Source organism: Rattus rattus, chromosome 5 (assembly GCF_011064425.1).
Source record: "Rattus rattus isolate New Zealand chromosome 5, Rrattus_CSIRO_v1, whole genome shotgun sequence".
Lineage (NCBI taxonomy): Eukaryota > Metazoa > Chordata > Mammalia > Rodentia > Muridae > Rattus > Rattus rattus.
The window spans coordinates 87,228,630-87,300,718 of NC_046158.1; the positions used below are offsets into that span (position 1 = coordinate 87,228,630).

The window sequence follows — 72,089 nt, forward strand, 5'->3', positions numbered from 1 at the left end:
GAATAAATTTATCCCAAGAAACAAGCTGGAGTAGCCATTCTCATATCGTATAAAAATAAACTTTCAACCAAAAGGTATCAAACAAGAAAAGGTATCAAACAACACTTCATACTCGTCAAAGGAAAATTTACCAGGATGAACTCTCAAATCTGAATATGCAAATGCAAGGGCTCCAAATGCTAGGGCATCCACATTCATAAAAGAAACATTACTAAAGTTCAAAGCAAATATTCCATCTCACACCATAAAAGTGGGAGACCATAACACCCAATTCCACTCATAGATCATAGAAACAGAAACTAAACAGAGACACAGTGAAACTAACAGAAGTTATGAGCCAAATGGATTTAAGAGATATCTCTAGAACATTTCATACTGAAATAAAGGAATATACCTTCTTCTCAGCACCACATGGTACCTTCTCCAAATAAGACCACATAATTGGTCAGAAAAAAAGCCCTCAACAAATACAAGAAGATTGGAATAATATCTTGCATCCTATCGATCAACACGGAGTAAGGCTGGTCGTCAATAACACCAAAAACAACAGAAAACCCACTTACACATGGAAGTTGAAAAATGCTCTACTCAATGATAACTTGGTCGAGGAAAGAAATAAATTAAAGACTTTTTGAATTTAATGAAAATGAAGGCAAAATATACTAAAACTTATGGGACACAATGAAAGCAGTGCTAAGAGGAAAACTCATAACTCTGAGTGCCTCCAAAAAGAAACTGAAGAGAACATACACTAGCAGCAAGACAGCACACCTGAAAGACCTAGGACGAAATGAAACACATACACCCAAGAGGAGTAGATGGTAAGAAATACTCAAACTAAGGCCTGAAATCAACCAATTAGAAACAAAAAGAACTATACAAAGAATCAACAAAACTAGGAGCTGGTTCTTTGAGAAAATCAACAAGATATATAAACCCTTAGCAAGACTCACCAGAGGGCACAGAGACAGTATCCAAATTAACAAAATCAGAAATGAAAAAGGAGACATAACAATAGAATCAGAGAAAATTTAAAAAAAAATCATATCCTACTACAAAGCCTATATTCAACATAACTGGAAAACCTGGATGTAATGGACAAATTTCTAGACAGATACCAGGAACCAAAGTTAAATCAGGATCAGATAAAGCATGTATACAGTTCTATAAACCCTAAAAGAATGGACGCACTGATTAAAAGACTCAAATCTTCTGTAAGGCAAAGGACAGTGTCATTAGGACAAAATGGCAACCAACAAATTGGGAAAAGATCTTTACCAATCCTACATCTGATAGAAGGTTAATATCCAAAATATACACAGAACTCAAGAACTTAGACTCCAGAGAGTCAAACAACCCTATTAAAAATATAGTACAGAGATAAACAAAGAATTCTCAGCTGAGGCATATCTAATGGCTGAGAAGCACCTAAAGAAATGCTCAACATCCTTAGTCATCAGGGAAATGCAAATCAAAACAAACCTGAGATTCTACCTCACACCATTCATAATGGCTAATAAAAACCTCAGGTGACAACAGATGTTGGCGATGATGTGGAGAAAGAGGAACCCTCCTCCATTGTTGGTGGGATTGCAAACTGGTACAACCACTCTGGAAATCAGTCTGAAGGTTCCTCAGAAAACTGGACATTCCAAAAGATGCTCCAACATACAACAAAGACACATGCTCTGTTCATAGCAACCTTATTTATAATAGCCAGAAGCTGGAAAGAACCCAGATGCCCTTCAACAGAGGAATGGATACAGAAAATGTGGTACATCTACACAATGGAGTTCTACTCTGCTATCCAAAACAATGACTTCATGAAATTCATAGGCAAATGGATGGAACTGGAAAATATTATCCTGAGTGAGGTAACCCAATCACAGAAAAACACACATGGTATGCACTCATTGATAAGTAGATATTAGCCCAAATGCTCGAATTACCCAAGATGCAATGCATGGACCACATGAAACTCAAGAAGAAGGATGACCAAAGTGTGGATGCTTCACTCTTTCTTAAAAGGGGGAACAAAACTATTCATAGATTGGATATGGAGACAAAGTTTAGAGCAGAGACTGAAGGAGTGACCATTCAGAGCCTGCCCCACATGTGACCCATATATATATATATATACACATATATATACACACATATACACACACACACACACATATATATATACACACACCAAAACTAGATAAGATTGATGAAGCTAAGAAGTGCACGCCAACAGGAACTGGATATAGATGTCTCCTGAGAGGCACAGTCAGAGCATGTCAAGTATAGAAGTGAATGCTAGCAGCAAACCACTGAACTGAGAACAGGACCCCAATTGGAGGAATTAGAGAAAGGATTCAAAGAGCTGAAGGAGCTTGCAACCGCATAAGAACAACAATGCCAACCAAGCAGAGCTCCCAGGGACTAAACCACTACCCAAAGACTACATGGACTGACCAATGGCTCCAGCTACATATGTAGCAGAGGATGGCTTTGTTGGGTACCAAAGAAAGGAGAAGACCTTGGTCCTGCCAAGGTTGAACCCCCATTGTAAGGGAATGTTGGGAGTGGCAGGAAGTGGGGTGGATGGGGAGGGGAACACCCTTATAGAAGAAGGGGAGAGAGAGGAGATAGGGGTTTTTTGTTCAGGAAAACAGGAATGAGAATAATATTTGAAATGTAAATGACAAAATATCCAATAAAAAAGTCTCCCAATCAAAAAGAAAAAGAAAAAGAAAAAGAAAAAAGAAAAACACAGGACCAGGAGGGTTTAGTGCAGAATTCTACTATACCTTCAAAGAAGACCTAATACCAATATTCTTTTAACTCTTCCACAAAATAGAAACAGAAGGCACACTACCCAATATGTTCTATGAAACCACAATTATGCTTATACCTAAGCCACACAAAGACCCAGCAATGAAAGAGAACTTCACACCTATTGCTCTTAGGAATATTGACACGAATGTACTCAATAAAATTCTCCCAAACTGAATCCAACAACGTCAAAACGATCATTTATCATAATCAAGTAGACTTCATTCCAGGGATGCAGGGATGGTTCAATATACAGAAATCCATCAACATAATCCACTATATCAACAAACTCAAAAAAAAAATCACATGATCATCTCAGTAGATGCAGAAGAAGCATTTAACAAAATTCAACACCCCTTCATGGTAAATGTCTTGGCAAAATCAGGAATTCAAGCCCATACTTAAACATAGTAAAATCAATATACACCAAACCAGTAGGCAACATCAAACTAAATGAAGAGAAATTTGAAGCAATTTCATTAAAATCAGGGACTAGGCAAGGCTGCCCACTATTTATCTACCTATTCAACATAGTGTTCAAAGGCCTATCCAGAGCAATTACACAACAAAAATACATCAAATGGATACAAATTGGAAAGGAAGAAGTGAAAACGTCTCTATTTGCAGGTGATATGATAGTATATTTAAGTGGCCCCAAAAATTCCACCACAAAACTCCTAGAGCTGATAAACTACTTCAGCAAAGTGGCTGGATATAACATCAACACAAACAAATCAGTAGCTTTCCTCTACTTAAAGGATAAACAGGCAGAGAAAGAAATTAGGGAAAAAACACCCTTCATAATAGTTCCAAATAATATAACATACCTTTGTGTGACTCTAACCAAGTAAGTGAAAGATGTGTATGACAAGAACTTCAAGTCTCTGAAGAAAGAAATTGAAGAAGATCTCAGAAGATGGAAAGATCTCCCATGCTCATGGATTGGTAGGATTAATATAGTAAAAATGGCCATCTTGCTAAAAGCAATCTACAGATTAAATGCAATCCCCATCAAAATTCCAACTCAATTATTCATAGAGTTAGAAAGAGCAATTTGCAAAATCATTTGGAATAGCAAAAAACCCAGGATAGTGGAAACTATTCTCGACGGTAAAAGAACTTCCAGGAAAACACCATCCCTAATCTCAAACTGTAATACAGAGCAATAGTGATAAAAACTGTATGATCTTTGTACAGAAACAAGCAGGTAAATTAGTGGAATAGAACTGAAGACCCAAAAATGAACCCAAACACCTATAGTCATCTGATTTTTGACAAGGAAGCTAAAATCATCCAGTGGGAAGAGGACAGCATTTTCAACAAATAGTGCTAGTTCAACTTGCATTCAGCATGTAGAAGAACACACATTGATCCATTCTAATTGCCATGTATAAAGCTCAAGTCCAAGTGGATCAAGTATTTCCACATAAGAGCAGATAAACTGAAACTAATAGAAGAGAAAGTGGGGAAGAGCCTCGAATACATGGGAACAGGGGAAAATTTCCTGAACAGAACACTAATGACTTATGCCCTAAGATCAAGAATCGATAAATGGGACCTCATAAAATTGCAAAACTTCTGTAAGCAAAGGACACTGTCAGTAGGACAAATGGGCAACCAACAGACTGAGGAAAGATCTTTACCAATCTTACATCTGATAGAGGTCTAATATCCAATACATACACAGAACTCAAGAAGTTAGACTCCAGAGAATCAAATAACCCTATTTAAAAAATGGGCTACAGAGCTAAAACAAAGAATTCTCAACTGAGGAATAGCAAATGGGAGAGAAGCACCTAAAGAAATGTTCAACATCATTAGTCATCAAGGAAATGCAAATCAAAACACCCCTGAGATTCAACCTTACACCAGTTAGAAGAGCTAAGATCAAAAGCTCAGGTGACAACAGATGCTGTCAAGGATGTGGAGAAAAAGGGACACTCCTCAGTTGTTCATGGGATCACAAGCTGGTACAACCACTCTTGAAATTAGTCTGGAGGTTCCTTGGAAAATTGGACATAGTACTACCCGAGGATTCAGCTATACCACTCCTGGGCATATACTCAGAAGATGCTCCAACTTATAGAAAGAACACATGCTCCACTATGTTCATAGCAGCCTTATTTTTAATAGCCAGAAGGTAGAAACAAAAAAAAATGTAGTACGTTTATACAATGGAGTACTACTCAGTTATTAAAAACAGTGACTTCATGAAATTCATAGTTAAATGGATATAACTAAATATATCCTGAGTGAGGTAACAAATCACAACAGAACACACATGGTATGCACTCACTGATAAGTGGATATTAGCCCAAAAGTATGGAATACCCAAGTTACAATTCACAGACCACATGAAGCCCAAGAAGAAGAAAGAACTAAGTGTGGATGCTTCAGTCCTTCTTAGAAGAGGGAACAATATACTCACAGGAGGAAATATGGAGACAAGTGGAGCAGAGACTGAAGGAAAGGTCATTCAGAGACTGCCCCACCTGGGGATCCATCCCATATACAGACACCAAACCTATTGCAGATGCCCAAAAGTGCATGCTGAAAGGAGCCTGATATAACTGTCTCCTGAGAGACCCTGCCAGAGCCTGACAAATACAGAGGTGGATGCTAACAGCCAATCACTCTGCAGAGAACAGGGTTCTTAGTGGAGGAGTTAGAGAAAGGACTGAAGGAGCTGGAGGGGTTTCCAACTCCACAAACAGAACAACAATATCAACCAACTAGAACCCCCAGAGTTCCCAGGGACTAAACCACCACCATTCCAAGTGTACACAGGAATGGACCTATAGCTCCAGCCACATATATAGCAGAGGATGGCCTTGTCAGACATCCGTAGGAAGAGATGCCCTTAATCCCGTGAGGGCTCAATGTCCCAGTCTAGGGGAATGCCTGAGGGTGGGTGGGAACTCTCTCATAGAAGCAGATGGAAAGGGGATGGGATAGGGGTTTTCCAGAGGGGTAACCAGATAAGGGGATAACATTTGAAAAGTAAATAAAGAAAGTATCCAATGAAAGAAAAAAATAAGAGGAAACTCTTTTGTGTTTCTTTTCTGCTGTTGCTGCTTGAGTTCTTTTTTTCCCCTCAACCTCCTTCTTCTTTACTAATATCAACAACACACTATTAGCGCTGTCCCTTTAGACTTTGACAAAAGCCAAAAGCATGTCAATAGTGCCGGGATGTGTCCATGTAAGAGTGTCACAACACCATATGCAAAAAAATGTACTCTTCACTAAGCAGGTACTGATTGCCTGGAATGTTCCTTTGATGGGTTAGGCACAGCCAGATTTCTATAGGACCTCAGGTCAGAATTCTGAACGTTTGCAGACATTGTAAGAATTTATGAAAAAGACAATTCTTTTTACTTTGAGAGTTTGATTATATCTTGATTAAACATCACTTCCTTATATGTTAAGAGCCTCTAAAGTCTAAAACAAAGCAAATCCAAAACATATAAAAAGTTTGATAGTTGATAGTTCTGTAAGCCACACTTGAAATTCCTAGTTTGACAAACTGGCCAAGAGCCAAGAGGGAAAATGAAAACAAAGAAAAGAACTTCTTTCTTAATTCAGCAACATCAGAAACCTGGAGAGAGGTTGGAAAACATTCTCTGACTAGATTTATGCCTCCTGTTTGCCTGGTTAATTGATATCACCTCCCAGATTTACGCTGACTGTACTTTGAAGATTTCACACTCATCTTCCTAAATGAATACAGTTCCACACTTCCATGAAGGAGACTTAGTTATCTCCTCCCTCCACTAACTACACTGAAATTCTATACCATGCTGGAAATCCCAAAGTCAAGCCTGAGGAAGCACCTTGAAGCCATTAATCACTAAACCAAGAAAGAAATTTCTATTTATACATGAACAAAAGACCTCACAGGGTGGTCCGGGTTATATTTGTCAGACTATCTTGGAGGCAACATCTCTTGGGTGGTAAGGTTGGCATCAGATGGAGAGTGGCAAAGTCTGTTCAGTACTACAACCTTCTGTGGCCTTTGTTACTTCTCACAGGCTTCCAGAGTTGTTTCAAATTGCTAAGTAAGGGAACTTCTTTACATGACTAACTAAGAAACCATAATTATACCTGATTTACTTTCCTAGACATGTGAAAAACTGCCTTAAAATGCAAATAAACAAGGGACTGGGGTTTGTTCTACTCATTAATATACTCATAAGAGTATGAATTTCTTTTCTCCTCCCCTCCCTTTTTAAAAAATTAATTGATTTGACATCTCATTCACAGTCTGCCCTTCCAATCCCCTGCTCCCACAATCCCTCCTTTCACCCCTGTCTCACTCCTCTTCTGTGAGAAGGCGTCAGACCCATCCTCGCACATCAAGTCTCTTACAGAGCTAGGTACATCCTCTCCCACTGAGGTTAGACAACACAGCCCAGCTAAAAGAACACACTACAGAGACAGGCGACAGCTTTTGGAATAGCCCCCACTGCTGTTGTTTGGGGTCCACCTGAAGACTGAGCTGCACATCTGTTACATACATATAGGGAGGCCTAGTTCCAGTCTGTACATGCTCTTTCATTGGTGGTTCAGACTCTGAAAGCCCATAAGGGTCTATGTTAGTCAGGTCTCATTCCTCTGAGTCAGCTGCTAGGTAAAGCCTCTTAGAGGACAGCCATGCTAAGCTCCTGTCTGCAAGCATAACAAAGTATCATTGACAGTGTCCAGGATTGGTACTTTAGTCCATGGAATGGGTCTCTAGTTGGGCCTGTTATTGCTTGGCTATTCTTTCAGTCTCTGCTCCATCATCTGTCCTTGCATGTCTTATAGACAAGATAAATTTGGGGTTGAAAGTTGTGTGGGTAGGTTTGTGTCTGTATTGCTCAACTGGAGTTCCTGCCTGGCTACAGGTGGTGACTTTTCAGGTTCTATATCCCCATAGCTGAGAGTCTCAGCTAAGATCACCTCCCTGATTCTTGGGAGGCTCCCCTCTCCCACGTCTCTGGCACTTATTCGAGATGCCACCTTGATCCCCCACTCCCACCAGTTGCAGGTTTCCATTCATTTTCATGACCATATGACTTTCTAATAGATACTTTATGATGCTGGTTGTTTCTTCTCTATACCCTGAAGGAGCTAAATGATGTTAGTGACTTGATGTTCAATCTGTTTTCTTTTGTATAAATAGAATTTTGCATTGGTGTTCAATATATAAAGCAGGGGGTGGGTAGACCAGAGACACTCTGATTTAGAGGGAATGCAATTTTTACCAATCTTTTTTTTTTCGGAGCTGGGGACCAAACCCAGGGCCTTGTGCTGGCTATGGAAGTGCTCTACCACTGAATCTAAATCCCCAACCCTTTCTACCAACCTTCGAATATCACACTTCAGAGGTTGTAATTCTGCTAAGCATTCAAAGTTTGATTTCTGGCCCATGCACATGGCTCTTCATCTCTAGAGTTCTTAGAACACAGGACCCAGGATCCCACTCCCAACAGCTACTACCTTAGCCTTTGTAGAGATGAGGAAACTGAATTTAACACAAGCCCATCAAGTGGCTTTCATATACAAAACATTGGACCAGAGCCAAGTATTTTGGAAGCACCAGAACAGATATCTCTGTTTTCATCCCAATATCCCTGTAATAACAGGTCTTAATATTTAAGACATACAGGGCTGTTTTGAGAGCTAATGAAAGTAGTGGATCATCTCTCTGAGGGAAATGCAAATGTTCTAACAAATGCAAATGCTTCTAGCAGAAAGAAACTTGTCTAGAATTCAGAATTTAGCAACATTCAGTATATAACCAGTGCAGGGAACTACCTGGGGTCTATCCATGTGTACCGTGGGTCCATGATTAAAACCTTTGCCATTCTGAACACATAACAGTGATGTCTAGAGTGAGGTAACTTTAGAGGAGACTTTCTGATATAAATCTCACCATCTAGATGTTAATACTGAAAGAAACCCAAGGTTACCTCAATATATTATCTCTAATCTAATTTTCAAATTGTTCGATTAGAGTGGTTCTCAACCTTCCTAATGCTGTGACCCTTTAATACAATTTCTGCTGTTGTGGTGACTCCCAAGCATAAGATTATTATATTGCTACTGTCATACCTGTAATTTTGCTGCTGTCATGAATTGTAATGTAAATGTCTGATATGCAGAAAATCTGATATGCATATCTGATCAAGACTTACAATTTAAAAATCATTGGTACAAAATATTTGCTACTTTTCTGTTCTCTTTTGTTCTTTTGTTTTAAAATAGCAGTACTGTGTTGAGCTGATTCTCCTCATATACTTACTTGATATTTGACTATAGATATGAGTATGTAAAGTCTAAATCTCAGGAAATCAACAGAGTTTTCAGTGGCCCTTGAAGTGGTTCTTGCTGCTAAGGATTGTCAAGTTCCCAATCTGGTTCATTTCTCAAATTATGTCCATAGACATTCCTGACCATGGAACAGAAGGGTTCTGTCTCCCTGTAAGAATGATGTGGCCATCTTATTGCTCAAACTCAGACATTCCTTTCTGAAGACCTAGGAGTGAGCGTGGAATTGGCTTAAAATCTGCCAAATAATAAAACTGTGTGGTGGCGCCAGGCACCCCTGTAAAGGACTGCACCATAAATATTCATAGACCATGACAAGGACCAGGATGGGCTCTTCCCAGAAGTCTGCCTTTGTTTTTCACAGAGCCACCCAGATGTGCCACATGAGCTGGGAAGTAGACCATACAACAGAGGTGGGGTGCTGGACCACCTAGACGATTTCTTTATGCTTTCTTTTTTCTTTCTCTCTCTTGAAATCTGAGAGATTTTGGCTTTCATTTTGCTGTTGGCCCAATAGCAAAAGACCCTCTCCGTCGGCCTGCCCCACCACCACCTACTCACTCTCAGTCAATAGGGAACCACTTAACTACATAAGCATTAGCTAATTTGAAGTTTGCTTTTCATCCGGCACTAATAGGAAAAGAGGAATGTGTTTGTGTTTGCAAGTTTTCCATGTGGGTTAAGTAAAGATTGTTTGCTCAAGTTTGCAGTTTGGAAGAGAAAGAAAAAACAAGGTCTATGCCTCATCTTGTCCCTCGGAGGTAGGCAGGCAAACCATTGTTCTCGGAGCAGCTGAGACTTGTGGGCTGGGGAGCAACTGGAGTCTCATCAGTGAGGTTTCTGAAAAATTTTCCCTCCAGACTTATCATTGTCACCCACAGCAGTGGGTTGTTCCTTTTTCACCTTTTATTACTTATTTATTGCCCAAACCAAATGACAGTGGCAGCTGAGGATGGAATGAGTGGCAAGAAGGAGTGAAATACAGGCGTAAAGGCATTGAACAAAAAGGAAAGGCATCCCCTCTCATAGAGCCCAGAGCGCCTGTCATCACCCTGAAAAGCTGGACCAAGAACAGAACTATTTTTAAAGGTAAACAGAGAAGTGAAATAATGACTCACCCAAAGATCCAGCATGGATTCCTGCCCCTCACGCAAAGAAAATAATGCCAAGCAATTCTTTGTAGGTAAAACAGGATCCAAAACCATGTGAGAAACTCTCTTTCAAGGTTAACAATGGAGGTGTTTAGTCTTGAAACAAATGCTAGAAGGATCAAAGTGTGGACTTACCTTTTGTAATCTCCAGGGGAGATAATAGCTGTGGAGTGAGTCTCCACCCTTTATTGAATAATAGTTAGATTGGGTATGCTGGCACTGAGTAGGGTCTAGTAAGTACTTAGTTGTCGAACTTGGTTCCACTAAATGTGGAACAGGAAGTGTCAACTGTCATTTTCTTCATACTATTTTATCATGACGAAATAGCAGCCGTTATGCTCAACTTGGTCGTAATTTTGGGACATCCACAAATAAATGTGACTACAAAGAGAAAAATGGTTCCATGTCTCCTGTCACTGAGAACAAATCTGTTATGTTCAAGGTGGATTGCAGGAATCGATCCCAGATTTATAGTAGATACCTTGTTTACTATTCAGCTATATGGCCTATGTCTTGTCCCCTGAAGCTGCTGTTTAAGCAAGTTTAGAAACTTTAATTTCCTCCAAATCATTGTGCTAATTTGGGCTTTTTTGTTTTTTAAGTTTCCTGTAGTACTAAGTCATCCTGTGCAATCCTTTTACCCAATCTTTTCCCTCTTCTGATTCTTACTTCTCTACCCAGAAATAATTCAAAGTCCATCAGTCTAAGTCACATGGAACTAGGAACCAGGGCCATTGCCTTCCCCACCCCTAACAAATGTCATGTTTTATTGAAGCTATTTTTTCTACTTTTCTCCTCTACTAAATCACAAATTAATTTCTAATCTCCCCACCCACTTGGCAACACAGGACAGTTGGTATCTAGGATTAAAACTAAATCAGGATTCAGATACCCCACAGGCCACCGCATCTTCCAGAGTCATTCTAGAAACTTTACTACATACAAGTTTCATTTATTTCATGAAATCTTATTCATCACCCCTTAAAAAAAGAATTGCTATTCAATTATGTGTACTTGTACTTGTGTCCCTGTGTGTAGGTGTGTGCACATGAGTACAGATAATTCTCAATGCTAGGACAATTGAATGCCCTGGAGCTGCAGTTACAGGCATTCAGGAGATGCCTCATGCGGGAGCTATGAAGCACACTGTGGTCCTTAGCAAGAGCAATACTCGCTCTTCCCTGCACAGCCATCTCCCCAGATTCCTCTCTTTTGAAGAACCAGCATCATATCTTGAGTAGGGTATGCTTAATAAATTATCACCAGGATTTCTTTCAAGCTGCTGTTCAGATATTCTGTGGGAGAAACAGACTAATATCTACCAAAAGGTGTGTTACTCACTTCCTGATGTTGAAATCTGGAATATTTTCTTAGTTAGGCAGTCCATTTCGTTAGAGGACATTTTCTTAGAGAGCACGTTTCCAGAACACTTTGCAACTATTGTAGCCGTGTCGTCATGTTTTAAATCAATGACATATGTGTAAGTTTTAAAAGTATTTGTCTTATCTGATTAGAATCTTTAGGAAACTACAGCTCCTCAGCATGTTTTTATTCAACAATAATGGGTGCTGACTCGATATTGTTGACAAATGCACCCCAAAGCAAGAAACAGTAAACTTACAAACGTTACCAACTTCAATGACTTCACCAGCATGCCCTGCACCCGCAGACTGTAAGCCTGATTAAATGAAACTTCAACTAGAATGACTCTGGAAGATGTGGTGGCCTGGTAAAGAGCTGGGGTATCTGAATCCTGATTTAGTTTTAATCGTAGACACCAACTGTCCTGTGTTGCCAAGTGGGTGGGGAGATTAGAAATTAATTTGCGATTTAGTAGAAGAGATAAGTAGAAAAAATAGATAGCTTCAATAAAACATGACACCGTTTCTTCTGTCTCTTGCTTTCTTCATGTGTTTTGTAATAGCAGCAGGCAAAGTAATGCCATACGGAAAGCTCCATGTAGACAGCAGGATCTGAGTCCAACCTCAGGCATGTAAGACAGTAAAACGTGATATTGCAGAAGCCTGTGTCCCTTAACAATACATAGAGTAAAATTATAATCACAAAACAGGATCACTTGCTTCTATTTGCTATATACATGCAAACTATATTCCATTAGACTTATGTATTATTTAAGTGAGCATTGTCCTTTCTAAAATGACTGTAGTTACAAAATTAAAATAATTGAGTATTACACATATAAAAGTAAAAGATCCACTGAAGGACTTAAGCAACCATGATAGGACGTTTGCCTGATTAATGACTCCTGAGACATTCTGGCTTTTAGAATCACTTACTTTTCCTCATTCATGTGTGTTTTGTTCTTAGCCACTCTCTTTGCCTTCTCAACATACCTTATTAGATGGTCAAATTAAAAAGTGCTAAAATATGATGTATTTCCTTCCTTAGTTATTTATTCAAAGTGTACTGGCTACACTTACTTTCTTTGCTTGATACAATTGTTTTTTAAGCAATTTACAGGAGTGGCAAGGTGCCACAGATGACCAGATAAAGGAATCTGGCAATTATTGTCACTCCCAAATGTTTTCCTCCACAGCAGAAGCTATTTAGTGATCTGTGGGGACAGGGAAAGAGCTTATCTCCAGTTTAGAGTTTAAAGAAATGAGTTGTAGAATACAGCAAACAAAATTACTTCTAATTATAAAGCTGCCTCAGCGTCAAACATGCCTGAGATTTGGTGATGTTGTAATAGTAAATGAATGTGTGAAAATGCCCGTGCACGGCAAGTTCAAAGGACAGACACACCCTTCATACGTCATCCTTTTTGCCTTTGGAAGCCTAAAGAATTCTAAGCCAGTGACTTTTCTTAGCCTGCTTTCTGTTGACATTAATAGGAAATTCAAAATCCAAGCAAACCTATTTGCATCAGACAGAGTAGCATAAGTAACCTCAGATCTTTGGGGCTCCTGCCTCTGCCTCCCAGATGCTGGGGTTACAGATGTGCACCCATCACCAGCAGGCTGGTGTGCCAACTGTTCATTTAAACAACGTGAAATATTTTCCTGAAGTGAAATAAGAGCTAGGATGGGATTTAGAAATGACATGAGCAGGGCTCTGTCTCTACTTCCTTGAAACCATCTTATCATTTCCTCCTATGCTTAGTAAGTATATCTTTTACTGAATTCCCTTGTGGCTGAAGAAGACGCACAACTTACATCTGTACATCGTCCAACATAAAATAGGCATTCTGACTTTCAGTAAGAGTAAAGTAACCCCAGGCTCTGATTGCTGGTCTTCGCCACGGAAGTTTCATTGGTTAAAACATGGTTCTTGTCTGACCCTAACATGATTATTGCACCATGGAAGATTAAAGCCCGCCAGCTAGCTTGTGCTAATTATGGCACACTACATCTGCATACTAACCAGGGAACACAAGGAGTGGAGTGAATGTAGGAAGACCATCATAATGTGCATCTAACTAACTAAACTTAGGAAGTATTCTCTAGAATCTGGTCAAGGACAGTCAGCAGATGTGCACTTGGACTTTATAATATCATTTTATCTCACCAACTCACAAGATTACTCTGCAGCAACGTAAAAAATGAATTCCACGTCACTACTGAGTAAAAGTAGTGAATAAAACCATTTACTTGAGCTGTTGCTTCTGTAGATGATGATAACATGGATGCTAAGAAATTGTGGAGCAAGGATGTCAACACAGCTCTACCTGACTCAATCCCATGGAATTATGCATCACCAAGCAAGCAGTCTTTTGCTCCTTAGATTAGCCAGCAACACAGTGTGTTAATGACCACAGTCTATACTCTAAGTTAGGAGAAAGTCCAGTCTTAACCAAGGCCCATCTGACCAATGGGCTCTTATCAGTGTTCTTTCATGCAATGTTTATTTGGAATGTCAAACCTGTAGAACATAAATATAAACCATGCTTAGGAAATCCATGTGATCGTTTCACTTCCTAAGCAAGAAAAAAATGTGTGCATGCAATATGCAAGCATATGAAATGTATCTGTGCATTTTTTCCTCTAAAAGATGACAAAAGGTTGCCTGCCCAATGTCTTTTTAAATATGAAAAAAAGTCTGTACCATCTAGCTTATACACAAACACACACACACACACACACACACACACACACACACACACACACACACACAAAGACATGTTCATGTGGGCCTTAGAAAATGATCTCAAGTTTGTTAGATAGCATAACACTACCCACCCAACATTCATATTCAAATTGTGTGCTGTTACAAACTTAACAAGGGTATACCAGTTGAAGGAAGTTGAGTTTAAAAACCTTCTCTAGTTCTTAACTGCATCAACTTCAGTGATCTGGGCAATAGCATGAATGTTTATTGTATACAAGTATAAAATTAAGGACAGGAGATGAGACAGAAATAATTCTGAATCTGCTACTCAGGGCTCTCAATTTAACAGTGGACCACTGACTTCTCTGACTTTCCATCTCTTATGTGTAGATTGCAGTAATAAACATACTCTATGTTGGTGTCATTAATACAAAGTCTGATGTGTGGAAAGCACTAAAAATGTTCACTGCTTCTGCTACTATCATAAATGCTCATTTTTTTATTAATGTCATGATTGTCAGTTAAAATTAGCATTTTACTCAAGTAATCAAATCCATTCTGTTTCTTCACTATTGAACATTAGCCTAACAGTATTTTTATCTACTTAATGTACTGCCTTTGGGAATCAAGTTTTTTTTTTTTTTTTTTCTTTTTTTTTTTTTTTTTTTTTTTTTTTTTTTTTTTTTTTTTTTCTTCTTTCTTTTTTTTCGGAGCTGGGGACCGAACCCAGGGCCTTGTGCTTGCTAGACAAGCGCTCTACCACTGAGCTAAATCCCCAACCCCTGGAATCAAAGTTTTAATTTAAATAAAGTTTCATTTCCCTCTTTCATATAAAAGAAAAATAAACAAACATATGTAAAATATATCTTTAATGTCTTGACTATTTGGTTTCAGATTTACGTTATTTTGTACTGTGCTCAAAGTTTATATCCCATTTCTTTTTGTTACCTAAAATAGAAGATCGTTTTTAAATTTTTTCTTTAGTAATTACTTTTGACAATAAAACAAAGAAAGAGCAGTTCACACCTTGTAAAGAAAATACCATCCTGTTATAGTCAATAGATAAGGTTTTGCTAGGTTTCACCTAGAGCTTCAGTCTATACTGTGCTTGGATATTGCCTCCCAAGAGCCCCAGAGTTAATGAAATACGTTGCAATCCTAATATCCACTTAAGAAAATTGAATGTGGCCATCCAGGAAAATCACTATGTTGTCATAGTAACTCCTTTACTACTTAGGTCACGAACAATAGGGAAAAAAAATTGGCAGTGAATGCTACAACTTAAAATAAAGTTGTGGGAGAAATGAGGCAGATACAAATGAAGAACTTAATAAGACATGAAGGAAAACACCTGAAATGGAGTGGGTTCCCCATGACATGTTCTTCCTTGGCAAAATTAGACATATAGCTGGAGGTACTGGAGCAATAGATTCACAAGTCAAAAACCTGGAACAGCTCTTGGGAGATCTAATTTGAGGCCCTTTGTTTTACAAATAAAGAAACAGAAGCAGGGAATGGTAAAAACATCTCACACAAGCTACAGCACCCAGCTATGGATAAGCACAGAAGCAACAAAAAGGTCTCCAGCTCCTCTCCCTCATGCTTTCTCTTCTTGTCATTCTATCTCCGGTGTAGGTACAAAAGCACCACTCAGAAGACCTTCCGGGATCATTGCTATGATCTGAGTTTCTGAAGTTGTAAAATATTGGCTCCAACTCAACAAGGAGATGAGACAACTTTTCAGAGTGTTACAAATTGGCAACTTCTGAATAAATTAAAAAGACCTCACATTCATGGTACACAATGGTTCATGTGATACTCCCGAAGATCACAGATAGAAGCTGTGTGTGGCTCACACCTTTAATCTGGCACTTAGGAGGTAAAGCCAGGTGCATCTCTGAATTTAAGGCCAACCTGGTCTACATAATGAGTTATAGGCCGGGCCACAGATACAGCTTGCCTTAAAAAAAAATCACAAATGGTTTGTCATATGTCTCCTGCATTAAGGGATTTATTTATACATTTCACAAACCCAAGGATTATGACATATGTCAATGTTGTGGTATTACCTAGCAACAGCTGCAGCCTTGTTTTAAATCCATGCTGCTTTGAAGTTTAAGAAAGAAGGGAATTGAAACACAAGTACCAGTTTCATCATATGGAACTATGGAAACTATGCTAGATGGAAGCGGTAGCAACCGAAAGAGGAGGAAGAGAAGGATAAACAGAGTATTATAGTCCAATGATGTGTGCTTTGCCTCCTTTACGCACAGCACTCATAAAATGTGTCTCTAGGTCAGCACTATTATATCATGCCATCTTATCTACATATTATCAATCTGATTACCTAACCATACAAAGCTTCTCAAAATTTTCTTTGAATTTTTTCTGATACAAAAACATTTTCAATTCCTACTGGTTGCAAAAGAAGATAAATTTACACATGGATCTCCATCCAGAATCTCTAGAATACCCAGAGATCACTTGACAATCATTCTGACTTAAACCCATCAGGCCTTACCAGAATTAGTGATAGCCTATTTGCTAGTGATTATGAATGAAACTGACTAAATGAAAAATTGATCCATATGAGAATGGAGGCATCAATCTATTTCCAGTGAAGTATAACCTTCATGTTTCAATATATAGCATATGGTTTACCCAGTCCAGTCCAACTAATCACTGGAAAATGGTAGTTGAAAATATAATTATATATTTGTAATGGCCTACCACCTCTTGTTCTTACGATCTTTTCCTGCTCTTCCTCAGAGATGTGAGTGTTGGTGTAAGAGATATAATGTAGATATCCTATTTTACACTAAGCATTTCTCAGTCTCTTATTCTCTGCACATTGACCAACTGTGGGTTTCAGTGTTAATTGCCATCTCCTGATAAATGAAGTTTCTCTGATGAGGATTGACAGATGCACTAATATATGGGTATAACAGTAAGTTATTAGTAGTCACCTTAATACTATCTCCATTTTGCTGAATAATAGTAATAAGTTCTCCCTTAGAGCCTATGATTCTATTTGTCTGCAGGTTGCTAGCCTAGTACCAATATCAGCCATATATTCCATCTTATGGAATGTGCCTCAAATCCAATCAGAAAGTGGTTGGTCACTACCATAACATTCATGCCACTATTTCATCAGTGGGGGTATTATATCAGGATGGTCATTGTTGTAATTTATAAGAGTCACTGCTAAGTAACATTAGTGATAATTTTTTCCTCAATAGTGCAGATAACACCATTGAGCATTATGAAAGCTAGCTAATAAGGGTGAAACATATAAGTGGGTATCATTAATTTCTCAATGTTCTTTGAATCAGGTATGTAGTGTCTTCAACAATAGGGTCTTACCATCAATTCTGGAGGGCAATTAAAAGGAATGGCAAAAGGCTGTAATGTTTGGCAATGAGACTTGATTTACCAACAACTTAAAAAAGAGGTAACCTATTCCAGTCACTGGAGATGGAGTATTGTCCCTCTGTTAAATAAATATTTTTTATTTCATGTATGTAAATATTATGTGAAGCCTCTTCAGTAGATTTCCAGGTGGATTTTTCAAAAGGACTTTTTGTGTTAGTGATCCCTTTCCATAGGCCCTCCCATCCCCATCCCATTTGGCCTTTCTCTATCCATTGTTTCTTACCACTTTATAACACTGTATTTCATCACACCTCCCTTAAAAGAATGTTCTCCTCAAGTTGCCTTTACTAGTTTCCTACCTCTATTCATATTCCAGATTCAGCACAAGTATCTAAAGAATCAATGCTAATATCCACTTGTGAAAAATATATATTTGTCTTTCTGAGTCTGGGTTATCTCATTCATGATGACTTTTCTGTTTCTATCCATTTATCTATGGATTTCAAAATTTCCTTTTTCTTAATAACTGAATAATATTCTACTGAATAAATGTACCATATTTTTGTTATCTATTTATCTGTTGGTAGATATCTAGACTACTTCCATTTTCAGGCTATGGTGAATGGACCAGCACTGAACATGGACAAGCAAGTATCTCCGTAATATGATATAAAGTCCTTTGTGTATATGCCTGTGTGTTATAACTACATCATGTGGTATCTCTCCTTCTAAGTATTTCAAGAACCTCCATATTGTTCTCTATAGTGACTTTATGAGTTTGCACTCCCACTAGAAATTAATGAATTTTCTCTTTCACTGCATCCAAGCCAACATGTTTTGTCATTTTTGTTTATTTTGAGTTTGTATGCTTGTTGAACATAGCTATTATTACTGGAACAAGATGAAATCTCAAAGTGGTTTTATTTCCATTTGCTTGATGGCTAAGGTTGTTGACCATTTTTGAAAAGTTTCTCGAGCATTTCTGCTTCATCTTTTGACAAATCTCAGTGTGGTTTCATGGCCCTCATTTTTGATGTTTGGCTCTTTGTTCTCTTGGTGTTGTTGTTGTAGTTCTTTGTATGGTCTAGATTGCAACTCTTTGTCAGAGGTATGACTGATAAAGATTTTTAGGCTATCTCACTCAGGTGATACTGTTCTTTGCTGTACAGACGTTTTCATTTCACGAGGTTTCTTATTGAAATTGTTGGTCTTGATACTTGCTCAATCAATGTCCTGTTCAAAAGTCCTTTCCTGTGGCGTGAAACAAGAAAGAGAGAAAGAAAAAGTGTATGACCTACTTTCTCCTATCTCAGATTTAGGTTACCAGACCCTATGAATGAGGTCATTGATCCAGTTGGAGTTGATCTTTGTGTAGTATAAGAAATAGAAATCTAGTTGTATTCTTCACATGTAGCAATCCAGGTTGACTAGAACCATATGTTAAAAGATGCCATATTTTGTTCAGCATATATTTTGGCCAATATTACCCTAGCATCAAATGAGACAAAGATCAAACATAAATAGAAAATTGTAGAACAATTTCTTTCATGAACACAGATGTAAAAATTATCAATACAATACTTACAAACTGAGTTCAAGAACACATCAAAAAGATTATCTATCAACTAAACACAAGACCTAATATTCTTAATCTTATAAAAGAGATAGCCAGAATTATTTGTGAACTAATTGGTACAGAAAATTACTTTCGAAAAAGTATCCCCATAGCTTAAATATTAGGATCAAAAAGTAATAAATGGAACCACATGGAACTAAAAGGTCTTAGTACAGCAACTGACATCATCATTCAACCAAAGGTCTAGCCTACAGTATAGGAAAAAAAACTTGACCAATTATATATCTGCTAGAAGATTAATGATTAGAATATTCAAGGAACTCAAAAACTGAACATAAAGAGCAGAACAAAACAGTGAATTCTAAAAAGATGAAATATGAATGGGTGACAAATACTTAAAAATATCAACATCCTTAGCAAATTAAAATTATATTGAGATTTTTTTTCTTACCTCAGTCAGAATGGCCAACATCAATAAAACAAAGAACAGAATATACTGGCAAGGGTGTAGGAAAAGAGAACATCTTTTCATTGCTGATGATAGTGTTAACAGGCATAGCCACAACAGAAAGCAATATACTGCAAGATCCAGACTTATGACTCTTGGGCATATAACCAAAGGACTCCATATCATATTATAGAGATATTTAAGCATCCACGTTTATTACCAATTTATTCATAATAGCCATAAATTGGAAAGAGTCAAGATGTCTATCAACTGATGAATAGATAAAGAAAATATGATACATTTACACAATGGAATATTATTCAACTGTTACGAATAGTGAAATTATTAAAATTGTGGTTAATGGATGAAGCTAAAACAATTATCTGGTGTGAGGAAACACAGACCCCAAAAAGCAGACATTGAACATTTTCTCTTATTTTTAGATAGTCGTTTATGCATTGAATATACACATTTCTTTTAGAATACCAGAGATTGAGATGGCGCCCAAACCTCACTGGTCCTGGCCTACAGCTCCCTGCTCCCAAACCCCGTGGGAGAGAGAGGTCATGGCCCAGACATGTGGGCAATCCTGAGACTGCAGGTCAGGAGAGACCAGACTGCCACTTCTGCCACCTTTGCCACATCCCTGGACCAAGAGGAAACTGTATAGGGCCTCTGGGCACAGGAAGATAGGGGCAGTCAAGCTGCAGGAGCCCTGAGGTCCAGACTGCACCTGATCTGTACAGACCCGGACAAACAGCTCCCTGTGCCCAAATCCTGTGGGAAGGAGAGTTAGACATTCAGAGGGGCAAACATGCCTGGGAAAGAGAGAGGAGACTACTCTCTGCCCACATTTCTGACTCAAGAGGAAAGCACCTAGTGCCATCAGGGCCCCCTGGGCACAGGGACCCAGAAGTAAGGGCAGGCCCTTCTGGTTGCTGCCCTCACGGAGAGCTGAAACTTAGCTCTGAGGAGCAACTTCAGACACAAAACCAAAGGTAAGACCAACTTTTCTACTCCAAGTAACCTTCCTGGTAGACTCAAGACACATGCCCACAGGAACAGCTGAAAGCCAATGGACAGGAATGACTACACACCTGAAAGAAGAAAACTCTGTTCCCATAACTGGCTGAAAGAAAACAGGAAAACAGGTCTACAGCACTTCTGACACACAGGCCTATGAGACAGTCAAGCCACTGTCAGAAATAGCAGAACAAGGTAACACCAGGGACAACCTGATGGCGAGAGGAAAGTGCAGGAACCCAAGCAACAGAAACCAAGACTACATGGCATCATCGGAGCCCAATTCTCCCACCAAAGCAAACACTGAATGAATACTGAAACACACCAGAAAAGCAAGATCTAGATTTAAAATCACATTTGATCATGATGATGGAGGATTTTAAGAAAGACATAAAGAACTCCCTTAGAGAAATGCAAGAAAACACAAACAAGTAGAAGCCCTTAGAGAGGAAAACACAAAAATCCCTGAAAGAATTACAGGAAAACACAATCAAACAGGTGAAGGAATTGAAAATGGAAATAGAAGCAATAAAGAAAGCACAAAAGGAGACAACCCTGGATATAGAAAACCAAAGGAAGAGACAAGGAGCCAGAGATACAAGCATCACTAACAGAATACAAGAGATAGAAGAGATAATCTCAGGAGCAGAAAATTCCATAGAAATCATCGACACAAGGGTCAAAGATAATATAAAACAGAAAAGCTACTGGCCCAAAACATACATCAAAACAAGGACACAATGAGAAGATCAAAACTAAGGGTCATAGGTATAGAAGAGAGTAAAGATTCTCAAATAAAAGGACCAGTAAATATCTTCAACAAAATCATAGAAGAAAACTTGCTTAACCTAAAGAAAGAGATGCCCGTAAACATACAAGAAGCCTACAGAACTTCAAATAGATTGGACTAGAAAAGAAACTCCTCCCATCACAGGATAGTCAAAACACCAAATGCACAAAACAAAGAAAATATTAAAAGCAGTAAGGGAAAAATGTCAAGTAACACATAAAGGCAGACCTATCAGAACTACACCAGACTTCTCACCAGAGACTATGAAAGCCAGAAGATCCTGGACAGATGTCATACAGACCCTACAAGAACACAAATGCCAGCCCAGGTTACTGTATCCAGAAAAACCCTCAATTAACATAGATGGAGAAACCAAGATATTCCATGACAAAACCAAATTTACACAATATCTTTTTACAAATCCAGCCCTACAAAGGATAATAAATGGTAAAGCCCAACACAAGGAGGCAAGCTATACTCTAGAAAAAGCAAGAAACTAATTGTTTTGCAATAAAACAAAGAGAAGACAAGCACACAAACATAATCTCACCTCTAAATACGAAGATAACAGGAAGCAACAATCACTATTCCTTAATATCTCTCAACATCAATGGACTCAATTCCCCAATAAAACGACACAGATTAACAAACTGGATACATAATGAGGACCCAATATTTTGTTGCCTACAGGAAACACACGTCAGAGACAAAGACAGACACTACCTCAGAGTGAAAGGCTGGAAAACAACTTTCCAAGCAAAAGGTCTGTAGCAGCAAGCTGGAGTAGCCATTCTAATATCAAATAAAATAGATTTTCAACCAAAAGTCATCAAAAAAGATAAGGAAGGACACTTCATATTCATCAAAGGAAAAATCCACCAAGATGAACTCTCAATCCTAAATATCTATGCTCCAAATTCAAGGGCAATTAAATACATAAGAGAAATCTTACTAAATCTCAAAGCACACAATGCACCTCACACAATGGACCCAACTCTCATCAATGGACAGATCATGGAAACAGAAATTAAACAGAGACATGGACAGACTAACAGAAGTTATGAAAAATGGACTTAACAGATATTTATAGAACATTCTACCCTAAAACAAAAGGATATACTTTCTTCTCACCACCTCATGGTACTTTCTCCAAAATTGACCATATAATCAGGCACAAAACAGACCTCAACAGATACATAAAGATAGAAATAATCCCATGCGTTCTATCAGACCCCCACGGGCTAAAGCTGGTCTTCAATAACAATAACAATAAAGAATGTCTACATATACATGGAAGTTGAACAATGTTATACTCAATGATAACCTGGTCAAGGAAGAAATAAAGAAAGAAATTAAAGACTTCTTAGAATTTAATGAAAATGAAGATACAACACACCCAAACTTATGGGACAGAATGAAATCTGTGCTAAGAGGAAAACTCATAGGTCTGAGTGCCTGCAGAAAGAAACAGGAGAGAGCATATATCAGCAGCTTGACAGCACACCTAAAAGTTCTAGAACAAAAAGAAGAAAATACACCCAGGAGGAGGAGAAGACAGGAAATAATCAAACTCAGAGCTGAAATCAACCAAGTAAAAGCAAAAAGGAGTATACAAAGAATCAACAGAACCAAAAGCTTGTTCTTTGAGAAAATCAAGAAGATAGATAAACCCATACCCAGACTAACCAGAGGACACAGAGAGTGTGTCCAAATTAACAAAATCAGAAATGAAAAGGGAGGCATAACAACAGAATCAAAGGAAAATCAAAACAATCAGATCCTACTACAAAACCCTATATTCAACAAAACTTGAAAATCTGGAGGAAATGGACATTTTCCTTGACAGATACCTGGTATTGAAGTTAAATCAGGAACAGATAAACCATTCAAACAAACCCATAACTCCTAACAAAATAGAAGCAGTCATTAAAAGTCTCCCAACCAAAAAGAGCCCAGGTTCAGATGGGTTCAGTGTAGAATTCTATCAGACCGTCATAGAAGACCTTATACCAATACTATCCAAACTGATTCCACAAAATTGAAACAGATGGAGCACTACCAAATTCCTTCTATGAATCCACAATTACTCGTATACTTAAACCACACAAAGACCCAACAAAGAAAGAGAACTTCAGACATCAAACCAAATACACTCAAACTAATAGAAGAAAAAGTTGGGAAGAATCTCAAACACATGGGCACTGGAGAAAATTTCCTTAACAAAATGCCAATGGCTTATGCTCTAAGATCAAGAATCAACAAATGGGATCTCATAAAACTACAAAGCTTCTGTAAGGCAAAGGACACTGTTGTTAGGAGAAAATAGCAACCAACAGATTGGGAAAAGATCTTTACCAATCCTACAATTGATAGAGGGCTTATATCCAAAATATACAAAGAACTCAAGAAGACTCCAGAAAACCAAATAATCCTATTAAAAAAGGGATACAGAGCTAAACAAAGAATTCTCTCCTGAGGAAAATCGAATGGTCAAGAAGCACTTAAAGAAATGTTCAACATCCTTAGTCATCAAGGAAATGCAAATCAAAACAACCCTGAGATTCTATCTTACACCAGTCTGAAGAGCTAAGATCAAAAACTCAGGGGACACCAGATGCTGGAGATGTAGAGAAAGAGGAAAACTCCTCCATTGTTGGTGGTATTGCAGACTGGTACAATCATTCTGGAAATTAGTCTGGAGGTTCCTCAGAAAATTGGACATTGAACTGCCTGAGGATCCAGCTATACCTCTCTTGGGCATATACCCAAAAGATGCTCCAACATATAAAAAAGATACATGCTCCACTATGTTCATAGATGCCTTATTTATAATAGCTAGAAGCTGGAAAGAACCCAGATGTCCTTCAACAGAGGAATGGATACAGAAAACGTGGTACATCTACACAATGGATTATTACTCAGTTATCAAAAACAATGACTTAATGAAATTCATAAGCAAATGGATGGAACTGGAAAATATCGTCCTGAGAGAGGTAACCCAATCACAGAAAAACACACATGGTATGCTATAAGTGGATATTAGCCCAAATTCTCGAATTACCCTAGATGCACAGAACACATGAAACTCAAGAAGGATGACCAAAATGTGAATGCTTCACTCCTTCTTTAAAAGGGGAACAAGAATACCATTGGGAGGCAATAGGGAGGCAAAGTTTAGAACATAGGCTGTAGGAACGCCCATTCAGAGCCTGCCCCACATGTGGCCCATACATATACAGCCACCCAATTAGACAAGATGTATGAAGCAAAGAAGTGCAGGCCGACAGGAACCGGATGTAGATCTCTCCTGAGACACACAGCCAGAATACAGCAAATACATAGGCCAAAACCAGCAGCAAACCACTGACCTGAGAATGGGACCCCCATTGAAGGAATCAGAGAAAGGACTGGAAGAACTTGAAGGGGCTTGAGACCCCATATGAACAACAATACCAATCAACCAGAGCTTCCAGGGACTAAGCCACTACCCAAAGACTATACATGGACTGACCCTGGACTCTGACCTCATAGGTAGCAATGAATAGCCTAGTAAGAGCACCAGTGGAAGGGGAAGCCCTTGGTCCTGCCAAGACTGAACCCCCAGTAAACGGAATTGTTGGGGGGAGAGCAGTAATGGGGGGAGGATGGGGAGAGGAACACCCATATAGAAGGGGAGGGAGAGGGGTTAGGGGGATGTTGGCCTGGAAACCAGGAAGGGGAATAACAATCGAAATGTAAATAAGAAATACTCAAGTTACTAAAGATGGGGAAAAAAAAGAATGTGTTGAGTTCAGTCTTTCATAAAACAGGGAACAAAAATAGTCATAGGAGGAGATATGGAGACAAATTTTGGGGCAGAGACTGAAGGAATGACCATTCAGAGCCTGCCCCACCTCGGGATCCAGCCCATATACATACAGTCACCAAACTCAGACAATATTGCTGATGCCAAGAAGTGCATGCTGACAGGAGCCTGATATAGCTGTCTTCTAAGAGGCTCTGCCAGAGCGTGACAAATACAGAGGCAAATGCTCAAAACCAACCATTGAGAACAGGTTCCCCTTTGGAGGAGTTAGAGAAAGGATTGAAGGAACTGAAGGGACTTGCAACCCCATATCAACAACAATACCAACCAACCAGAGCTCCCAGGGACTAAGCCACTATCCAAAGAGTACACATGTTCAGGCCCATGGCTCTAGCTGCATATGTAGCAGAGGGTGGCCTGGTTGGGCACAAATGGGAGGAGAAGCCCTTGATCCTGCCAAGGCTGAACACCCCCCTCCTCCCAGTGTAGGGAAATGTCAGGGAGGCAGGAAGGTGTGGGGAAACACCCTCATAGAAGAAGGAGGGGATGGATTAGGGGCCTTATGGACTAGAAACCGGGAAAGGGAATAACATTTGAAATGTAAATAAAAAATATACAATTTTTTTAAAAAATGTGCTGAGTTTAACATGCAAAGCCATGTTTATGACAAAACATGACTGGATTATAACCTAAAGAAAGAGATGTAGAAGTCATAATGTTGCAATCACAGAGACTGCGTGGTTCCTCTGAAAATATAATGTGATTGTTTTAGCTTAGTATTTTTGTGGGACTCCTAATAGTCTTGATGGAGGTGTCTCTGACTCTTTTGCCTGCTTTTGGGACTCTCTCCTACTTAGTTGCCTGGTCCAGCCTTGATATGGGATTTGTGCCTAGTTTTAATGCATTTTGTTGTGTTGTATTCTGTTGATATCCCTTGGATGCCTGCTCTTTTCTGAAGGGAAATAGAAGAGCAGTTGGATCTGGAGAAGAAAGGAGGAAAGAATGAGGAGGAATGGAAGAAAGGAAAATGTGGTCAGGTTATATTGTATGAGAAAAGAATAAAGAAAAAGAAAAATGAATAAGTGTAATTTACTGTTCTTTATAGGTAATTAAGTAGGGATTTAAGCTAACAAGTTTATGAGGCAAGCAAGTGGTAAGAGGAAATTCAACATCAAATTTGTCTAATTTGCTGGCTTATAATTCTTTCATTACATCATAAGTCCTGGGTTATGAACTAAGTCAGAGTAGAAACTGAACCAGTATAATGAACATAAACAACTTCTGCTGGAAGAAACGGGACAAAGATGGTTGTTTTCACTCATTGGTGTTATTGAACTAAGAAACAGCAGGGTATGAGCTAGTGCTACTGTTTTTCAGTTATGCACATGTGGATCTGAGGAGGCAAGGGAGGGCTGTCCAAAACTGAAAAGGTAAAGATGCTCTACCTGAGTAAAGAACTTCATCCTGTACCCAGTCTTGCAGACACATGAAGTGCCAGGAAGATGGCACCCGGTGGGAACCTTCCCTTTTCTCAGACAAATAGGAGAAGGGGTTGGGGGGGAGTGGCTGTGTGGTGGGAACTGGGAGAAGCAGGGGCTGTGATTGGGGTGTGAAGTGAATGAACAAATTACTGGGGAGAAATGAGCATCATCTTTAAACATCCTTTAGTTTTGCAGCTGGGTGCTCACAAACAGGCTGGGACATCTACAGTATTGTTCTCAGTATTTCTCCAACAGATGTCCTAATTACCCTAATGTTGATTACTGTTCTGTCAAAATTGGTATCACGCACATGTATGTACATATATGATTTCAGGTTGTTGTTGGTGGTGGTCAGTTGTTCATTTCTATTAATGTTTTACTGGTTTTGCTGTCTGGGTGGATCCATATAGCAGCTGATATGGATTCTTAGCCTTGTTGTATAATGACAGTGGAATGTGCATGTGTGTGTGTGTGTGTGTGTGTGTGTGTGTGTGTGTGTGTGTGTGTGTGTGTGTGTGTGTGTCTGTGTCTGTGTCTGTGTTGTGTGTGTGTCTGTGTCTGTGTCTGTGTTTGCATACTCTTGGTTTTCTTTTACAGAAACACTGATAGAAACACCAAAAGTTCTCTGAGGTTAACTTTTTGCAATTATACGATTATATGTAAGGTCTGTAGGCTTTTGTTTTGAATCCTTTTTAGGAAGATGATCTGTAGGAGTACTTTTTAAAATCCCTCATGGTAATTTTCCAAATTGAAATATTTGTGGGAATATTTGCAAAACTATTGGAGAATTTGATGAAAGCAATAGATCATATTACACGGATATCTGTAGTGTTCTCAGTGTTTCTTACATATGTATATATATATACATATATATATGGAATATATATTTTATTAAATTATATATTTAATTTAAATATATATATATAAATTTATAGATTTATATTTAAGTTACATATATAAAATTTCCCCAGGTAAGAGTCAGAGACACTTTCCTAATTCCTTCAAAATGCTGTAGCTATTACCTCTCCAGGAAAAATCCAAGTCCAGCCAGTTTCCCACCAGGCCCATCTGGACTATTTATACCAGAGGTCAATCTACCCAGTTCTAACTGAATCTGGGAATGGCCCTTCCATTTGTTCAGCTGTAATTAACGCATGTCAAGCCACAGGGCTCTTCACATGGTAGAACTGAACTGAAAGGCACAGAGCCACTGTCTCCTTGGGGATGCTCCCCAGTGAATGGCAACAGTTCTACATAAGCCAGAGAATGATGCAGCATGCATCCCCTGCATATGCAGCCTGTAAATGAAAAGTCTCTCCATAGCTGTGTGAGCCTTTGAATGAGCTCACAATAAAAATGTGTGCACATACCCACGCTTCCTACACTCTTTATGAGGCCAATCAGTGCACGGCAGTAATTCTGGCTTGCTACTGTGGCCCCACCACTTAGTAGAGGCCATGCAGAAACATATGCTATGACAACCAATCTGAATGGATTATTCTCAGTTCAAGTTGCTCTTCAACACACTGGACAGCTTTATAAGGAGATCCTTTTAAGAGATGGCAAATTATTGATTTGTGGAACATATGTCACTGTAGGTTTATTTCAATGAGTCATCAATTTCTTAAAACCTAGGATTGTCTTAGAATTTTGAATTCAGGAGATATATATATATATATATATATATATATATATATATATATATATAGAGAGAGAGAGAGAGAGAGAGGTCTTAAAATTATGCAGCTCTGACAACTCAGGAGATGTATTTCTATATGGCAATCATCAATTTAAGATGAATCACAGCTACTGCTTATAGAAAGAGCATGTGACTATCTAATAAGCCACAGTACTAACAGCCGGAATTGTATGATATCCTTTGTGCTTCAGCCTTAGTCACTATTCCACTGTTGTGAAGAGATGCCATGACCTAAGGCAACTCTTACCAAAGAAAGGTTTGAATTAGGGGCTTGATTACAGTTTCAGAGATTTAGTTCATTATCATCATGGCAGGAAATATTGCACTGAAGAGACAGGAGAGAGAGAGGAGAGGGAGGAAGGAGAGAGAGAGAGAGGGAGGAGGGGAGGAGGGAGGGGAGGGGGAGGAGAGGGAGAGAGGAGAGAGAGAGAGAGAGAGAGAGAGAGAGAGCATGGACATTTGAAACCGCAAAGCCTACCCTCAGTGACACACTTCCTGCAACAAGGCCACACCTCCTAGTACCTGTAACCCTTTGAAATTGTTGTACTCTCTGTTAACCAAGCATGAAAATATATGAGTCTAGGGGGGGCCATTCTTATTCAAATTATTACATTTCTCTTCAAGCCTCCATAAGCTTGTAGCCATATAAAAATGCAAAAATGCATTCAATCCAATTTTAAAAGTCCCCATTGTATATAACGGTATCCACATAATTTAAAAGTACAAAGTTCAAAGTCTTTTCCAAGATTTATGGGCATCTTTTAACACAATGTAAAATCAAAATTATAAAGCAGATTCACTACTTCCAACATTCAATGGTTCAGAATATACATTATGAAAAAAAGAAGCATGATGAGGAAATACTAGTCAAGCCAAACCTAAAATCAGTTCAGAACAACCTTGATTCTTCATTTTCATGTCTGATGTCTCTTTAGATATCAAATCCTTTCAGCTTTGTTGACTACAACAGTTTATGGGCATCTCTCTTGGAATTTCCAGCATCTTGGGTCTCAATGAAGCCCACTTCACACAATGGTTTCTCATGTCAGGCCTCCATGGAACAACATACTCTGACACCAGGCTGAAGCCTCGGTGGCGTCCCTTAGCCGGAGAATATTCTACAAACTCTTTTCTGTTTTCCTGACTCTAAAGCCAGAACTGCCAACTTCTGCAGCCCCCTTTTCAGTTACATTTGCATAATTTTAAATTGTAGATGGTTCTCTTTCACTGCATACGTTTTCCTGGCCTACTTTCCACATGTTGTAGCTACACTGGGTGGCATCTTGTCCTGAGGTGACCACTCCCTTTATTCCATTTAGTGTCAAACTTTTCTTTAAGCTCGTCATCTCTTTGAGCACAGCACATAGCTCCAACGGCAACTTTCCTTGTATTCTTTTCTCTTCGCACTGTACATTTCGCGTTTCTCCTTGCCCAACTTGCTGCTTTTCATTGACTTCATAATGTGGGTGACTAACAGTAACCATGCCTAGCCAAGACTAGGCTATCATAAAATGTCCTCTACCAATGGCAGTAATTAGTTTCTTGACCCCTACAAGAACCAGGTTTGCAAGTCATAATTTAGATACAGCATCATAAAGTATCAGAGCACTGAAGTGCCTTGTTTGGGATTTGAGCTATGTAATCAGTCCTCTTTAGATTTGAATTGTTACCCTCTAGTAGCTAAGTAAAATGAGATACCTAAATTCCAAACTCTCAGTTCTTTCACTGGTAAAGGGCTGATAGTGTTTATCTAAGTGATTTCTGGGAAAGGAGAAAACTAGACTGTGTTTCAAGGAACGCTCACTGTTCCCTCATATAGAAATACAAATTGTATTTGAGGCATCATTCAGTATTGCTTACATTTATTGATAATAGTTTTCTTCCAAGGGAAAGATTAGACACTATGACCCACTGAAACTAGGGTTATGTGACTGACTTTTTTCAGTGAAATGTGAGTATAAAGGAAATGCATCATTTCTGTACGAATCTTTAAGGCAAATTAATACTTGTTGTCTGCATCTCTTAAATGATATTAACCCTAATTGTTCTCTAACTAACATGAGGGTCCTGGAAAGAAGCCAGGCATGATGTGGAAGAGAATTCTTTCCTAACGCATGGTAGACATAGAGAATTAGTAAATCTTTTCTGCCTAAACATTGAAATTTCAGCTTAGTTCAACAGCCCTCATAATTAACAAGATATCCTAGTACTGTAGTTGTAGTTATTGTCATTTAATTATTCTTCAAAATTATTGCAATTGTTAAACTCCGATTATTTCCATAGCTCATAGTAAAGGCCTCAGAAGACCCCAAGAGAGCAGGTAACCTGTTGCTTTGTTCTTTGAGCTTAGATCTTCTTCCTCCAGAATGCATCATCTGGTCAAAGCATCTCTTTTTTTTTCTTTTAGTCTTCTTTTTATCGTTTTTTCTTTTTTCTTTTTTATTACATATTTCTTTACTTACATTTCAAAGGTTATTCCCCTTGGAGGTTTATGGACAGGAAACCGGAAAAGCATCTCTTGATGGTATCTACATGTGAAAGTCCCCAATATCTCAGTAATCATAAGCTCTGAGAACAGAACAAAAAAAAGCCATTCTCTTCCAGCTAGTATTGCTTCTTGCCTGATGTACAAGGAACCACAATTTTAATCACATTTTTAAAGATGTACAAAGAAAACTGCTAGCTATTTCTACTTTTAATTTTTTTCCAAAACACTGATTTGTATTATAAAGAGAAATAAATCAACATTAGTCAATTAACGAAATGTAGTCCTGTCTGATTCAGCGATGTAAACAAGACATTAGCAAACTAGAACCTATAAGTCTACCATTTTTACAAATATAATTTTATTGCATACTCCTTTAATTCCATATTTGATAGCTGTTCTTATCCAAAAATGGAGTTAAATAAGTCTAAAAAGATTCATACAGTTCACAGAGTCTAAAATATTTGCTACCCACATCTGTGTACAGAAGTATGTGTGGGAGAGTATCTGTAGCACTGTTGAGGTTAACCCCAGAATCTTGTGCGTGCAAAGCAATTTCTCTGCCACTGCACTAGAATCTTATCTATAGTTTTTGAAAAAAAAAATTCTTTGAAGTCCTTCTTTCATTAAATTCATCCTCCCAATGCCATCCGTTTTCAATATTGGTGTTCTTGTTGTTGATAGGGTCTTTTTGTTGTGTTTTTTAAATAATGTTGTTCTTGTGTATGTGTGTACATGTGCTTGTGTGTGTGTGTGTGTGTGTGTGTGTGTGTGTGTGTGTGTGTGTGTAAACACATGCAAATGCTTGGGTAAAGTTTCCATGACTGTGGTTTTTGTGGATACCTAGAGACTTAAAATAGATTTGATCCTGTATTAGTTATTTACAGGCAAGGGTCAAGCTAGTTCAATAATGGCTCTTTACCAACAAAAGAAAGTTGTGACATAATCTTACTGTGCAGCTTCAGCCAGACTCAAAACCTCACAACACCATAATCTCTGCCTCCCAGGTGCTCGGATTATGAGCATGTCGTACTAAAGCCAGCTAAGCAGATGTCACCCACCCCCTTTTAAAGTGTATGTGATTTCTGAGACCAGGACTCTATAGTAAAAGGTGAATGGGATGGGAAGGGGCCTTGAGAGCTTGTTGTACCTTATGATTTCATGCACACATCTACTATATGTCAGATGGTATGAGTTGTGCACAATATTGACCAGTATGAGCCCTGTTTTAAGTGTATGGCTAACACTCTGTGCTGAAGTTCAGAGATGGTGAGACCTATGATATGTTCTCCTTGTCTAGCCTTGATAAAGTTGTTCCTTGATGTTTTGGCTGTAGATGATACTGCAGACTCTACTGAGGGCCAGTTTCAATCACAGAAAATACTCAGCTATAGGACTACTGTTTCTCTATGCCTGAAATCCCTTCTGGAAAATGTTAGACACAAAAAAATCTCACATCTGTTCTACATCTTGTCTCAAACATGCATAGTAAATTATTTATGGGAAATAAATGTATATCACACAGGTTATACTAGGACTTTCCTTCTGCTTAAGCATAATGCAGTACTAACTTTTAAGTGGTAAGGGTAGACCATAGGGAAGTCACCTCCCTACCCTAAGCAAAACTAAGATTAAAGGGGGAAAAAATCTATCAGTCTTCTGCTTCTTTTAAAATTTTTGATTTTCTGCCTCCCTGATATGTGGTTTCACCGGTCATTGCTGCATACAACTAGAATACTGATTCTCCCCAAGTCTTCCTAGGAGGTAAGTTTTTTTTAACTTATGTGTTCTGTGTGTTCAGGATGTCCATTACCATCTTGGCAATCAGGTCTACCAGCTCAGCCTCCTACCAAATGAGCACACTGGAGCTGGGAGGGGTATGTGTGGGAAAATTTTAACATGTTGATTTTTCTCAAACATCCTAGACTCAAAGACAGTCACTGTAGCTTTGAGAAACCCCAATAAGGGTTTCAGAAGCACTGAGTCATTCACAGACACTACATGAAATCTGTGAGGGCTATCTTAGTTGCCAACCTGACCACAACTGGAATTAACTAAAATGCAAATGGCTGGACACTCTTGTGAGAGTTTTTTTTCCTTAATTGAAGCATTTGAAGTTGGAAGACCCACTTCTAATTCAGCTCTTTTAAGGTGGGAAGACTTACCTTTAACCTGGGACACACTTTCTCCTGGCAGTCTCTAAAATAGACATGGAAGAAAGAAGCTTACTCTCCCACTGTCTTCTTCCTCTCACTCTCATTAGCAGTCTATTCCTTCACTTCCCTTACAGCCTTCTTCTTCTTCAGGATTCTGGTGTATACGAAAGACCAACTTAAATACCCAGCCTCATGGATTCAACAACTACTATTGAACTTTCTTTTGTTGGTAAATGACCATTATTGAACTAGCTTGACCCTTGCCTATAAATGACTAAAACAGGATCAAATCTATTTTAAGTCTCTAGTTATCCATAAAAAACCACAGTCATGGAAACCTTACCCAGAAATGCTGAGAGAGCACCTGCAGGTATCCTCCCAAGTCAAGTTGTTGGATCTGCCTTACCAGAAAACACTGTGGAAAGGGAAGGGGGTTGTTGTTGTTTTGTTTTTGTTTTTGTTTTTGTCTTTGTCTTTTTTTTTACCATTCCCACAAAAGGAAATGTTTTCACATAAATCTCCCTTTCTTGAAAATAAAATGGATTGATTGAAAGTGAATTGAAGTCACTCTTAGACTCTTAGATATGAAACGTCTTCAAAAAAAAAGAGGCAATGTAGCACGGCAGTAGGTGAATAATGACTGGTATCTTGGTCTGGACTTGAGTGCTGGGCTGCCATTGTGTTACTATGGACACCCATTGAAAGCAGTCCTCAGAGTTTGTTCAGGATCAGGACCTCATCCTGTATTTGATTATTTCTTTCCACCGAGACCACATTGGTTTACATTGTGGGTTTGTCACAGGCAAAAAATAGCCATCCAACCACCCGCCCTTTAAATAAACACACAAAACATTGTATTACTTTTCACTAAAAGGACAATTGTTCTCCCTGTAACATCCCATGCATCAGCAGGCTCCAGGTGGGCAAGCCAGACTGAACACTCCTCTCTTTATACTTTTGATCGGTGAACATTTAGTCACTTCTCAAGTCTTGAGCCATATAAGGAAATCAAAGGCATAATGCTTTAAATGCACACCCCCCCCCATGTGTAAGAGTCCCATTCTCTATGGTGCCAGTCTTTGTGATCATCTGATAATCTTATATTTGATCCAGACAGAGAACTGTTCACTTACCCAATGCTCACTTTGGGGAACATTTAGTCAAATGTTAGTAAATACTAAAGGGAATTAATTATTCACCAAGATTAAGATATAAGGAGAGTGAAAGACTGACTACAGTATTGTTGCATCAGTTTATCAATGAGAATTACAGAAATGATCTGCATGTTCCATAGCTTTTCAAAAATATTGCTAAGATTTATGTTAAAACACTAACCATATTTGCTGTATCCATCTTCTGTTGAAGGGCATCTGGGTTCTTTCCAGCTTCTGGCTATTATAAATAAGGCTGCTATGAGCATAGTGGAGCATGTGTCTTTGGTATATGTTGGAGCATCTTTTGGGTATATGCCCAAGAGAGGTATAGCTGGGTCCTCAGGTATTTCAATGTCCAATTTTCTGAGGAACCTCCAGACTGATTTCCAGAATGGTTGTACCAGTCTGCAATCCCACCAACAATGGAGGAGTGTTCCTCCGTCTCCACATCCTTGCCAGCATTTGCTGTCACCTGAGTTTTTGATCTTAGCCATTCTCACTGGTGTGAGGTGAAATCTCAGGGTTGTTTTGATTTGCATTTCCCTTATGACTAAAGATGTTGAACATTTCTGTAGGTGTTCCTCAGCCATTCAGCATTCCTCAGCTGTGAATTCTCTGTTTAGCTCTGAACCCCATTTTTTAATAGGGTTATTTGTCTCCCTGCAGTCTAATTTCTTGAGTTCTTTGTATATTTTGGATATAAGCCCTGTACCAGTTGTAGGATTGGTAAAGATCTTTTCCCAATCTGTTGGTTGCCGTTTTGTCCTAACAACAGTGTCCTTTGCCATACAGAAGCTTTGTAGTTTTATGAGATCCCATTTGTCGATTCTTGATCTTAGAGCATAAGCCATTGGTGTTTTGTTCAGGAAATTTTCTCCAGTGCCCATGTGTTCAAGATGCTTCCCCACTTTTTCTTCTATTAGTTTGAGTGTATCTGGGTTGATGTGGAGGTCCTTGATCCACTTGGACTTGAGCTTTGTAAAAGGAGATAAGAATGGATCAATTTGCATTCTTCTACATGCTGACTGCCAGTTGAACCAGCACCATTTGTTGAAAATACTGTCTTTATTCCACCGGATGGTTTTAGTTTGTTTGTCAAAGATCAAGTGACCATAGGTGTGTGGGTTCATTTCTGGGTCTTCAATTTTATTCCATCCCACATGCAGACACCAAAGCCAGACACTATTTCTGGTGCCAAAAAAATGCTTGCTGACACTACCTAAAGACTATACATGGACTGACCCTGGACTCTGACCTCATAGGTAGCAATGAATATCCTAGTAAGATCACCAGTGGAAGGGGAAGCCCTTGGTCCTGCTAAGACTGAACCCCCAGTGAACGTGATTGTTGGGGGGAGGGCGGCAATGGGGGAAAATTGGGGAGGGAACACCCATAAAGAAGGGGAGGGGAGATTAGGGAGATGTTTGCCTGGGAAACCTGGAAAGGGAACAACATTCCGAAATGTAAATAAGAAATACTCAAGTTAATAAAAAAAATGCTTGCTGACAAGCAGGAGCCCGATACAGCTGTCTCCTGAGAGTCTCTGCCAGATCCTGACCAATGCAGATGTAGATACTTAAGCCAACCATCAGACTGATCATAGAGACCCCAATGCAGGAGCTAGGGAAAGAACCAAAGGAGCTGAAGAGGCCTTATCTGGCATCAGTGAGAGGGGAAGCCCTTGTTCCTGTGAAGGCTTGATGCCCCAGTGTAAAGGAGTGCTAGGGCTGTGATGCAGGAATGCGAGGGGGTTGGGGGAGTACCCTCATAGAAGCAGGGGAAGAGGGGATGGGATATGGGGTTGAGAGGGGAAACTGGGAAATGTAACTAAATAAAATATCTAATAAAAAAACTATTTTCAGTGATTTTTACAAGAGACTTACTTCTAGAGGGAAGCAGGGGGAAATTGTAATTTCCGTTATAGTGAGTGTTTAAGTGACTGCAACATTCTCCAATGATGAATACTGTTTCAGAACTTATATATAAAACTTCTCATTTTACCCAAAGAAAGGAAAACTTTATCTCTGCTTGGTAATGGTTCAATGTTGAGGGCAAGACGATGCAGGTGTGCCTGTAACCAATAGTCCTAGGAAGAATGAAGCTAAGACAAGGAAAAGATAGACATAAGTGAGTGTTCTGGCTTGTCCTAAGTCAGCTTGACATAAGCTACAATCTGAAAGGAGGAACCCTCAGTGGAGAAAATGTCTACATTCAACAGTTGAAAGTGAACAATATTTGCCTACTAATAATATATGTGTTTGTAGCGACACTTTCATATAATGATTGGTTTGAATTGCATCACTAATTGAGTGGCAAGTATCTTATAGATCATTAGCCGTAGAACTATTGTTCTTAGTCTAAGGACCATGGGAAGTGGGCAGTAGTAATAGAAAGGAATAAATCTCTAAATAATCAAGATGCACCAATGGGGAAATTGTAGTATAGTTAATATGAGGAGACAAGTATCAAGAAGGAAACACTCAAAATGGTAATTGTTCACTTTTCATGCATATAATTTAAAAATAATGCTGATAAATCAAAAACCAAATTCAACTTCTAAATATAGACATTTAGAACAGATGCCAGGAATACTGATGCATGCCTGAAGTCCTCTCACCCATCTGCTGGGACAGGAGAATTCAAAGTTCAAACACAGCTTGGAAATATACCCTTAGCTATCTTAAACAACAGCAAAAATATAAATGCATAAATAAAGTAAATTTTGTACAGCAAGGAATAAGTGGTTGTCTATTGCTATAGTTTGAGTACTTTCAAGAACAATGTCTTGGAATTCAGTCCTAATGTGATGGTAGTATTAGGAAGCAGAGCTTTTCAGGAAGTGATTGAGTCTTGAGTGCTATGCTGTTCAGAATAGATTGATGCCCTTATAAGTGAGACTTTGAAATGAGTTGACCTCTCTTGCCTAGCTACTCTTTCACCCTTTGAGGACATGGTAGTCACATAATAGCAAAGCATCATCCTAGGGGTTGAAGAGTATCTTAACTAACACTGAACTTGCTCATGTCTTATCCTTGAGCTTTGCAGCCTCCTGAACTATGAGATATGAACTTCTATTGTTTATAAATTACTCTTTCTGTGGAAGTCTGTTACAGCTGAAAATGAACTAAGATACTCCTGCATCTAGAAAGAGTGTAAAGCAGAGGATACATATAATCATGTAAATGGCATCTGTATTTATTTTTCATTGAAAAGGGATATGAGAAAGGTCACTTCAAGTGTGTAGAATGTCCTTCTGCCCTTTTTGGTGGGAGAGCACTGATAAAAATTAAACTTCTTTTACCCAGCACGCATTCTTTTTTTTTTTTTTTTTTTATTAACTTGAATATTTCTTATATACATTTCGAGTGTTATTCCCTTTCCCGGTTTCGGGCAAACATCCCCTCCCCCTCCCTTCCTTATGGGTGTTCCCTCCCCACCCTCCCCTATTGCCGCCCTCCCCCCAACTGTCTAGTTTACTGGGGGTTTAGTCTTAGCAGGACCCAGGGCTTCCCTTCCACTGGTGCTCTTACTAGGATATTCATTGCTACCTATGAGGTCAGAGTCCAGGGTCAGTCCATGTATAGTCTTTAGGTAGTGGCTTAGTCCCTGAAGCTCTGGTTGCTTGCATTGTTGTACATATGGGGTCTCGAGCCCCTTCAAGCTCTTCAGTTCTTTCTCTGATTCCTTCAACGGGTGTCCTATTCTCAGTTCAGTGGTTCCCAGCACGCATTCTTATATTACAGTTTCCACAGGGATTGAGAATTCATGTTATATGATAAAATATAGGAAACAAACACTAATATTTATATACATCTGAGCCCCCAAGGCATTTCCATTAAGTACAAAATGAAAGAAACATAATATTGTACTCTATGACAATTTGCCCTTTCTCTGACCTCTGTTAATTTTGTCTCTTTTAACCTCAGACTCTGTTAAAATATCCAAGAGCAAAAACTAAATGACGGAATCTCATGTCCCATGTTACCCTCTATGCCCACCTGTATGCAGGACACAAACGTAATTCTGATGGTGCTTCTCTGATCCCACTGTCAGCTACATAGAAAGACTTTCACTCATGAGAAAAACAAGATAGTTATGAAAGTAATTGGCCAAGAAACATTGGGATACATTTGCAATTTTAATCACATGCCACATATTCTTGAAATATCTAGGTTTTGGAGATATAGAATGTACATGTCAGAACCAAATTCAAGGTCATCTAGATAATCAAAAAACTATCTAACCATCACTTTCAAATCTTATTCAGTCACTTATTCACACATATGGAGTATCATGGCTTTCTTTCAATTCTGTTTCACTGCAAAAACTATTAAGCCAAGAAGGAAAGAACCAAGAACCACAGGGATCCATCAGGGCACTGACCATGTGTCCACAAAGCTCCCTGATGGCCACAAAGGGCAACAGGAACCACAACCCCTCTCCTTATTAAACCTTAAGGTTTCGAAGTAGTTCAAATAGCCTCCAGTCTGGTCACCTGTGTCTTCACCTCTGTCTTTCACTCACCATTTTTTACAGTACATTACCAAGAGTCTATTTGTGCCTGAATCAAGAATTATACTACTTGACTAGAGAGTGCTGATAAAATGCCTGAATGTGTCTCCAAGCATTCAGAATGTCTGAGGAATTCAACTAGCCATATAAGGGAAGAAGAGTCCAATGGAGAGAGGGTGGTTGTGTTGGAGCTCATTTTTCAAAATGAACCTTTTTATCCCTAGATATATTGTTCTTTTCTTTAAACTTTCCAGTGTAGTCTCTTCCTTTGGCCTGGATTGTGCCTGTTTTTTCCTCTAACTGGAAACAGCAGAGATTCTGGTTTGAAGGCCCCACTTGGCTTAGAGAAAGACAGCTTGTTTAGGTTTAAATGCTGTTAGAAAAGCCTATGGATATTTTAGCTTCTCTCCAACATCTCTTTTTATTCCTAAGGGATTTGTTTTCTTTTAAATGTCTGAAATCCCTGAGTTATAGGAATAACTGTAACATACAAGCAAATGTAAATCTTCAAGCCTTGACTTGGCAGAAGATATGTGTTATAATGTTCACAATTGGATGAGACAAGCCAAGAATGAAGTGAGGAAGGGGCTGAGACATACTATAACTAGCAGGCTCAGAATCTTCATTAGGACATGTCTTCCAAGTGAAAGGCTTCGTCAAACACCAATTTCTTAAGGTCAACTCTAATTAATCCTTTCCTTCATATCCCCTTCCCCAAGATCATTCTCCAATTCTGTAATCACCTTTTTAAACCTGCTCCCAAAAGATTCTGAGTATTATTTAGAATTTCATCTAGTACATTATTTCCTCATACTTACCTCAAAGCTTTAATACAGGTAATTATACTGTTTTACTATTAAGCAAAGTAATAGTAATTTACTCTAATAGCCTATGTTTGTGAGGATAGAACCATTTTATCATTCTGAATCTATAGATGTTGGCACTAGGATGATATTACTTATTTTCTGTTCCTATAACAAAATGCTTTAGACTGGGTAACTTTTAAATAAAAAGATTATCCCCCCTCTCTCACAGATGTTAAAAGACACAGCACTAAATTTAGCTCATGAAAGCAACCTATAGACCCTGGTGTCAATAACAGAAATGTATGTTATGTTATGATAGGATACCAGAATGAATATAGGGTCCTGAGATGACCCCATCTAAGAACATAGTCTTAATGATCTAAGGACCTTGATTAGACCTGCCATCTTAACAGACCTATCACCTCTTAAAATCATCACACTTGGAAGCAAGTTCCAACACTTCAACCTCTTGGGCACAAAAGTAAAATACAGCAATAATTGACAGGTGATAAAATCACAGTAAAGTCTAATGAATGAATTCATGACAAGAAGATATTTATTCATCACATATTATGTATCATATGCAATAAGTGTTTTATAGTATTAATTCATTTGATCTCTATCAAATCCTATTAGGAAAAACATTATCTTTCCCATTTCAAAGTCTTCTTATTATATCAGTTTCCTCACTTCTGAAAGAAGACCCATGAAATAGAGTCCATAAAGAAGGTAAAAGAGACAAAGTGACTTGCTCAAGCTACACACTTAAGCCCTGAAGCAGAATTTGAAGCTGGATCATTTGAACCAGAAGTCCAAATTTCTCTTTCCCAAACTATTCTGAATGGATGATAGGACTTAACCCCTCCCTCCACCCAAAATTCAGCATCCTTTTTCCAGGGATAAATGTAGGATATTGTATTGTAATTTGGATGGTGAGCATGCTGATGAAATATTTTGAAAATTAACTTGACATCTAGAGAATCAAAATTTCCTGACACAGATATGTTGGAGGGCATACTGATCAGTGTGTAGTTTTCTTTATGGTATTTAAACTTTCTTGGCGGTGGGGACTTTTACCTCTGTGAAAACAAAATATTATCAGGAGACTAAGAGGTTCAACATGTGGCATCAGGTTGGGGTAAGAAGCTTAACCTTCATTCTAAAAACCTCTTCCCATCCTCTGTGGACACTTGACTCATTGCCCCAAGTGTGTGATACAGGTGTAGCATTTCTGTTATAGCCAAGGCCCTTGAAGTAAAAAATTAGAAGCCTAATATCCTAAATTACTTGATAAAAACTCTAGGTCTGTTGAATATCTCAAATCATTTGTCTAATGTCACACAGCTGGTAGATAATAGAAACCAAGTCTTCTGATTCTAAGATTAGCATTATTTCTACTACATCATTTCAAGGGAACTGATCCCAAACCATAGATTCGTGACACAGAGACTGTCCTACTTATCTCACAACACAACCACATCCCTAAATTTCCAAGGCTAGGGTCATATTTTACTTTAATGTGTTTAATGCTATGTCTTTAGTGTTGATGATTTGAGAATGGGACAAACTTAATAGACTCAAATGATGATAAGATAAAGTCAGGGCTAAGATATTGAAGATCTAAAAAGGTTAAAGTCTGCAGTAATATTTAATGATGCAAACTATATCCACAAATCCAGGTCCCGACCTTGAGCAACTAATCCTCAGAAAATCCAAAATCCATTAGTCTGACGCAGTTATGTTTGGTGGGAGCAGCAAGTGAGTTGATGCTGTTTCAAAACAAGGTAATGAAAGCCCAGTGTTTACTGTACTAACATGGACTCCTCTCTGCCCATGGAATTTTAATAATAACCAACGTCAATGTTTAATTTAAAGATCGAGCACACTGGTTAAGAAACTGCTAAAAATAATCTGCTTCATATTGATGGCTTTGGCTTTGTTGACTCATAAAATGTCAGGGTTGGAAAAAAATAACTAACGGAAGCTTCTGCTGTGATTGTACCTTTAATTATTGATGCTCTGTTCTTAGACTTCACACCCAACAGCTAAGATGTGATGGGGCAAAGGCTCTGTGATGGACTAAGCATTGGGAGGCTCACTCTTGATGCTGTCATGAAACTCTAAGCTTCCCAGAAAACCACTTCACTGTTGAATGGTATCCTGATATTAATATCCTAAGAAGGAGGAGAGGGATCCCTGAGCATTATTATCAGATCAAGCAAAGAGAGAAAACTAGGAACCACGCTGTGCTCAACATTATACCCATGAAGCTCTATGCTTGAAATTTTTCATGACTATTTTTCAAAGACTTCTCACTGGCAGTAAAAACTTCAAAACCAGTAGACTCAAGAAGCCTCACTGTTTAGGTGATTAAAAATTAGCAAAACTGAATTCAAGTCTTGACTTTGTCAACTATGAGTACTCAGGATCCTTGTATAAGTGATGGTTAGTATTGCCAACTTGAAATCTAGATTCCCCAGGGAGACAGACTTCTAGCATATCTGTGAAAGACTATGTTATCTAGCTTTTTGTTTTAAATAGCCAGGGCCAGGCTCACCTGCCTAGGGACTAGGAAGCCACTACCCAGCCCTCAAAGTGTTGGGCCATCCCATACCAATCACTGGGTTACATCAATCATCAGTCAAGATGATCTCTCACAGACATGACCATCAGCCAAACTAACCTAAGAAATTTTTCCATTGAGTTTCCTGGTTCCCAGGTGGTCCTACACTGTAGTAAGAGGACACTACAAATTAACCAGCATTCTTCCTTGCATTGCCTTTATGAGAGTATTGTATCACAGCAACAAGTAACTAAGACAGTGTTCACCCTGTATCTGGAATACCTGTAAGTCCTTCCTAGTCTTTGTCTGCCATTTCCTAAAGCCAAACATCATTGCTTGGTGTTTAAATACATTAAATTCTACACTTATATATGACGCTCCAATTTCTATTGTTTCCCTCGGACAATGCCAGTCAACTCCATGGATCCTGTACTTGTTCTTCTAAAGAGAAAAGCTAGAATTGGTTTCTGAAAATCACAAATGGAGACATGACACAGGCTCTCCAGGAAGTGTCGATGTGTAGGTGAATCATGCATTGCTCATGACAATAGGAATAAGTCAGCATTCAAGGTTAAATTTTCTTTTTGTCTCCAGTTCCTTTTTCTAAAATTTATCAGTTTCTGACATTTACACACAGCAAGAACACAAAGTCAAAGGAAACCTATGCCCTCACCACCCCCTACAGGGTCTATTTCAATGGCTTTCAGCTTTGAGGTACAGCAGGCAGACAGTGCCTTTGGATGTCTCAACAGCAGAGAGAGAGAGAGAGAGAGAGACACCTGCTACAATGTGTACCTCTCAACTCTGCCGGCCTAATAACCCAGCCCAGACCCACCAGAGGGTAGGAAGGTAACACAAGCTGCTTCATTGTGCTCCTGTAAGACCAGAATGAAGAGGGAAGTTCTCATGAACAAAGCTTGGGCCGGCCCCAAAAATATTTTCATATAAGACCAGTGTCAGCTGTACATGGGATTGCCTCCCTCAGTGCAGCGAAGCTAGTTGTGAATCAGTCACAGTTTGTGCCCAACACATTCCTTATGTTTGTCATCCACTCAATCAACTTTTCTGACAGCCTATTTGTACCAGACTACTTGAGCCCTGGACCTTGTAGATCAAAAGGGCAAGAATATTACTGGTTAGTCACAGTACAGGGTGCTAAGCCCTATGTGAGCACAGAAAAGAGAAAAGCAGGCAGATTGTAGGAGGAAGAAAGCTCTTGATAGGATTTTTTTTAATTAGCAAGGGAGAGAATGTGTCAAGTTATATTTAAATCTCAAGGCAACTACAAATAGGGGGTTGTTTGTTTTTGTTTTGTTTATGCATACATATTTTGGGTCAAAATGAAAAAATACTTATACTTTAAAACATACTTGATGTGTGTATGAACTACAGATGAACTATTCTTCATTTCTGAAATCTTCCCCTCTGAGGTAGTCCTCAGACAAGGTCCAATTTGGGGGAAAAGTGATGTACTCAGAGACTTAATTTCCTTAAACTGTACTAATTTTTAGAAGTTAGAGTTGCCTCCCTTTTGTACATATAAATAACCAGCCAGGATGTACTCCTCTATGCTCGAAACAAGTCCCTCTTTATCAAAAATGTCCACAGTGCAGATGACTTAGCCTTTCTATGCTCTCTGCCCAAACATGCATTTGATGGGACAAATATGAGACCTGTAGGACATATGAATGAGTGATGGTCCTATGTATTATCAGGATTTTCTCTGTACATTCACATGCCTAGCTAAATCTTACTGCTAAGAACCAACTACAAAGTAGTCACTCAATAAACATCAAATGCTTAAGTCAACAACAACAACAACAAAAATAAAGCAGAGAGAAAAAGTCAAGCCTCTGCTTTGCCTTGCTAACAACATCTTCCCTTCTCCAGCCCTTGCTTCCCTTGCTGGTAAAAAAACAGATGCTCTGTCTCTCCTTTTAAGGTAAGACTGAGTCGTTCTGCCTGTGTGTATATTCAGAGACTTTCCTATATATTAGAAAAAATCCATAAACCCTTCTATTTCTCTTTTAGGGAGGTCAAGATTTAATATGTAAAGATAATATTGAGCAATAACTCAATGGGAAATTACTTTTGCTAAATTTAAACAGTGTTTTTGTTTCATAATTCTCCACAAATCCTTTCAAATTTCTAATCCTAGCACCAGTTTCAAATCTTCCAAGCTTTTCTATCTTTATAAGATGCCACAAATAAGTCAAATCATTTTGACAAGAGAAAAAACTATGTACTTAGATTTTTCTTAGACATGAATGTCACCTTTTGGCCCCGTTATTTTTAAATGTAATTCTATGTCTCCAACAAATAAAGAACAATTTTTTCTACTTTAATTTTCTTCAACATTTTTAACATGCAAGATCAATGAGCAAATTATGGTTAGGCCTTTTCTTCTGAGAATGAGTTCAATCAAATTAATGATGCTGGACCCTAACTGCACATAAAGAATCTACTGAGAAACCTTTGTCACGATCCAGTTCTGGGTCTTGGCCTAAAGAAATTAAATCAAAATCCTAAGGGATATAATACTGACTTGTAATGACTTCTAAGTGAATCTAATTGGTGGATTGCCAGAACTAAGATATACTGAATTCAGTCACCAAACTTGTTTCCATGGCATCGGATCTCTACATTGTCCTTGCAAGATATGTGAAGCCAGCAATAGGTCACACGGTCTTGGAGCATTATGAAGAAATGGATTTACGGAGAGACATTAACGTGGAGAAGACTCAGGGTCTAAGGCTGCAGCAAACATTTCATTTCCATAATAGTTGAGAATGTCTGAGGGATTGCTGACTTGCTTTCTGCGGTTTAAATAGAGTGGATTTCTAAAACAGCCATACTGAGCAGGACCACATGAGAAAGCGTGTGGAGCAGGCTGCAGGCTTTTTTCAAAAAGGATTCTCAGCCACAACATTGCAGCCTTCCTTCTAAACCCTGCTTTTCTCCCTTCGCCCAATCTTCATCTTCTTCAGCTCCTCCCATGCTGATGTTTCTGAGGGAGGACACAGCAGTAACAGGAGACAAGAGAAAAGATGATGCCTGACAAGGCAAAGCCAGGGCATAGCTTCTTGTCTTTGCTTTGCTTCTTTATGTTGTTGAACTAAACATTTGATGTTTCTTGAGTGACCGTTGTATATTTGATTCTTAGGAGCCTCTTACTGAATCTGAACGGTACATGACAGAGAAGGAAAATACAATTACTAACTAGGACCCCACTTATTCACATATCTGACTGGTCTTATATTGGTCTTACCAGGTGCATAATCTAGGGGTCTCAAAGGTCACTTTTCTCTCTTCTTATGATGTAAACACTGAAGCTATCATTCAAAAACAGGTAGCTCTGGGCTTCCTTCATTTTCTTATCTTTATCTAATCCTAACTTCAATGATTTGTGGATTTCCCACTGAACAATCATGTCTAAGGTCACATACCAGGTAACCAGCAGATTTAGTGTATACCAGGGTTGCTCCCTCACCTATCAACAACATTCCTACTTTGGGTGATTTTTTTTTCTGGACTGTAAAATTTTCCATTCTGACTCCAAGGCCTTGTTGGTTTGCTAAATGATGTGGTAATTTCTGGACCTTGTCTCATAGATTTTGTTTTGTTTTGTTTTGTTTTACCCTACAGACAAACAGTATCCTGTTCATCAGTGTCTCCCATTGCATCAGCACATGATGTAATCAACATGCCTATTCATTAGCAAAAGAAATCTGTATAGATTTGGGGATGAAAGTATAATAATTTCATGTAATAAGTCACACTTTGAAGTTGTAAGATAGCGTTAGTGCCAAAGATCTGTGATCTGGAAGCTTTTGGGTTAGAATCAAAGGTTCAATTTATCAAAGATCCCCACAATGTAGGAAGAGACTAGGGATCCTACCAATTGGTCTATGTTCTGGTCCTTGGCTCTAAAGGATTCAAAGGAGAGTTTGTACCAGCAATTGTTCAAAAGAGAAAAAAAAAAAGGCCAAGAGGATCTCTCCAGCAATGTGAAGTTGCTTTTTTCTCCTGTCTCATGCACACAATCGGTAATGTTAGCTTGCAGAGCCTTATTGAGAATGACCAGAAACCATACCTGGGCCCATCAGACAGAAGTCCATGGTTACTAGCAGCCCGTGCTGGGGGAGGGGATGTAGACATGCCACACAGCAAGCTTACTCATACCAATACCCTTTAGTGAGAGTCTTGGCATTTGAGTCTTGACAGATACAAATGTTAATCCAAACCTCCAGAGAATCAGAGTTTGCATACAAGAAAAATGTAGGAAAAAAAAGAGGCAGGAACAACAGGTCTGGGGAAATCCATGAGAATTATTTGGTGTGGTCAGAGTTATTTAGAATCAATTGAAAGTATTTAGATAACAACTGGCTGATTTAAAGGGATAGAAACAGTGTAAACAAATGGAGTGCAGCTCCATTAAAACACGAAGTCCATGAGCGCAACCAACCTCTGCATCCCAGATTGGTACAACCCAGAGACTTTCCTTTTTCTTTTTCTTTTTTTTTTTTTTTTTTTATTAACTTGAATATTTCTTATATACATTTAGTGTTATTCCTTTCCGGTTTCCAGACAAACATCCCCTCCCCTCCCCCCCCTTCCTTATGGGTGTTCCCCTCCCCACCCTCCCCCATTGCCGCCTCCCCCAACCGTCTAGTTCACTGGGGTTCAGTCTTAGCAGGACCCAGGGCTTCCCCTTCCACTGGTGCTCTTACTAGGATATTCATTGCTACCTTTTTCTTTTTCTTAATCGAATATTTGATGTATTTACATTTCAAATGTTATCCCTTTTCCTGGTTTCCCCTCCAGAACCCCCCCTCTCCTATCCCCACTCCCCCTGCTTCTATGAGGGTGCTCCCTGCACTCCCTCCCACTCCTGTCTTCCTATCCTGACATTCCCCTACACTGGGGAAACAGCCTTCACAGGACCAATGGCTTCTCCTCCTATGGATGCCAGACATTGCCATCCTCTGCTACATATGCAGCTTAGAACAGAGAGCTGCAGCCTCCCCAAGGATAAGAACGGAATCATCAATGACAGTACAATGAAATTAGTCCAGTTAACTTTAGTGGGCGTAAGTAGATTAGATCCTGTGGTGAGCCATATTAATATTCATTTAAATTAATTCCAGATGAGAAAATAGAAGTGACAGAAAAACAAAATAACACTTCCTTGCAAAGCTGAGTTGTGCCACCATTTAGGGACACAGAGATGATTTTAAATAATGCAAAGATAGGAAAAGTTAGCAGCAGAACTCAAATAATTTTCTATGTCTATTTCTGGGATTTAACATTCAGGTACAAATAAACTCAGGAAGCTCGATTTCAAAACTTCAGTTTAAAAGCTAAAAGTTTTAAATAAAATAATTTGGTTTTAATTGAAATTATGATCTCAAATATTTTCAGATTTGTCCCTGAAGACAAAATACCATTCATTTAAAAATATTAATATTTTATAACAACATAATTGATGTTATATATACAATAAAACATTATATTCTAATAAATTATATGTTTACATTAATATATTAATACTAATAAAATCCAGACATATTTTCCCTGCTCAGCTGGAAACTTGGTGTAAGGAATGTACACATACAAGTCAAAGATAAATATAATTTACACTATACTTTTTATGTTATTCATGGTGTGAACATTGTCCAGAACTCAGATGTTCACTATAGTTACCTGTTGCACAGAAAAGAGTGAAAAATTATGGCTATTTCTAACCTAAAGATCTTTTATTATCTTGTTTTTCCATGTTTTTAGTGAATCTGTTTTTGTTTTCATTTTCAAACCTTACATGTTTCTAATATTAGAACCATGTTAGATGTCTCTAATATGAGAAACATGTATGTCAGATAACTATGTAGTGCCACCAATGGGTCATAGCAGGGTCTAGAGTGTGAAAGAAGAGGTGGGAGGGGATGTGGCAGGAGAAGAGTGATGCTTCCTCTGATGGTTCTTGTCTCACAAAAGAGGTAGGGAAGCAGCCTAGATTCTTTCTTTATGTCTGTGGTTCTGTTTAATCTCTAAATGACTGTTTCTTCCTATAAGCTTAATATAAATTTGTTTTATGCTATAATAATGAGAGAGAGAGAGAGAGAGAGAGAGAGAGAGAGATTAGAGAAATAGGTTAAATAAAGATAGAAGAAGACAGAGTGAGGAGATAACTCAGCTGTAAACATGCTTGCCTTGGGAGCATGACAGCCCAAGTTGTACCTTCAGCATCCACATAGAGAAAAGCAGTCATGGTCATATGTGTTTAAGCAGAGACTTATAGGATCCCTCAAGCGCAATGACCAACCAACCTCACCTAAACATATTGAACCCCAAGGTCTCCGTAAGAAATTCCATTTCAAAAAGTAAAATGAACAAATTGTCTTCTAATTAGGTTGACTTCCTAACCCCACACATATGCACATATATGCCAGTTCAATCATCTGAAGACATATATGCATGCCTAAAGAAATAAATAGAAAAGCAAAGAAAAATTGCAATCTGAAGCCACTATATTAACTCTATAGATTTCTAGATGTTAAAATATCTAATGCAGTCAATGTATACCCTAAGTCAGGCTACAAATACTAGCTGGTAACAAGTTAATTGATAACTTAACTTATGGAAGTATCTTCCTATATTGTAAAAATACAATAGATAAGATTCTTGCATACAGGTATTTCATACTTGTGTCATAGCTTAGCTCTGCTGTTATTAGCTTTTCCTACTCCAATTTTCATGATTATAAATGCTGCACTCACAAAATAAATATTTGCTCAGATACATGATTTCCTTCTAATACTCTTCTAAAGTAGACTGGATTTCTTTCCAAAGGGCAGGTGCCCTTTGAGGATTTTGAATCATGATGCTATATTGCTCTGGGGAAAGGCTATACAAATAAATTCAGAGAACATTATACTATAATCTCACCAAAACTGAATGTTTTAATGTTTTTAAAATATATTTTTGCCATTCTAATAATGGATGGTCTTGTTCCTTCTTCCTTGATTTTTCACTTGATACCTTTCCTGGATCTATACAAAGATTTGGTCTTAGCTTCCCACGCCCCCCCAGTCTGCATCTATCACTGAAGGTTATAGCAATGACTGACCTTACAAAGTGATTTATTCTCTTCTCCACAACAAGATCTGGTGTTTCCTGCCAAGGTGAGCGCTACCCATATACATATTCCCGGATTAAATAAACTTTAAAAAATTATCTCTTGTTTACAATATCCCTGGTATTGAAATGTTGCGTTCTATTCTAACCTCCAAATATAACATCCATTATCTTTGTCAGAGCAGTTTGATGACAAGAACTCCTCCCTGTAAGGTTGGTTGACTTCATTGGCTATTGATGTTCTCCCATAGAAGGAAGATTTGGAAGAGTTATTCAACAGTCATCAAATATTCCTGATGCTCTTCTCTGTATGACTCGACCAAGTATATATAATTTTTCCACAGTTGAACATGGCTTTGTGATCTCAAGAAGTGCTAGAGTATATATACTGTGGGCCATTAACAGAAGAATGGATTCCATATTGCAGCTCTGTTGAAGTCATTATCCAGTGATGGATGAGACCTTTTGGTCACAACTGCTTTGGGATCACCCATACCCCTATAACCTCTCACTTGTGCTCTGTAAATACACCCAGTGAACTCAGTGGTTCTGCGAGGACTTCAGTAGCATCACACTTTGGTTTGGCATTGGCAATCTAGAAACAAGGAACAAAAGTTTGCTTATGTCTCCTCAGAAAAAGAGTAGTTAAAACAAGCAAGAAAACTTTCTGCAGACGCACCATTGAGAAGGGAATGTTGCTGTCTCTCAGAGAGTCTCCTGGTTGGATTTATTGCTGCAGATAGCAAAAGGTTACATCTGGCCAACTAGAAAAATTGCCTGAAGAAAAGATTTCACACGGGGGTACTGGTTCCATTAACCACCCAGTGGCATCCAGGTGAAATGTTGCAAGGTGTATTCTTGCTATTATGGGTAGGAAAGGATCACAGAAGGCCACTCTGAATTTCCAAGATCTGCCAATTTCTTTTTTTTTTCAATTTGCCAAGCTGTGACTGTTTATTAACTGACCAAATTATAAAAATACCATGGGCAGCATCTTAGTTCTTCTGTTTAATAAGCCTCTTTATCTGGTCTTCCCTGTTGCCAGCATCTCTACCTTCTACAAAGTGAGTTGTATTTTTTTTTCACTCCACCTCATAGGGAAGATAATTTGTAGGGCCACAGGAAGTTGTTTGCTTCCTTGAAGCATTTCCCAACTGTATAGATCTCATGAATTAGATCCTCCATGCAGATGATGCCAAATTTACCAAGAGACGAAACAATCAAGGAATTATCTGTCAAGGCAATCCGCTTTTTATTGATTTTGCCATAGCCTTGTTTGTAGATGAGCTCCTTTACTAACTTCAGGTTGGGGTACCCCCATGCAATGTACGGTTCCACAATCGTCATGTTGATGGAACCCTCGTTGAGCTTAACAAAGGTGCCATTGAAGATCTACCGAAAAACTGCAACACTTTTCACACCTTTGGACTTACTCCATTGATACCTCGGATTCTGATGACAAACGTCAATTTTGGTTCTGCGGGCACTTAGAAGTTTCCAGATTTCCTTGACTTCCTAGCTATGAGAATCCTAGTCCAGTACATCTCCCTGTACTCCTTGTGATAGTGTATTTCCTTCTCGTAGATGAGCTTTCTCCTTGCCTTTTTCAGTGCCTTCAGGGCAAACTTCTTTCTCAAGTGCTTCCCCTTCAACTCGGCGAAATTTCTTCACGCTTTTGTAAGGGCTTCTGGCACAACAATGGCAACCTTCTTTTTTTTCCTCTGGTACAGCCTCCATGGTTCCAGCCAGAAAAGGAGAGTGCCAATTTCTTCAGAAAGACAAAACACCTGCTGGAACCAACCATGTAACAAAAGCAGAGTCAAAGACAGGGTCATGGAGAGGCATACCAGGCAGGTAAAGATTTTCACAGCCATATAATCCAAGAGGCCAGGGTGGGTACTCTGTGAACAGAAACTCCAATGTAACTTTCCTGAACTTTATCCCATTGGTAAAGTGCTCTTTGACAGTGGGTTGGTAGGTAGCCAAGGCTGGAGTTAGAACTTCTGACTTTAATCTGCCTTACCAAATCTCATATGGGAGGTCATGGGCATATTATTCCTATTTCTAAAGCCTTAATTTTCTCATCCCTCAAATGAAATTAATAATACTTTTTGTTCATAGGATCCACTGTGAATGAAAGTGCACTTCCTCAAATTCATAATGGTGAGTCCCTAACCTTAAGTGTAACTGTACTTTCAAAATAAGACTTTTAGAGAACGACTGAATCTGTAAGAGTAAGCTTTTAATGCAATAAGACTTGTGGCTTTAGAAGAATGTCGTTCTCTATATGCACTTTACACTAAGCAGAAGCTGGGTGAGGACATAGAGAAAATCTAAGCCAGAAGCAAAGTTTCTTCCAGGCGTCAGACCAGCCAGAAATTTGATCATGAACTTGTCAGCCTTCAGAAACGTGAAAACAAAATTGTTTCTTCTTGTTTAAGCCTCTGTGGGACTTTGAACAAAAATGGTCCCCATAGGAGATGGCACTATTAGGAGGTGTGGCCTTATTAGAAGTATGTTACTGGGCATGGGTTGAGGTTTTAGATAGTCCAGCTAGGCCCAGTGTGGCACTATCTTCCTTCTGCCTGCAGGTTCAGATATAGAACTCTCACTTACATCTTCAAACCGTGTCTGCCTACATGCTTTGTTTCTGTTCTGATGGTAATGCTCTGAACTGTATGCCAGCCCCAATTAAATGTTTTCCTATATAAGAATTGCCATGATCACGGTGTCTCTTCATATCAAAAGAAACTCTAACTAAGATGATATGTCTATGGTATTTTGTTTTGGAAGCCCAAAATGACTAAAAGAATGTTTGGTGGAAAACCAAATACAGTTCTATAGGAAGTGAACACCATAAAGGAAGCATTCAGTGTAAATTATTGCTTTTTGTCTCTGGCCTCTGCTTTACATACATTTGCTCAGCCAGGCATTTTCCCAGCATGTACTTGGCTCCTACAATATAATTTTTCTCTGCCTTTTTTGCCTCCACCCCTGACCTTCATGTTTTCATCCTCTTCCTGATACCCAGAGCAACTTTCTCAATGTTCCATTTGACTTTAGTACTCTCAGTGTTGAGTTACTCTTGATCTTGATAATGAATCTATTCTTCATAGATAAGTCTTCCTATATACTAGAACATTGGCTGGTACATAGCAAATCTTGTAACTACTGTCATGTCATTATTATTTCCCAGCATATTGACAACAAAATAGAACTTCTTAACTAGTATTCAGTAAGAGTTACTATAATCAGTCCTACTGTCCTATAAATGAACAGATTTAAAAAATCCCATACCAGCCAGCTATTGCCTTTTGCTATGTGTGTGATGGATTAGGTGGGCAGATCTGTTTGGGACTGTAGAATGTCACAGACTACTAAAACTTTAATTGCCAGGCATTTAGCGCCATGGCAAAGCAGACTCTGAAAAGAATTCTAAAGCAGTTCAGACTCTGGTTTTGTTCTGTATTTGCTTGGAAGAGACAGAGAAGCCGTAATATATACCTAAGACAACAGCAATAAAATTCAGGGCATTAAACCATGGACAGGACAGCTGGACTGTTTGAGAAACTTCTTGTCAACTATCTGATCTCTTAGGATCAAATCTCACTTTGTGTTTCTCCTTTCTGTGATCAGAATCACTGAAGTACTAACAAGAAAAAGGGGGATTTCATGTAAAAACAAAAAAAAGGAGAAGAAGACTGTTGACAGAAGCCATCAGAGAGGTTGAAGACATTGTGGGAATAGAAGCTGGAATGCTTTGAAGACAAAGGAAACACAGCTACAATGCAGAATCAGAAGCAGATCCTCAAAACAAATGTCAAAGTAGATGTTCCAAGAGAGAATCCCCTACAGTGGTGAATGGGGGCAGAGAGACAACAAAGGAATAGAAACTCAAAACCTCTGGATATTGGTCAGGGTTGAAAGCCACTTAGGTTGGGCACTCAATGGATATTTCTTCTCCTTCATACTCTGTGCAGCATTGAGAGGCAATGTTGTTAAGTGCCTTAGTTACTGTCCCTGACTTATTGTATGCCCTGATTTGTTGGGATATAAAGGAACGAACAACCTGTGTATGAGAGCAATGCCTGTAACCTTAGATCCCAGGAAGCTGAAGCAGGAGTACTGCAAGTTTTAGGACAATTTGAACTATGTGGCAAAACACTGCTTCTTTTCTTTCTTTCTTTCTTTCTTTTCTTTTCTTTTTTTTCTTTATTAACTTGAATATTTCTTATTTACATTTCGATTGTTATTCCCCTTCCCGGTTTCCGGTCCAACATCCCCCTAACCTCTCCTTCTATATGGGTGTTTCCCTCCCCATCCTCCCCCCATTACCGCCCTCCCCACAACAATCCCATTCACTGGGGGTTCAGTCTTAGCAGGACAAAGGGCTTCCCCTTCACTGGTGCTCTTACTAGGCTATTCATTGCTACCTATGAGGTTGGAGCCCAGGGTCAGTCCATGTATAGTCTTTAGGTAGGGGCTTAGTCCCTGGAAGCTCTGGTTGCTTGGCATTGTTGTTCATATGGGGTCTTGAGCCCCTTCAATCTCTTCCAGTCCTTTCTCTGATTCCTTCAACAGGGGTTCCGTTCTCAGTTCAGTGGTTTGCTGCTGGCATTCGCCTCTGTATTTGCTGTATTCTGGCTGTGTCTCTCAGGAGAGATCTAGATCCAGTTCCTCTCAGCCTGCACTACTTTGCTTCATCCATCTTATCTAATTGGGTGGCTGTATGTGTATAGGCCACATGTGGGGCAGGCTCTGAATGGGTATTCCTTCTGCCTCTGTTCTAAACTTTGCCTCCCTATTCCCTGACAAGGGTTTTCTTGTTCCCTTTTTAAAGAAGGAATGAAGCATTCACATTTTGGTCATCCTTCTTGAGTTTCATGTGTTCTGTGCATCTAGGGTAATTCAAGCATTTGGGCTAATAGCCACTAATCAATGAGTGCATACCATGTGTGTTTTTCTGTGATTGGGTTACCTCACTCAGGATGATATTTTCCAGTTCCATCCATTTGCCTATGAATTTCATAAAGTCATTGTTTTTGATAGCTGAGTAATATTCCATTGTGTAGATGTACCACATTTTCTGTATCCATTTGGCTGTTGAAGGCCATCTGGGTTCTTTCCAGCTTCTGGCTATTATAAATAAGTCTGCTATGAACATAGCAGAACATAGCGGAGCACGTGTCTTTGTTATATGTTGGGGCATCTTTTGGGTATATGCCCGAGAGGTATAGCTGGGTCCTCAGGTAGTTCAATGTCCAAACCACTGCTTCTTATAAGCCCAAAAATTATATAAAAGTGTAATGGCATGAAATAAGTAGAACTGAACAAGGATACTTTTGAGAATTAAGTAAGATAATGCAAGAATTTAGAGTAATATCACTTTATTATATATGTACACGCTATATACATGTTACATATAACTATGTAATAAATATATTCTGTGTGTTCTTACTATCATTATTATAGGATTTTTTGCTTTTTGTATGTGTGTGTGTATGTGTGTGTGTGTGTATGTTGACCTTTCTCTCTAAAAATAGATGATGACATTCAGAACCATAAATAATTCCTGGATAGGCTATCACATGCATGTAATTGCATAGCAAAGACAAAAATTAAATGTACCAGATTCAACATCATTCAATACCCAGCCAATAAATTAGTATGAATCTCTGAAGTGCTCAGTCTTAATGCAGAGTCCAAAAGGTAGTGTGTAAGGCTTGATATGACGGACAGATGAAACTAGAAGTTTCATCTCCCTTGGTTGCCTAATGCCAATATGAGAAATCAATATTATTTTATAGCATTTCGGCCTACCAAATAAGCCATTTATTCTGGATCATTTCGTAAAGCTGCAGGCAACATATACTGAGGTCAAGGCATGAACTTCTCATTGAGCTGCTGCATTGTTCTAGCATCATAGACCTTTATGCCAATGTGAGATTGGGCAAAGAAATCCCTCTTAGTGCCTTTTAGCCTTTAAACATCATAGTTCCTTTCTCGGGGCTAATGAGCATTTTTCACTTTTACTTTAGTAACCTGGAGAAGGTGTGTGGGAAAGGGAAAACAGCTCAACAGAAGTTGTTTCCCAGATTGATGAGATGCACAAGATTTTCCAGGATAAAGGTTTAGCTTGCAGTTGGGGTAAGAATGCAGATGCTTTATTGGAGAGATCTTTGGGTTACATTAATTCACAGAACATCAGTTACATTGGTGCCTCTTGCCCCTTAGTGTGCTAAGTAGCACCTGGAAAACTTACTTGACCACAGGTTCCTGAACTCCATCCTCACAGCTGTTAACAACATAGGAAATACCCAAGTATCTGCATTCCTATCAGGATCGCAAGGGATTCTGAGCCTTACTGCATAGTCCTAAGCCAGAAGAACTGGCTGGAGCCCATTGAATGTGACTCATTGTATTCTTACGCTACAAGCAAATATCAGAACCTGCCTGGGTTTTAACCTTCTTTAACTGACAGAAGGAGCTGAGAATCAATGAAAGAAGGGACTTTGATGATGAAGTTGTTCACATATTTATCAACAGTGGGAAGTCCTGTTGTGAGCACTTTATAGGGCATTGTATCTGACCTCCATAAGAAATTCATGAAGGCTACATTATCACCAAGCACCTTAAGTCACATGAGAGATATCTGGTAGGATTTCCACAGGAAGCAAGCAAACAGACTTGAGCGAAAATATGTTTTTCAACATCCAAATCTGCATATTGAGTCTACCAGCTTCACTTAAGTGGTCACCAGAACATTGGTGGTGGGGGTGGGGAGTGTAGGAAATGCTACAGTTCCTGATCACAAGCAGCAAGCACAGCCGCTAGCCATCAGAGAGTGGAGATAGCTTCTCCACTTGCCCTCAGCTGCTGCTGCTGAAGTACTTGAGACCTGTGATCACCCACTCTTCAGAGTAATCATTTCATCCTTCATCCTTCAGTGGCCTGCGGCTTGGATGCCTAGGGCTGATACAGCTTGCAGCCAAGGGTGAAAAAATACTTTCAAAATCCAGGGAGCTCAAATGAACACCTCTTGAGAAAATATATTTCAGAATTAAACGTTTGATGCTGGGTTTTCTTTCTGTAACAGCAATGGGCTGTAGAAACAAGTGCCAAAGCAGGAGGAAGCTTGCAGCGACCCATGCCAATAACACGAAATTATTTGGTGCTTCCCAAAGTGGTATTTGAGCTCAGCGGGCTGCACTTAAGATGTGACTGGATAATGGCTGTGTGACACACCCTTCTAATGGAGTTGTCACATAAGCACCACCATGAAGCAGCCTGAGCTGCAGCTTTGAGGAAACACCCCCACTGGCAGGCAGCAGGCTTGTGCTGTACTGGCTTGGGCCAGAAGGAAAAGCCAGCCTTCTGGTTGCTTCGGGGATTTAAGGGATGTTATGAGTAGCTGTCAAGAAAAGCCTGGTATGGGAAGAACACAGAGCTAGAAAGACAAGGAGAAGGTAGAGGTAGGGGAAGGGGAATGGGGAGAGAGAGGGAGAGAGAGAGCAATTCTTCCTCAATCTAAAGTGTACTCTTGTAATATTTGGAACAAGGAGAACAGCCTCGTCAGCAATCTCCTTCAGTTTATGCATGCAATTCCTAGAGAAAGAAGACGGCTTCCCCATTGGATCATTGGATCGTAACAACATACCTCAACCTCAGTGTCCCTAGAAAACATGCTTAGTATGTGTTCCGAAAGTCAGAGGTTAAAAAAGAAAAAAAAAGAAAGAAAGAAAAGAATCCATTACACTCAAACCAAGTTGCCAACAAGATTTATTTCTTCTGGAGAGATTATGAGATTATACATGTGGATATAAGTTTAGGAGTGAGCATTAAATCAATTTTTTTCTAAATTTTAGTGATGGCTATAATAGTTAATTTTTTTCATCAACTTGATTGGATATGGAGTCAAGGGATTTCCGGGAAGAGTGAAATACAGAAAGCAGACTCTTCCTCAAAAGAGGGCAGACAGATATAAGAAAGTCTGGTGAAAGATCAGTGGTGCTTCCATGTCTGCCTGTCGTCACCTATGGTTGGTGAGTGCCTCTAGTCCTTGCTGACTCTGCTGCCAACATTAGCTCGTGAGAAATCCCAGCTGCTATGGCATTGTTCTCAACCTGAAGGTCCAAACCCCCTTTAGGAGGTGAAATGACACTTTCACGGTGGTCACATACAACCATCAGAAATATCAGATGTTTACACTACAATTCCTAACAGTAGGAAAATTACAGTGATAAAATAGCAACAAAAGTAAGTTTATGGTTAGGGGTCGCCTCACCATTAGGAGCTGTATTAAAGGATCACAGCATTAGCAAGCTTGAGAACCACTGGCCTATGGGCTTCCAAGCATAAAATGAAGAGCAGGAGCTCTCCAGAATCCTCCACACCTTCAGCTCCGGCTGGAGACTGCTGACATTCATGAGCTGAGCATGAGTTCCACTGTGTCCTCTACATATCCAACCATTCTTAGACTCCCCAACCCTACCAAGTAAGCCAACCTAATACGTCATATTTTAATATATTACTTTTGTTCCTCTAGAAAACATTGACTACTACAATGGGAAACTTTAGTTAACACTCATGTTAATCAGATCAATACTATGTACTCATTCTCCAAAACTATTTGTTCATTTGGGTACTCTGTGACTATTTATGTCCAAATGCATTGAGTTATGAAAGCATTATAATGCTAGGAAACAATATCATTGTCCCATTGGCTCTTTTTGCCTCAGTTTCTCCTCCATACCTGGGTAAACATACTGTCGTTGCAGAGTACAGCTTCTGAGTTGGATCACATAAGGAACAAAGCTTCATGTTTTAAAACCAAGAGCTGTGTATCAAGGAGCAATGAGTACCTAGATAACCTGGAGTCTTTTACCTCTTTCTGAAATTGTAGCAAGGTGAAAGTCTTCAACAAAGATAGCATGTGCAAAACCTGCTTAGCTGTCAACTTCTAGCTGTTTGCTGCTTAGAAGCTAGCATTTTGAAGCACCAATATCTCACAAGGATGAATATATGAAATAACCATATGTGAAAGCAAAGACTTGGCCTAACTGAAGTCCTCTCTCTCTCTCTCTCTCTCTCTCTCTCTCTCTCTCTCTCTCTCTCTCTCTCTCTCTCTCTCTCATTCTGCACGAGGATGTTAAGCTAGAATATGGAGTGATGTTGCTCAGGTGACAGAATGCCTGCCTAGCACATATGAGGCATTTGGTTGAGGTGGAAGTGTCACGTGATACTGACTCACATGGCGTCTGCCTGAGGCAAGGCTCGAGGGAGGACACATGATATTTGGAGAGGATATAAATAGACTCAATGGACAGTGACTCTGCACTTGCACAGCTAGCCTCGCAATGCTTCCTTGGTCTCTCATCTTTGTTGACCACTGATCTTCACTTCATTGGAAGAGGCATGGCAGAGAACGCCTGGCATTCCATCTGATTCTGGTTGACCATACTGACTTGGTGGAGGCCTGACAGTTTCTGCTGGACTGTGCTACCATTGCTGATTTCTGTTTGGTGACACTTTCGAACTAGACTGTTAGTATTCTGAAACTACGGAACTGGACTACTGGTATTCTGACAAATAGAGATTGAAATCACCCCCAAAGAACTACTTCTAAAGAAGTCCACATCCCCTTGTCCTATTTATCATCTTTTCTCTCCTATCTTTGTACAGTGGAGAAAAAGGGGGTTGAACAGTTTGAGAACCCTTATTAAAATAGGGTTTGAAAAATTTAAGACTACATTGGGTTCCATCTAAATCCACAATACTAACACTGGATCAAAAATGAGTTACAAACCAGCTTGGACTTCATGAGACTTTGCTTTTTAAAAATGTGAAAGAATAAAAAAAGAAAAGAAATGAGACCCAGAATACTCTGCTAAAACAAAAACAATACCTGGACTGGTTCATTGGAATTTATACTATTTGCAAAAGCTGTCATGAAATAGAGAATTTCAATAAGTTAGTTGTTATATACAAATATCATTAAACTTTTTGTTGTATAAATTTAAAGTTAAATAAGTCATACTAAAAGTAGACAATCAATAGAAAAGATCCTTACTGCTAATGGCTTCACACAGTGAATATCTTTCATGTTCATATATCTCCAAATGAGAAGTGCTAAAGCTTCTGCACAGAATTTCCCAGTGTGCATTCTATAACATGCCAGCAGTTTAATTCAGCCACAATGGAGGTATTTAAACCACAGATAGTCAAAGGCTACAAATCAGGGTTTGGCTGTTGGTTTGTTTAATAGACAGAGAAGAATGAGATGAAGAAAATGTTCATAATATAGATTGTACTTCTAAAGAATACCATGTCTATGGCTATTTGAATAAATAATCACTGAGTTTTAAAGGTTTTCTTGACTTCAGTAGCCAAGCCCTATATTCCATTGAGAAGCAAAGCTCTAACACATGACTCTATTTGTTAACAACCTTATTAGTTTGTCAAGATGAAAATATCAAGCAGCATTCATGTTGGCGCTAAGCTTATGCATCTCTAATAACAACAGGTTCAGATAAGCATGAACGAGTTCAATAACGGTAAAGAGTATAGTGAGATACAGCCAAGACTATGTCACACACTGCAACGAGTACTGCATGTAATATTATTGAATAAATGTCGCAAATTTTTTCACGAAAAATTTTCACAATTGTATAAGAATCAAAATATATGTAACTATCTATCCATGCATATGCTTTAGTAGAGATAAGAATTACACATTCAATGCCAATGTGTAATGGTACTTTTCATTTAAATGTATACAGTAAATTAATATAGAGCTGATTTTTTAAATCAAGATTTACCTCACAATACCTAGGCAATTATTGATCTATTTTAATCCCCTAAAATAATCTGGCTACCTCCCAGATCAAATCCCCAAGATGCTTACATATTTTAATTTGTCTGACTCTCTGGGCTTCAGGTGTGATCTGCCTTGCTGTCTCCTGGATTCTTTCCACATAGTGACCCTTCTCTTCCTTTCTTCCCCTCCCTCCTCAATTATTAGCTGAAGTCCCACCCTATTCTCTCTATTGTCTATCTATTGGCTTTTCCAGATTTTATTGACAAATGAGTGATGAGTTTTGTTTGCACAAACTTGAGACAGGAAATTCTTCAAATAAGCATTACAATGCCATATCTGGATTGAAATAAGATAGAATGGCAGAGAAATCAACACTTGAATAACACCAGGATAATTTTTACACAAAAACATTATGCTTTCATTTCCCTTTGGTTCTTCAGAAAGAACTTTCAGAGTTGAGAAAATTCAGTCACTAAAGTGCTTGCTGGACAAACATGTAGAGTTGAGATCGGATCTTCAGAATCCACTTAAAAAGCCAGGCATGGAGGCACTAGTAATCTTAGCCCTAGAGACTTGGAAATATAAGAATCACAACACCTCTCTACCTTCTCTAGCCCATCAGTGAACTCCAGATCCAATGAGAGGCCATTTCCCAAAACTAAAGGTGGACACAATAGGGAGAACATTTAATATGGACTTCTGCTTTCCACATACATGAACACACACCTCTATACACATGTATTCTCAGAAACATATATAAATGTACACAAAAATTCAAAAAAGGAATAAAGACTAGAAATTGGGAGTAGTTGCAAACAAGAGATGGAAAAAGTATAGCATATGGCTATCTCTACCTAAAGCAGCTGAAGGTGGACCTCAGGTTAGGACTTTATTAGAAGGAACCTGTGTACAACATCCAACAAGGATTATTTTAAAAGTTTTAATGTGTAAAGAGGGGAAGTTTAAGACTCCAACAAATCACAAATAATGTTTTCATGGAATGCAAATAAGAAAGCTCCCAAAAGAGGCAACTTTTGGAGGCAAAGTATCCAATGGAACTGTACAAAGTTTTCTCCGGTGTCACTTTTTTCTTTATGCTCCATCACCTTTAGGTGCTTTGTGCCATTCATATCTGTCTCTGCCACCTCTTTTTGCTCTATAGAAATTTTTTGTTCTGCAAGTCTCAGAACAGGAGCTAAATATCTATCTCATTTCTTTTGTTAACCCCTGTTCCTGGTGAAGTTATGACATGAAATAGGTACTTGATAAATACTTAAGAATCAATACATGAAACAAGATGAAAGCATGAACTTTTTCTTTATTCTCGGTTCAAATGATGTGACTGGAATTATATAAAAATATAAAAGTAGAAACATACATACATGCCTAGATATATAAGCTAAAATTGTAGTAGCAGAGTTTACTAACTACAAATTTACATTTTCCCAGGAGGTTATAGCAATGCCTTAAAGGCACAAGTCATCTGTCTGTTTTAATAAACTATCTATGAATTGACCTCGTGAATCTATGAATTCTTTCTTGGTAGGGATCATGTTGTTTTCTGTTGCCTATCAGCTAATATAATTTAAGCCTTTTTGAAGTCTAAGACAAGTTAAAACCAAAATTAATTGTCTATTTTAACACACCTGTAGCCCCCTTAGGAGCAAAACTTGTAGCTCATTTGTTAAGTTTCTAGAGTAGCCATTCTCACTTTATCTCATTTTATAAAACATATTTTGCTGCTGCTGCTGTTGACGTTGTTGTTGTTGTTGTTGTTGTTGTTGTTGTTGTTGTTGTTGAAGGAGGAGAGGAGTAGGAGAAAGAGAAGGTGGAGTTAAGAAGTGAACAGTACATGTGAAGTAGGTACTATGAACACCCAAGAGTAGACTAAGCCAGGGAAGGAAAGCAATACTCCTAGGTATCCTAGCATCAAAAGTTGGAAAATGGAATCTATTGGAAAGTTGTAGAAAGAAAATGTTTAAAAATATGACACTCACCCCAGAGGTCATAAACTGTCCATCACTGCTCATTCAGGAGTTAGACTTGTAAATGCACTCAAAGCTACAATGATGACTGGCTTGATCTTATGTGGTCTTATGCAAGCAAACACAGCTGCTGTGAGCTAATGAATACAGTGGTGCCACACCCAGAAGATCTGTCTCACTCTGGTTCTCCATGAGCTCTGGCTCCTGCAATCTTATTGGCTCCTCTTTCATAATGTTTCCTGAGCCCGGGAGGAAACTTGATAAATAGATGTCCCATTTGAGGATGGGCACTGCACTGCCTCTAATTCTCCAAACTTTGACCAGTGGTGAATTTCTGTGTGACTAACCTCTGTGTTTTGCACAAAGAAATGTCTGTGATGAGGTCTGAGATCTCTTCTAATATTTAGGTGTACAGAAACAAATTCAGAGGCCAGTTAGATAATATGAATATTTGGCAGAAGGATTGCAGTAGGTACTCTTCTAAGCCTGTAAGTTCATACACCATGGGTTCTTGGTCAATTTGCAGTACCAGGCATGCGCTTCTTCCTGTGTAGCAGACCTGAAATCCAACCAGAAAACAACTAGTTACATTAAAAATGACATTATTACAATAATGATGATAGATGTATATTTCTATGCCACTCAATACTGTACTTCAGAGTTCACAGGTGGGTGAGACTGTTGATGACCACCCCACCATCCCCCAAAAACAGCCTGAATAGCTTCTTCCTGAACTCTGAAAGTTAGTCAGGAAGTACAAATATTTATGGTCAGTAACAGCTTGATTTTTCTCTATGATGTGACCAATCTGTGTGGTAACTTAAGCAATAAGATCTTATCCTCAAGTTCTGGTGGGTAACCAAAAGTAATGTCAATAACATCTATGTTTGGGGAATGTCAAAGAAATACCTCTGGCTAACAACTGGAGGGGAGACATACCATGCCTGATACTGGCTTTTCATATGATAATCTATGCCTTCTATAAGGAACACAACTCCACATATAGGGTAACTCAATCTCTCTCTCTCTCTCTCTCTCTCTCTCTCTCTCTCTCTCTCTCTCTCTCTGTGTGTGTGTGTGTGTGTGTGTGTGTGTGTGTGTGTGTGTGTGTGTACATACACTTCTATGTATTGATTCTAGGTAAACATAAAATGATATGATTCTTGGGGTTTTATCAAACAACCTCAGTGTGATTTGGCCCTTGTTTCTTTAACAAAAACCTCAATGCAAGTCACTATAAAAACCCTTAGAGTGGATGAGTAGTTCAAATGACACCCCCAACACTCTAGATTATTGATGTAGCACTTAGTTGCCTCTTAGGGGTTGATGGTAGAACCCTTATTGCTGAAGACACTGCTTACTTAGGACATAGGACTTGGATGATTTGAGAAGTATCTAATCTGAGAGCCTCTTTCTTCAGTTTCACTTTCATGGTTCCAGAGAATACCATGGAAGCTGCCAAGGGAACCAATTAAACAGCCCTGTCCTGTTGCAACACATAGGAATCACAACAATTACCAGCAACGCATGATATTCATCAAGGTATAGTAAGTAGCACTGACTTGACCATGTCAACTTAAGGCTCACTCAACAGGAAAAAGAAAATCATGTCTGACACTGGAAGCCTAGCCAGCTTTTCATTACTAGTGAAGTTGCGGACCTCAGAAAAGGATCTACTACAGCAACTTCAGTAGACTGTAATTTCTTATTACATTCTAAATCTTAATCTAATACCCACAGGTAAGTGTAGCTACCATTCTGGGAAAGGCTAGGCTAGGGAAGTGGATCCAGAAGAAAGTAGATGGAAGGGTGCAGAAAGAGTATGATATACATGAATTGTAAGGAATTTTACATTTTATTAGGAGTATTAAAAATATTGTGTTAAAAATGACAAATGAAAAGCCAACCATGGAAAGCTTGAGAGGCAGGAAGAAACCTAAAAGCAATTGCCCACAATAAGGACAGATGCAAATGCCAGAGAGGCAGGATAAAGGAGGTTACACATCCAGCTCATCTCTGTTTTCAATTGGCTGTTCTCCAGATGTTGTAATGATTGATGTCTAATTTAAAGGTCCAAGGTCAGAAGAAAAGCAAACTTCCCATCGCCATCACTGTGACAGGTCTTTGACTCATGGCTTCTGTGATATAAAGGAGTTAGAATTCAAAGAGGAAGCATTCAGTCGGTGTTTTGCTAGGTTAACAGAGCTTTTTTCTTCTTCTTTATATGCAACCTCACGAGGCTTTGCAGCATAGTAAACACTTAATGACGGGAGGCTACAGACTCATCCAGAAGTTCTAGCTTTAACAGTTTGTACGATTGCAGACCTTGGAGAATGAAAGAATAAAGTGTGGTGTAGCTCATCTCTGCTATTAAAGAAAGAAAGAGTAAAACAACTTGAAGAAGAGCATTAGACTCTTGTGTCAGAATGCAGCAAATAAAGATGACCAGAGGCATAGTGAAGTTAACCATGAAATCATCTCCCAAGGGATACATTCCGAGATGAAAAGTAAAAGCTTAGCACTATCTTAAGGTTAGGAGGAATGGTGGAGTCAACACATTTCATAAGGAAATTTCAAATAAATACAAACGACTTCAAAGGGGAGGTCAAAAATAAAGAGTAGCTAAAGACAAACATTACAAACAGTGAGAGGCACAGGTTAGAGAATATGGTCTCAAGAACGTTTCACACACGGTGAAAGATGAGATGGGCACTCTTTTAGTAAAGAGCAAGCCAACAGTGGTTCTTTAAGCAGAGGGTATACCAGTGTTCTCTAGGAAAGCGGGACGAGGACTCCTTATATCGAAAATGATGGAAAGCTAAGGATGTTATGTTACATTAGTTGGAAGACCTAAAGTTATATTCACAGTCATTTTTATATTACACAAAGATACTTTTCTAAATAACGTAAGGAAAAATTCACCAGATAATGAAGAATAAGAGTTTTTTCAGTGTGTTCATATAAAAAGGAGCTAAAAAATTATTCTATTTTTACTGAAGCTCTAGGGACATAGGCAGCACAAGCCTTAGGAATTAAGTCTTATGTAGGCAATCATTAATAGTGGCTAGACACTAAGCTAGCTGTCCTCCCTTTCCCTTTTACTTCTCTCTCTCTCTCTCTCTCTCTCTCTCTCTCTCTCTCTCTCTCTCTCTCTCTCTCTCTCCTCTCCCTTCTCTCTCTCTCTCACTATATATACATAAACTTATATAAATTTATAATAAATATAAATTAGCTATCATTTATGTTTAACTCTACCTCTTGCATTTTATCTCCTGCTTCTCCTTTTATTTACTACTTTTTTTTCAATCTTGCTTCTTCATAGACTCATGACTTACTCATAACTTTGCGCACTCTTTTATTCTGCTCTCAGTACTCCAGTATGCAAAATACTGTAGAAGAGTGCATGACAGAAAGGGAACTGATAGACCCATTAAAACCAGCATTTGGTTGAGATTTCCAATACCGAATCTAAGACATACCATATACTTTTTTCAGGCTTGCCTGCCTTTTGGTAATATTCTCACATCTGATCTCAATAACTGTGTTCATGGATCATAGAATCCACAGCCTTACAGTAAAGAACACACCATACATATTAGAGCTGACCTGTCCTACTGTTCTATAAACAATATAATTTTCCTTCTAGAAAAATAATTAACATCTCAATTAATACAGCATATTAATAAATGTATTGATTTATAAACGTCTTGCATACTAAAAACATAAGAGATACATCTATGAGGTCTGTCTCTGCTTTCAGTCTATAATTTAGCATATGGAAGATGGTATGCAACACAGATTAATAAAATGCTCTACAGCTGAGCTCAGAAGGGAAATTCACATGCAATATGAAACAATCATTCTGGTGGTCTTGCAGGAAGCACTACTCTTGTCTACCGACCATCTGGATCATTTTGACAACAAATAAACACTCAGAATGTGGAGTTTCTTTCCCCTAGTTAATAGAAAGCATTTCCTTTTCCCAGGGACCAAGATATAAAGGCAACAATCAAACCCAGCAGCCTGTAATTTCTATCTAGTTAATATCTTAGTGTAAAGAGGGGGCCAGTGGGCTGGGCTTGGCATATGTCCTCATGCTGAGACTGCAAGCCAGAAATATTTTTCCTAGAAAGCAACCCAGAGGGGAGCCTCTGTGAGAGAGTGAAATATAAATTATTCATTTTCTGTTCTTTGTCTACTTTCCCCAGTAAGCCTGGTTCTGCAGAGGCAAACAGAGCACACAACTTATTGTGACAGCATTCTGTATAGTATACTCAGCTGAAAGATCGCTATTTTCAAACAAGTATGCCTGCCACTAGGACTGAAGGCAGTCTGGATGGTGGTAGATGACAGTTTGAATGAGAAACCAACCCACAAATTCCCCATAGCTTGACCACATATAGACTGGGCAAAGTCTTCACTTTTACAGTGCTCAATCTTATTGGCTGTGAAAAGATGGTGATCTGAGGTTGTCCTCGAAAAAGATAGTTCTGGAAAAGGTTATGGCCAGTATGGCTTTATGTCCTGGCTAGGGGAATGCTTTAAATATAAGGAAATACCAACTAGAATGCTGCAATCCCATGAACACCAAAGGGGCACTGTCAGCAGAACAAGGGAGTGAGGAAAATCAAAGTAATTACCACCTGCATAAGGATTGGGACCAGCAACAGCACCACTCCCATGGGATGAAAAGATGCAATGGTCCATGCAGCTAGTTTCTAACAGCAAGCAGTGTCACAGATAGAACCCGGGGCCTGACACCGCACTGATAATTTTCCTGGCTATCTATTGTGTTAAAGATCAGAAATGGGACTGGAAACTTTGCCCCTTGTACATATGAATTTGTACAATGTACAGGGAGAATTCATAAGTTTGTCTAGTGATTCATCACAGTACATTTAAATATTCATTTTTTCTTTATATGTATATTATGAGTATCTTTGTACATTTATAGTCACCACATGGTCACAGTTGCCTGTGAAGGGCAGAGGACACTGGATCCTACGAAATTGGAGTTACAGTCAGGTTTGAGCTGCTTGATATAGTTATTGGTAACTGAACCCTGGTCCTCTGCAAAAGCAGGAAATTCTCTTTACAGCTAAGCCATGTCTCCGGTTGCCCATCTGATAAGTTTCTAAATGACCTTATTCACACCATCAAATTGAAAAAAGAGGGGGGTCTTGTTCATATCCTTTAATATTTTAGAGTTGGGCAAAGACATCTACTTGGCTTCCACCTCCTCCGAGAGCATTAGGACCCTGCTCAGCACCTTCGGCCTTCACAGCTTCTCTGTAATAAGACTGCTTCATAAACCTTATGGGCCCTTGTTCAAATCAATTCACATCCAGATGAATTCAACTGCTAACTGGTCTGTAGACTTCTTCACCCAGCTCCAGTTCAAATAATCACCTTTGACTATCCAAACAGTCTGGTTAAATAAAACAGAAAGAGGATCAAGGACCTCTGACTCTCAGCCATCTGATCTCCAGCTAGTCCTGTTGCCTCTATGTCTCTTCTTTTTACTAAATACAAGACCTTTATCCTGAGATCCAGAGAGGTCAGTGATCAAATACTATCAGGAGCACTAAGGAGTTTAAAGGAAACTATTCATTCTCACCTGCCTTTTTAATGTAAGTTCACTTTTCATATTTATCACACAATGAGAGAATATGAGGAAGACAAAATAAACATCTATCTCATCAATCTACTCATAATAAAAAGCACAGAATAATGAAGTTAGTTTCCTCATTCAATAGCAAGTATGCATACATAATCACACAAACACACACACACACACACACACACACACACACACACACAGAGAGAGAGAGAGAGAGAGAGAGATTCTTGTTGGTGATATATCATTTCCAAATACTTTTAGGAATATTCAAATCAAGGGCCAATGTTCTTTCCTGAAAAATCCATTAAAATGTTAAAATAGAAGGAAACACTTGGGAGTAGCACACACACCTTTGGCACTTGGGGAGTTTGAGGCCAACCTGCTCTACAAAGCAAGTTCCAGGACATCCAAGGCTACGCAGATAAACCCTGTCTCAAAAAAGCAAAGAGACAAGCAAACAAAAATAAATGAATAAATAAATAAACAAATAAATAAAACAAAGCAAAAATGAGTAAGTCTTTTACGGTCTATGGGCCTGGCATAGTGGTACACACCTTTAGTTCCAGTACTTGGGAAGCAGAGGCAGACAGATCTCTGTGAATTTGTTTAAGGCAAGCCTGATCTACAAAGCGAGTTCCCAGATAGCCAGGGCTACACAGTGAACTGTGTCTCAAAAAGCCAAGACACAAACAAACAAACAGGAAGGAAGGAAGAAAAGAAGAGAAAAGACAGGAAAAGGAGCATTTGAGCCACCCATATATTGAACAGTAGTATCAATGGCCATTTAGATATGAGTGCTAAAGAGGTCTTTCAGCTGTTGCCTGACAACCATATTACCCTCAGCCATTTGCAATCTATAATTTTCCTGAGATGGAGCAGAGTTCTTCCTAATTTAGATATCAGAGCATCGTTTTACCCTGCCCATCACCTTTAGCTGTGATCATCTAAGTAAGTGAATCCAGACCCAGCCCTCTTAGAGTTCACACTTTGAAGGGAGAACCAAAATTTGAAGTAGATATTATATTTTACACTGAAAACTGCTTCTCCACGTTACTCTAAGTCCCATGTTTACAGTGCTTTCTTTTTCTTTCAGCCACAGGAGAACTAATTCCATCCTGCAGGAAGAGTTTTGTTTTCTTTCTTCTTATTTCTGCAATACGTTCTTTGCTTCCTGGGTTTGAAAGTGACATCTACAATCTCCTTGAGATTTTTCTCCCAGTTAGACTTCCCAGGGCCTCTGTCTATTTGCTTTGATTTAGCAGAGGCACAATACAGACAGGTACCAAGTCCAACCCACACATACCTTCTTGTCCTTAGCCTTCGTGGACTATTATGCCTTCTCCTCTGCTATTTCTGGGATGGAATCTGTATTAGATGAAGCCCTAAGTGACTTCCCTACCTTATAGCCCAGCTATAAGAAGACTGAGATGGCTGCCTATCAGAGAAAATGGTGGAAGTAAACAGTCTGTGTAGGGATAGCAGAACGTTTTGTAAGATGTAGTTTGGCTTGTGTTTATCTGTGTGTAATGGTACAAAACTTAAAAAGAATGGTGACAGCTTTGTTAACTCGCCTTCAACCAACTGTGGCTATGTAGCAACAGTGAGTTTCCATGCACGCCTGGCCTGACAAGTGAAAGGGCCTCTGGACTCACGGAAGCAAAAGCTTTCTACAATTCTGTAGCTAACCGGTACCCAATATCTTTGAATGTTCATTACGGGAACCATTCTGTCATTGATTCTCTCAATATAAACTGTTTACTTTCCTTGGAGAACTTTTATTTCAAAAAGATTGTTTTTTCTGGAAGTTTCTATCTTAAGCCTGTGACCAGCAGGACATTCAGTGTTTTTTAACTTGATCTGCCTCTCCCAAGCTTAGTCTTGCGTCATTCAGAAAAATCATTCAAATAGCTTTCACTTCAAAGTACTTCAGCAACAGTGATTTTTTTTTCCCTTCACAAAGAATGAGGTCTGTTCCGATTAGCATAGAATCCAGCTAGTTCTTTTTCTGTGATCAAGGACAGTTTTATTTTCTACCTGTATCTGGAGGTTCAGAATTTACCAGCTGGAAACATTTTCTCTCAAAACAACAATGTTGAAGTCTACAGGGGTGGAGGTTATAAAGAAACATCTAGTGCTTCCTCAGAAAAGCTTACGTTATATCCAGACCTTGGTTCCCCTGTGGGTTCTGTTCTGGCCTGGGGACGACAAAAGCTTTTACAGAAAGGGAACCTTGCATGATGGGAGGGCTGGAAAGCCATCACCCTCAGGTGAAGAGAAGCCTACAAGTGAAAGAATACAAATCACAATTCTTTGAACCGCTCTGTCCAAACCTAGCTTCACAACCCAGAATAAAAATCAATTCTTCTAGAGGGCCAGATCAAAGGAGAGCAGGACTTTTCCTGGGCAGGAAACCAGAGGAAGCTTCCTTCCAGCAGCTGTCTTTTAAGGTAGCCACAGTTATATCCAGCTTCCTTTATCTGTGCTTTTTTGAGCACCTTTCAAATCTTGACTGAAACCAGTTTGATTCAGTCCATGAGACATTGCCTAGCCTTAAGTTGGGTGAGAAGCAATCTGACACCCTATTGCTACAATGTTGACACTGAGGGAAGTAGCCTTAGGAAGCAAGGTCTCATGGGAGACTGGAGAAATTATTGCAAGACCTGAGGCTCAGTAGGTAGCAATGCTTGTTATGCACACACTAGGACCATAATTTAAAGCCATAGCGAATGCATATGCATGCATACAAAGAGGCAGAGACAGACAGACAGACAGACAGACACATAGAGAGTGAGGGAAGGAGGAAGAATAGCAGCATACATCTAAAACATGAATACCTGGTTTGGGGGAAAGGCTCACTGAATGCCAGCCTGCTTGAAAAATGTCAAGCCCCAGTGACTGTAACAAAATACTGTGATGAGAACAACTAAAGAAAGAAAATGTTTGTTTTAACAATTCATAGGTTTCCATCCATGATCACCAGTTCACGTTTTCTGGGCTGTGATAAGATTGAGCATCATGACAGAAAAGTACATGAACATGCAAAGGTGGTCATGAAGTACAGAGAAGAAAATGGAACCATGGACCAGGTAAAGAGTGTTCTAAGAACATTGGTTAGGACAGGTTTCTTCTAGTTAGGTCCCATCTCCTAAAGGTTCCACCATCTTCCAAAATTGTACATGGGCTAAGGATTACGTGTTTAACCTATGAGTTTGTAAGAAACATCATATATTCAAAGCACAGCAATCTATGCTTGCATTAGCTAGAATCTCACTTCAGTTTCACTCTGAACTAGGAGTTACACATAAGCTCATCTCTCTTACATGAAAACTTAAGCAAAGCAGCATCTCTCTTCTATAAGCTTCAGAAACTTGTAACTCATGTACTTATTGTTGTGCCAATTTTTTATTTTTTTAAGATTTTATTTGTTTATTTTATGTATATGAGTACACTGTAGCTCTCTTCAGACACACCAGAAAAATGCATCAGATCCCATTACAGATGGTTGTGAGACACCATGTGGTTGCTGGGAATTGAACTCAGAACCTCTGGGAGAGCAAACAATCACTGCTCTTAACCACTGAGCCATCTCTGCAGCCCTTTTTTACATTTTATACTGGATATTTTGTTTATTTACATTTCAATTATCTCCCCTTCCCAGTTTCCCCTCCACAAACCCCCTATCTCAACTCCCTATTCTCCCTGCTTCTCTGAGGGTGTTCCCCCACCCACCCACCCACTCACTACTGCCTCACTGCCCTAGCATTTCCCTATACTGGAGCATTAAGCCTTCACATGACCAAGAGACTCCCTCCCATTGATTCCTATAAGGCTTTCCTCTAATACATATTCCACTAGAGCCATGGGTTCTTCCAGGTGTATTCTTCGGTTGGGAGTCCTGGGGGTTGTGGTTGATCGATATTGTTGTTCTTCCTATGAGGTTGCAAACCACTTCAGCCCCTTCAGTCCTTTCCCTAACTCCTACATTGAGGTATCCATGCTCAGTCCTGTGGTTGGCTGCAAGCATCCACATCTGTATCAATAAGGCTCTGGCCAAACCTCTCAGGAGACATCCATATCAGGATCCTGTCAGCAAGCAGGCACTTCTTAGCATCAACAATAGTGTTTGGGTTCTGGTGGCTGCGTATGGGATGGATCCCCAGTTGAGGCAGTATCTGGATGACTTTTCCTTCAGTCACAGTTGCACTCTTTGTCCCCACATTTCCTTTAGACAGGGACAGTTCTGGGTTAAAATTTCAGTGGGTAGCTCTTCATATAGTCTCTACAGGTTCTCTCTCCCTTTGTTGGGTATTTCAACT

General features: G+C 39.0%; 1 pseudogene; it reads right to left on the reverse strand.

The window, feature by feature from the left end:
- Positions 1 to 50,347: 50,347 nt before the first annotated feature.
- LOC116900941 lies at positions 50,348 to 51,187 on the reverse strand (annotated as a pseudogene).
- Between the last annotated feature and the right edge of the window lie 20,902 nt (positions 51,188 to 72,089).